General features: G+C 37.5%; 8 protein-coding genes and 1 pseudogene across 14 annotated transcripts in view; 8 read left to right on the plus strand and 1 right to left on the minus strand.

Annotated features, from left to right (window-relative positions):
- Positions 1–4544: 4544 nt before the first annotated feature.
- On the plus strand, positions 4545–5105 carry LOC139190440 (uncharacterized). Its single transcript, XM_070810739.1, has 2 exons — positions 4545–4776; positions 4867–5105. The coding sequence occupies exons 1-2, from the start codon at positions 4545–4547 to the stop codon at positions 5103–5105; spliced, it is 471 nt and encodes a 156-aa protein (XP_070666840.1).
- A 7182-nt stretch (positions 5106–12287) lies between these two features.
- Positions 12288–15115, plus strand: LOC103423743 (uncharacterized). 2 transcript variants are annotated; one of them, XM_008361823.4, is made up of 6 exons: positions 12288–12664; positions 13107–13239; positions 13349–13452; positions 13731–13902; positions 14012–14152; positions 14581–15115. In XM_008361823.4, the coding sequence occupies exons 1-6, from the start codon at positions 12615–12617 to the stop codon at positions 14926–14928; spliced, it is 948 nt and encodes a 315-aa protein (XP_008360045.3). In that variant the 5' UTR covers positions 12288–12614; the 3' UTR covers positions 14929–15115. The 2 variants fall into 2 exon arrangements, with proteins under 2 accessions (XP_008360045.3, XP_070666741.1); XM_070810640.1 differs by having other exon boundaries at positions 12479–12664; positions 13718–13902.
- A 12750-nt stretch (positions 15116–27865) lies between these two features.
- On the minus strand, positions 27866–30728 carry LOC103414409 (zinc finger protein JAGGED-like). Of its 2 annotated transcripts, none has more exons than XM_017326518.3 (5): positions 30583–30728; positions 30304–30398; positions 29937–30071; positions 29337–29415; positions 27866–29119 (listed from the first exon to the last, which is right to left on the minus strand). In XM_017326518.3, coding segments are annotated over exons 1-5 (846 nt in total). In that variant the 5' UTR covers positions 30585–30728; the 3' UTR covers positions 27866–28584. The 2 variants fall into 2 exon arrangements, with proteins under 2 accessions (XP_017182007.2, XP_017182006.2); XM_017326517.3 differs by having other exon boundaries at positions 28442–29119; positions 29937–30077; positions 30583–30706.
- Positions 30729–34033: 3305 nt separating this feature from the next.
- On the plus strand, positions 34034–37287 carry LOC114820597 (uncharacterized; annotated as a pseudogene).
- Positions 37288–38679: 1392 nt separating this feature from the next.
- LOC103452278 (probable RNA-dependent RNA polymerase 1) lies at positions 38680–43117 on the plus strand. 2 transcript variants are annotated; one of them, XM_070811171.1, is made up of 5 exons: positions 38680–38753; positions 38974–39506; positions 39823–41660; positions 41808–41958; positions 42083–43117. In XM_070811171.1, exons 2-5 carry the CDS (start codon positions 38997–38999, stop codon positions 42944–42946), a joined length of 3363 nt encoding a protein of 1120 aa, XP_070667272.1. In that variant the 5' UTR covers positions 38680–38753; positions 38974–38996; the 3' UTR covers positions 42947–43117. The 2 variants fall into 2 exon arrangements, with proteins under 2 accessions (XP_070667272.1, XP_070667271.1); XM_070811170.1 differs by having other exon boundaries at positions 38977–39506.
- A 1957-nt stretch (positions 43118–45074) lies between these two features.
- Positions 45075–55961, plus strand: LOC103430640 (probable RNA-dependent RNA polymerase 1). 3 transcript variants are annotated; one of them, XM_029091250.2, is made up of 6 exons: positions 45110–45365; positions 46105–46653; positions 47033–48879; positions 49299–49449; positions 49997–50567; positions 55411–55961. In XM_029091250.2, the coding sequence occupies exons 2-6, from the start codon at positions 46138–46140 to the stop codon at positions 55665–55667; spliced, it is 3342 nt and encodes a 1113-aa protein (XP_028947083.1). In that variant the 5' UTR covers positions 45110–45365; positions 46105–46137; the 3' UTR covers positions 55668–55961. The 3 variants fall into 3 exon arrangements, with proteins under 3 accessions (XP_028947082.1, XP_028947083.1, XP_070666944.1); XM_029091249.2 differs by lacking the exon at positions 55411–55961 and having other exon boundaries at positions 45075–45185; positions 49997–53363; XM_070810843.1 differs by lacking the exon at positions 55411–55961 and having other exon boundaries at positions 45112–45185; positions 46115–46653; positions 49997–53363.
- Positions 55962–58183: 2222 nt separating this feature from the next.
- On the plus strand, positions 58184–60782 carry LOC103435710 (large ribosomal subunit protein uL15c-like). 2 transcript variants are annotated; one of them, XR_011574580.1, is made up of 5 exons: positions 58184–58372; positions 58455–58800; positions 58920–59071; positions 59860–60151; positions 60594–60782. XR_011574580.1 is itself a non-coding variant. In XM_029091619.2 (5 exons), exons 1-4 carry the CDS (start codon positions 58235–58237, stop codon positions 60085–60087), a joined length of 864 nt encoding a protein of 287 aa, XP_028947452.1. In that variant the 5' UTR covers positions 58184–58234; the 3' UTR covers positions 60088–60135; positions 60594–60782. The 2 variants fall into 2 exon arrangements, 1 of the variants encoding a protein (XP_028947452.1); XM_029091619.2 differs by having other exon boundaries at positions 59860–60135.
- Positions 60783–62953: 2171 nt separating this feature from the next.
- LOC103423745 (uncharacterized) lies at positions 62954–64912 on the plus strand. The gene is made up of 4 exons (XM_008361826.4): positions 62954–63442; positions 63667–63856; positions 63982–64045; positions 64167–64912. Exons 2-4 carry the CDS (start codon positions 63699–63701, stop codon positions 64476–64478), a joined length of 534 nt encoding a protein of 177 aa, XP_008360048.2. The 5' UTR covers positions 62954–63442; positions 63667–63698; the 3' UTR covers positions 64479–64912.
- A 3567-nt stretch (positions 64913–68479) lies between these two features.
- The window catches only part of LOC103451647 (uncharacterized), a 1831-nt gene continuing 977 nt past the window's right edge, over positions 68480–69333 (plus strand). Inside the window, exons 1-2 of the mRNA XM_008391065.4 lie at positions 68480–68781; positions 69103–69280. Coding sequence (XP_008389287.2) covers positions 69135–69280 — 146 coding nt within the window. The 5' untranslated portion in view covers positions 68480–68781; positions 69103–69134. The remainder of the gene's footprint in view (positions 68782–69102; positions 69281–69333) is intronic.

The following is a 69333-nucleotide window of genomic DNA, read 5'->3' on the forward strand; positions in this document are numbered from 1 at the left end:
ATAGTTATATACAACGAATAACTCATAAGAGATTGTACACAGAAAGTAAAGATCAATAGATAGCAGCAAAGGAAGGTAGGTTCAATGGGTGACTATGACCCCAACGAGGTGATTTTCTTCCCACTGCATTTCGGTGCTGACCCGAAAGATATGTTCATGCAAAGAAAGGCAAAAAACCTATTCAGATCGTATCTCTTTTGTAAATAATTTAGGTTTCTTTATTAGATACATTACTAGGACCAACACAAATTTGAATTTTAGTGCATTTGATGTGTAAACATATGTGTTTCGAAGTGTTTTTCAAATGATCATTGAAAAGTGTTTTTGATGAAATTGGTCTTAGAATTAATTACTGATAAAAATGCAAGTGAATAATTAAAGAGCATTTGAAGTACTTCCTGCAAGAAGCACATAACTAGTGTTTTTTCTAAAATGCACTTCCGGTGCATGTTCAACTCAAAACACTTTCACCAAAAATGTTTTTAGTCATTTTAAAGTCTCTTTCAAACATGCCTAACAAATATATGTCTCAACTGCCTTTTTTTAATGTGTCAAATGCATTTTTGGGAGCGGTAAAATATTTAATTATGATTAATATACTTTAATTTTTATTGAGAAAAATGACTTTTAGATATAATGCATATCTTCCAAACGAATCATATGACTTACAACATAAAAGATTTTATTGAAAAAAATTATAAATGAAAAGTAAAATATTTTTTGGAGGTATTTTGTGCGCTCTCATTGCGATAAATTTCTAGCTCCATCTTTGTTTGAGATTACTCTTGGGCGGCACAAGTTGACAACTAAAAAATGCCAAAGGGTCACTAACTACTAATCACATCCCTTAAACAAGTATACTAAAAAATCCACAAGCAAGATGAAAGAGACACATACTACAAGCTAACGATAAAAACTAAAACTAAAAAACGACACGATTATACTGTTTCTGGTGAACGACACGGATTATGTTTTTTTTAATTACACAAACTTGGTTAGAGTATTTTATTTTTCTCCACTTGGCTTAATACGGATTAACACTGCATTTGTTGGTCATCTTGACATGTACAGTGAATGGTCGCCGCACTTATCATGATGAAGTGTTGTGTTTAGTTCTTCTTTTAAGAGAAGATTAGGTGATTAAATCATTATTTAAACACAAACATAATACAAACAAAGAATTATTGTTAGTTTATGGAGTTTGGAAGATGGGTTTGGTTTACTGTTCATATTTAAATATTTGGGGACAACCCAGGTTTCCAGTTGGAGTGCTGTTGAAATGGAAGTCAAATGGAATATGGCTTTTCAATTGTTAAAGAGTGCCACTATTTCTAATGACTAATTAAGATTTATTTGTAATCACATATTACATAATATAATAACAAGAAGAGAGTTCTTCACAACATTTCAAAACAGTCATTATGTATTTCAAATTTATCCTAAGGCAATTGAAAGTTCGTATAAGAAGCGCATGATAATATTTTAGGCTGTTTTGAGAAGTGCTTTTAAATGATTGAAAACGGTTCTATAGAAAGTAATTTTGAAAACTAGTGCTTCTTGCAAGAAGCACTTCAAGTACTTTTTCAAAATTAACTTACATTTTTACTAAGAATTAGTTTTCAAAATATTTTCTCTAAATGTCCTTTCAACATTTTATAACACTTCTCAAACAAGTCATTTGTGAGTAGCAATAACAATACATTAAAAAGAACTACAGAAAAGAAATATGAGTTTGAAAGGGCCAATTGGGCTTTAGTCTTTAAGCCCAATAATCTGCCTAAGGCCCATTCCGTTGGAGTTGAATCCCACGGTGACCCAATTGGGCAGAAAGCCGAAACAACTATCATATAGACCCAACGTTAGGTGATCTATACAATACTATGTGATGATTTAGGGTTTGTTTGGTATCCTATTTGAAATTTTTTATAATTTCTCAAAATATTTCTTAAAAATTTTTCTTGAAAACAATTTTATTTAAGACTCAAAAAAACTTGTTTGGTATGCAATTTAAAATTTTTAAATCTTACAACTTAAACTTGACAAAGATATCCAAAAAGAGTGGGTCGAGAGAGAAAGAGGAGAGAGAAGGAAATAAAGTAAGAGATGATTGGAAGAAAAAGAAAGAAGTGAGAGAATCGGAGGAGATAGAGAGGAAGAGGAGTGAACCGAGAGAATGAAGAGAGCAGATTGGAGGAGAGACGAAAAAGGTAAAAAAAAAAAAAAGAGAAGGGGGAGAGAGAAAGAAGAAAAGAGAGATAGCTTTGGAGTGAGAGGGGAGGAGGGAGAGAAAAGAAAGGAATGATTTTAAAGTTAAAAACTCTAAAAACTCATCTTTTGTGTTTTTAGAGAATAGACTATATTTTTTTTGTTAGTCTTGAGTTCAGTTTTTGAAAATAATCATACCAAACAAGTTTTTAAGGTCTAAAACTTGAAAATTGTTTTTGAGTTTAAAAAGTTGGATTCAAGTAGAATACCAAACAGACTCTTAAATTCTTGTAATCCAGCAACACCCGTTGATTAACGAAGTCAACACCCACAAACTATTGGAAGTAGAGCTCCAATTTCCCCTTATTTTTTTCCCTCGTTAAAAGGAAAAATGAATTTATGAGCTAATGAAAATAGATTAATGTTTTCTGTATCAAATTCGAAGATAAAAGCTTGTATTGAGTTTATCAGATTACGTCTTTTTTATGGCATCTCTCACAAAAATATGAAACCCTTATATGTTTTATATCTCATCCAACTCTACGTAATCCCATTCGATATGAAAATTCCATAGTAAAAAATAGTCCTATATAATATTTTTTCGATTTTCACCTTGGTCCCTGCCCAAGCTCTAGAAAGTCCGGTACAAATTTAGATAATCATGACAATTTCTCGTCAACTCCTTGAGAACGTCATATATTTCTTAGTTTCACGGTGCCTCTCTTCTAAAGAATAAAGAAAAAGTCAACAGCATAAAGTAAAGTGAGTTACAAAGTTCAAAGTTGAAGTAAATTATTTTAAGTTTCAATTGGCAAATTAGAGCAAATATTGAATTTTAGAGGATAAGTCAATAATTAAGGCAAGATTATGTTCTTCTCGTTTTCTTCGGTATAAGCAAATCAAAGAGCAACGCACTGCCCGTGGTCAACGAGATGGCTCCTGCAAACAAATGAACTTGTTTGCCGAAAAGCACGAACTTTTGAACATCAGACGTTGAATCCACTCGACTTTCCAAAAGCCAGTTCATCCATAGCCATGATCCCTTCTCCAACTCCGAATTTTCGACCACCCGGCCCTCCTCCGTTTCGCCGGAAATCTATCTCTCAGATGAAACATACACAAAAGCAGAAAAAGGACTAAATTTCTCTCCGTAGGTCTTTTACAATGTGATTTCTTACAACAACAACATGCGATCAAGAACAGCTGTGGAACTTCTGAAGGCCATGAGTGATATCGAAACGCAGTTGGATAAGGCCAGTCTGCCATTTCTGCTTTCTGCAAAGTGCTTTTGCTTTTGTGACATTGCAGCACTTTGAAGCTCTATCCAGATGGTTTTCACTGCATTCTTCAAGGGGAGCCCGATGACAGAATTTTCACTGTCCTTGACGACATTGTAACATGGCTTGATTCCCGGTGCTTAATTTTATTCGTCAGACATGACGCGTTTATTGATTTTTGGTCTCCTTGATTGAATTACCATTCAAAAGCTGGATATGCCATGGACTATATATATCCGGGTTTTGGTCTTTCAGAAGGATTGCATGGTTAGACCCAAGCTTTGATCAATTAGCTGATGATGTTATTGAACAGTATACACCAAGATTAAAGGTGTTACACTGATTAGCATCTTGATCATCAGATACTACAATCCTACATTATTATCTTTTAGCGTAATTAATTGAAAAAGGTCTTGCTTTGCATATTTCGACAGGAAATAAGTATTATCAGGGATCTTAGACTGATTAATTCTTCCTAAAATTTGTTGGAAATTCAAATAAAAACAGGTTGTTAAAGCAAGCTGTTAGTTTCTTTCCAGGTTGTTCACCTACAACTACAAACATCATTGCTCCCTCCATCTGTTAGCCGAAAGCTGATTACAAGACAATAGTGTGCTGCCATGTGATGTGCTAGCCGAAAGTGTGTTGATTGCAAACTGGAAAGATAGCTGCATATGTGTGCTAGACTGTCCAAAGTTCATATGATCTGTTTGTGTGTGCTGTTGTGTTTATTTTATTAAAAGCACTTGAGTGGTCCTTCATTTTTTGCTTGTATAAATAAGCCTCTCGTAAGGCTTTAGAAAATGTCTCTGATTTGTCATTCCATTTCAGAAGTGTGTTTGCAAACTCTTTTAAATATATCAAAGTGCATTGTTTGCCGAAGCTTGTAGCTTCCCTCATTTCTCTATTTCTTTGTCCAATTTTATTGAGAGTGCAAAGTGAGAGGTGTGATAGAGTTTGTAAACTTATTACCCACATATTTTAGTATTGAGTTAGTAAACTCTTTTGAATACCAACAATTGGTATCAGAGCCAGAATACCATTCTGGCAAGTGCAGCAGTTATGGCGTCCAACTTAGTGCAGCTCCAAGTTCCCACATTGAAGAAAGAAAATTATGAAAGATGGTGCATCCAATTCAAAGCATTGTTTGGATCACAGGAGCTATGCGAAATAGTCAGTAGTGGGTATGTTGTACCCACTGCCGAACAAGAAGCCGCATATATTGTAGAACAAAGGAACACTCTCAAGGACTTACGAAAGAAGGACGAGAAAGCGCTGTATCTTCTATACCAGGGTCTGGAAGATTCAATGTTCGAGAAGGTTGCATAAACAACAACGAGCAAGCAAGTATGGGACATACTCAATACAATCTACAAAGGAGTAGATCGAGTCAAGAAAGTGAGGTTACAGTCACTTCAAGCAGATTTTGAAACTGCTTACATGAATGAAGGGGAGAGCATCTCCGACTATCACTCAAGGCTCATTGTGATAGTAAATCAGATGAGGAGAAATGGCGAGAGACTCGATGAAGTACGAGTTGTGGAGAAGATACTCTGGTCACTCACATCTAAGTTTGAGCATGTGGTGACTGCCATTGCGAATCCAAGGATTTGGAGGCGATAAGCGCAGAGGAGCTACTAGGATCCCTCATAGTTCACGAGCAACGCATTCAGAAGAATGCAAGCCCCACAACGCTAGAGTAAGTTTTGGAGTCAAAGTTGAATATTAACAAACCAAATGGAGGTTGTGGGCAGTGGAACTCACGTTGTGGGAGTTCATCCAACCGTAGCCGAGGACGAGCCTGAGGAAGAGGTCGAGGCTATGAACAAAACCAAGGTCAATCTCAAGAGTGGAGATCTACTCGAGGAAATGCGCATATCCAATGTCACACTTGCAAGCAATATGGACATTATGCAAATGAATGTTCATATAAAAATGGTGAGCATGTCAACATGGCAGAATCAAATGGAAATGCTGGTGAGGAATTTACAGTCTTACTAGCACACCATGATATCAGTAGCCAACAAGATGTTTGGTATTTGGACTTTGGTGCAAGCAACCACATGTGTGGAAAGAAAGAGTTTTTTTTCCGAACTCAAAGATGGGCCTTATGGATCTGTGAGTCTTGGTGACTCCTCAAAGTTGCCAGTTGAAGGCAAAGGAAAGATCAAAATCATCCAGAAGAATGGTAGAGAAGAAACATCTCCGATACCTATTACATATCAGGTATGAAAAGCAACATTCTGAGCATTAGTCAACTGCTCCAGAAAGGGTATGTTATACATATGGAGGATATGTTTCTCACTCTCAGGAGAAAGCTTATTGCACGTGTTCAAATGTCAAAAATCCGAATGACCCGTTGAAGTTGAACACAAAGATTGGGAGTTGCAACAATGGTGTAATGGAAGATGAGTCATGGAAATGGCATCTTCAGTTTGGCCATCTTCATTTCAATGGCCTAAAGTTGCTGTCAAGTGAATGAATGGTTCGTGGTCTATCTCAGATTGAAGCCACACGCCAAGTATGTGAAGGTTGTATGCTTGGCAAGCAAGCACGACTATGATTCCCTGATGGTGATACATGGAGAGCAAAGGCACCACTGCAGATGGTACACACGGATATATGTGGTCCATTGGATCCTATGTCTTATGGAGGTAATAGGTATTTTATTATTTTCATTGATGATTTTAGTAGGAAAACTTGGGTTTATTTTCTCAAGGAGAAGTCGGCTGCCCTAAAAATCTTCAAGGAGTTCAAGGCACTCACAAAGGTTGAAAACACCCACAAGTTTGTGGCTGTGAGATCAGATAGAGGTGGAGAGTACACCTCCAATGCTTTCCAAGCATACTGCAAAGAGCAAGGAATTAGACATCAACTGACTGCTGCCTATACACCACAGCAAAATGGGATAGTCGAAAGAAAGAATCGAACCATCCTTGACATGACAAGGTCTATGCTTAAGGAGAAGAATTTGCTAAAAGAATTGTGGGCAAAAGCTGTAGCTTGTTCAATTTATTTATTGAATCGATGTCCAACAAAGAGTGTCAAGAGGATGACACCACAAGAGGCTTTGAGTGGATACAAGCCGAATGTTGCACACCTAAGAGTTTTTTGGGTGTGTTGCATATGCTCAAGTTCCAGAAGCCAAGAGAATGAAGCTTGATGATCGAGGTGAAAAGTGTGTGTTTGCGGGCTATAATGAAAAGTCTAAGGCATACATGACACGCCTTGATTTTAGGAGCATTGATTCTAGGATTGGGGTATATCAATACAAGCTCTATAACCCACTAACTGGTAAACTAGTGGTTAGTAGAGATGTCATCTTCAGTGAGGAAGAGGCATGGAAGTGGAACAACAAAGAAGTCAGTAAAGAGAAGATCGTCTCCACTGATTTTGAAGAACCAGAAGTTGTACCACCTGTTGAGCAACAACCTGCTCAAACAACCACAACAACTCCATTGCACAGAACTGCAAGGAGTGGTCCTACATCTAGTGAAGAAAGCAGCTCCTCAACTCCAGTGAGGCTAAGAAGTCTCACTGAGATATATGGACAAGAAGAAGAAGAAACCAACATTTTCTGCTTGTATGCAGACCACAAGCCTCTCTCATTCAATGAAGTTGTGGAAGAAGATCGTTGAAGAATAGCCATGGAGGAAGAAATCCATGCCATCGAGAAGAATGACACTTGGGAGTTGACAAGGCTCCCACAAAATCAGAAGGCTATTGGTGTCAAGTGGGTTTACAAGATCAAACGCACTGTAGATGAGAGTGTGGATCGATACAAAACAAGGCTTGTAGCAAAGGGCTACAAACAGAAGTATGGAGTGGACTATGATGAAGTCTATGCTCCAGTTGCAAAACTTGACACGGTAAGATTACTAATCTCTCTTGCCGCTCAGCATAAATGGAAAATTTATCAATTAGATGTCAAGTCAGCCTTCCTTAATGGAGTTCTTAAGGAAGAAGTGTACGTGGAACAATCAGAAGGCTTACAAGTACAAGGAAAAGAAGATAAGGTGTATCGTTTAAAGAAGGCTTTGTATGGCCTCAAGCAAGCACCACGAGCTTGTTACTCAAGGATTGACAACTACCTTCACCAAAATGGATTTCAGAAATGTCCATACGAGCATTCAGTTTACATGAAGAATGGTGCAAAAGGGGAGTTCTTAATTATTTGTCTTTATGTAGATGACTTTTTGTTTACAGGAAACAATGAAGCAATGTTCTGTGAGTTCAAGCAATCCATGTTCAGTGAATTCGAGATGACTGACAATGGATTAATGTCATACTTTCTTGGCATAGAGGTGAAGCAAGAAAGTGACGGTATCTACATCTTTTAACAAAAGTACATGAGAGATATATTGGAGAAATTCAATATGGACAAGTGCAATATTGTCAACACTCCAGTTGCAACTGGATTGAAGCTGTCTAAGGAAGGAGAAGATGAGTTTGTAAGCTCAACCGTGCACAAAAGCTTGGTTGGAAGCCTAAGGTACCTTACAATCACAAGACCTGATATAGTTTATGGTGTTGGACTCGTGAGTCGATACATGGAAACACCAAGGGAGTCTCATTGGCTGGCTGCTAAGAGAATTTTAAGGTACATAAGAGGTACTCTAAACTATGGTCTGTTTTATAATTTTGGTGAAGATGCAAAATTATTTGGTTATTCAGATAGTGATTGGGGAGGTGACCAAGATGAAAGGAAAAGCACAACTGGCTATGTGTTTTTTCTAGGATCAATAACTTTCTCATGGAGTTCAAAGAAGCAATCAATTGTTGCTTTGTCATCATGTGAAACCGAGTATGTTGTTGTAGCCTCAACAGTGTGTGAGGCAATTTGGTTAAGAAATCTGTTGAAGTCAGTGTGTCATCCACAAGTGGAATCGACTGTGATTCATGTGGATAACATGTCTGCAATCAAGCTTGCAAAGAATCCTGTTCAACATGGAAGGAGTAAGCACATGGATACCAGGTTCCATTTTCTGATGGACCATGTGAAGCAAAAGACAATTGAGCTTGTCTATTGTCACACGAAAGAACAAGTGGCTGACATCTTCACTAAGCCACTGTCAGTTGAGCCATTCAAGTTGCTATGTGAAATGCTAGGCATAAAGGCGTTTTGATTTGAGGAAGTGTGTTGGAAATTCAAATAAAAACAAGTTGTTAAAGCAATCTGTTAGTTTCTTTCCAGGTTGTTCACCTACAACTACAAACATCATTACTCCCTCCATCTGTTAGCCGAAAGCTGATTACAAGACAGTAGTGTGCTGCCATGTGATGTGCTAGCCGAAAGTGTGTTGATTGCAAGCTGGAAAGATAGCTGCATATGTGTGCTAGACTGTCCGAAGTTCATATGATCTGTTTGTGTGTGCTGTTGTGTTTATTTTATTAAAAGCACTTGAGTGGTCCTTCATTTTTTGCTTGTATAAATAAGCCTCTCGTAAGGCTTTAGAAAATGTCTCTGATTTGTCATTCCATTTCAGAAGTGTGTTTGCAAACTCTTTTAAATATATCAAAGTGCATTATTTGCCGAAGCTTGTAGCTTCCCTCATTTCTCTATTTCTTTGTCCAATTTTATTGAGAGTGCAAAGTGAGAGGTGTGATAGAGTTTGTAAACTTATCACCCACATATTTTGGTATTGAGTTAGTAAACTCTTTTGAATACCAACAAAATTATGAACGACAGGAAGACCGGAGTTGAAGGGGTTTCCCCGCTTTATACTGGGGCAGTCCATGCGTGGCGCGGTTACTCTCAAGGTGCACTTAAGGGAACCATATGCATGGGGTGGAGTTCTTGTGGCACCAATGTGTAAAGTAAGCCAGTTGTTGCTCTAGTATACACATTAGCTGCACTACAAACTAGGATTCATTCATTTCGATTTCAACTTTCCTTTATCATGAAGTTCTGTCGTACCTTGTAGCTCAGTTGAATATAAAGGTTTCCATGTATAGAGCAAAAGGTTGAGTCTCGTTGTTAAGAATCATTGTTTTCCTTGTGATGACCTCATTAGGCTTTTATGCGAGCCCTCATTAGGAATTTACAGGAATCATCTGCCGATTTGCAGACATCGCAATGTCTTGACAAATCAAGAAAGCAGCCATTCGAATATAGTTTCTTGTGTGCAGAATTTTCTACAAGTTGATTCCCGACGTTGCAAAACCAAATTTTACTTTGTCTAGAACATTGTTTTTCATTATGGAAAATTTTCTTGCCTTGAGTTGCCGAAAGATTGCAGAGGACGTAACACCTCCAGCGGCCGAGCTGAAGATATTAACTCTCATGTCAAAAGTTATGCGGAAAGAAAAGCTTGTCCCACAGAATGAATTAGTGGAGCTGGCCTTCAGAGACCTTCGAAAAGGGGAAATGGTTCGTCTTTCATTTCATCTATCCACGTGAATTCACTTGTATGAAAAATGTGATGGATACGGATTGGTGTAATATCAAAACATCTTTACCTGCTTTCAGAGGATTCGAATTTTGGTATCCAATGGAGATAACTGAGTCAATGTTTGCTCATCCCTTGTCAAGCAGTCTACAATGTGATATGTTACAAGGACAACGTGCGGTTAAAAACTACAGGCTACTTACGATATCGAGATGCAAGTGGAGAAGGTCAGGTTCAGTTGTATTTTGTGTCGGATGTGCATCCATTCTTACCTATTGCTGCTTGATGCGTTTGTTGTTATGTCACGGACTAACAAAATTGGAGATATGTCAGGTTTCAGCGCCACTCCTAGTTCTTCATGGAGCTGCAGAATAGGTGATTGATCCCCTGGTGAGCCAGTTTCTCTATGAGAAGGCCTCTAGCAAGGATAAAACCCTAAAACTCTACCCGGAAGGTTATCATTCCATTCTCGAAGGAGAACCAGATAACACCATTTTTACCGTCCTTGACGATATTATCTCTTGACTCGATTCCCATTGTTTCCCTACCTAGCTGTACCCGTTGATTCTGTGTAATCTACCATTTGATCCATTGGTTTTGTTTTTCTTTTTACTATCTCTGGTCAAAAACTGCATATATGTTAGTTTATCTATATTTTAAACAATATGGGATTGTAAGCTCATTCGTTGTCTGCAACACGGTGATCACAGATTCGTCATACATGCAAGTTGTCTCTAATCATTTGTGGCACGTTTACGTAAGGGTAATCGGCATTCGGAAACGGAATTGAATTCCGATTACGGAATACTCTAGTGTTTACTAAATTTGAGGTAATCAAAATTTAGTGGGTCCCACGCAAATTTTGGAATCCAATTCCAAAATTTGGAGGAATTGGACTCCTAACAATTTGATGGTATTTGGATTGCGGAGGATTGAGGGAGTGAGGAATCCATTTTTCTTACCCATTGTGCCCATGCATAAAAGTTGAAATTCTAAAGAAACCCAAGCTCTCGTCCCCAGTGTTATCCCTCTACTTCTCCCTCACCACCGTCGCACATCCCTTGCCCTTCCCAGGACACAGACCCGACCACCATCATCTTCCACAACAATTAAACCACAAAAGTTGATCAAACCACAAACCAAGAAGAACCCTAAATTATCCGCCACAAGCGCAACTCGCTCATAGGACTTGAGAGCTCTGAGCGACTCCTTGAAACTTTTCAGCACCGACTGGGAGAGAAGCCTTTCAGTTTTCGAAATGAGGTTGTCCTCCGAGTACTCATCCGTCATCTCCAAATACTTTCCGACGCAACGTAACGGCACGACGTTGGAGGAGCTCAGGTCGATCTTGATGCCGTAGCAGAACTTGGCGGCAATCTCGAAGGTCTCGGAACCGCCGGGGAAGTCCAAGAGGGATATTTGGCACTGGACTTCTTCGATTTCGTCGGTGTCAACTTGCTGGTGGGGGTTTGATGGGTTCGTCTCTTGCTATGTGATCAGGTTGTGAAGCTTTCGACTTTTCGACATGAGAGGGAACTGTAAAAAATCAGAAAAATTTGAAGTTGTTAGCTGAAATTTTTTGTGGTGGAAGGAGTTGAAATGCAGAATGTGCTCTCCAGGTGTTCGATGAAATGACCTGTGAAGATGGAAGGTCATTTCTACTCTAAAAAAAATGTAACAATTTTACTAAAGAAAAATTCTCTCTAAAAAAAAATGAAAGAGTAAAAGTTTTGCTAAAAATAATTAGCAAATAAAATAGATTAGTTAAGCAGGGGTACTTTAGTAATTATATTAAATTTTATTCCGATTCATATGAATTAGTAAACAGTTTATATAGATCAATGTCATTTGTACTCCGATGCCAGACAGTTTTGGTAAACAACTTCAATAGGAATCTAATTCTGATCCAGCTCATTCCAATTCCCCCTCAATTCAATTCCTCCTCAATTCAATTCCTATCAATCTGATTACGGATTAGTAAACGTGCCGTTGAAGTAGAACAATGAGCGCTGTTGAATCTTACAATACTAAACTCTCATTATGCCCGTCTAACGAACTGTGATCACCAGCCTCATCTCACGACATGTGAGAGGTAGTTTTTTTTTATCACGCGAGCTCGGGTGTGTTCTTGATTTTTCTTTTGAAATTGGTTTTTTTTTTTTTGACGGATCTTTTGAAATTGGTTATTCACTTCATATCCCTTAAAAAATATAGTTGTTGCTGTAGTACGTGACTTCAATCCATTACTTAGAGGTGTATATAAAAATAATTATGGTCAATGTATTTATTTTAGGGCCACACGCCTATTTTTATATCTTTATTTTAAGAGCACTATAATAGGTGAGTGGTAAAAAATTAACAAGGATATATAAGAAATATAAGGGTTTATGAATAACACTATCTTTATTTTGTTATCTTCATGACATTTTCCTAATCTTGTCTTATTATAAATTTAGATTACGGGAAAAATTTAAAGATTATTGCTACAATTAAATCTTAAAAAAAAAAAGGAAAATTAGTTCAACAAAAAAAATAATAAAAAAAAATCAGCAAAAGAAACTGTACCACATTTTATGTTTTAGTTCGGTAGGGAACCACTGATCCAGAGCTCTGACCCAGAAGCTGAAGACAAGTAGTTGATTCTCTGCGATTATCCCTCAGAAACTCCAAAAATCGCAGTCTTAAGGAGTTTATTAAGCGATCGGCATTCCACAAGAGGGCTCGTCGTCTTCGTTAGGCATCCATGTCTCTGTTAAACCAGCTCTTCAACCGAGGCGTTTTCGGCACAAAATGGTTGGTGAATCCCATCCTTTTATGTGTTTGTTTAAATTAGTCAAATTAATCATCTGGGTCTCCTTGTTCTTTGCTTATCACGATTTAATTTCGTAACTAATTATCCAGAATTTTTAGTTCTTTTGGTCAAATTTTAGTTATCAATATGTTGTCGAAATTCTTGATTTTGTGAGGTACCCAATATTCAACAAAGCATATTACCATCTGGGTTTCTTTGATTATTTCATTAGTATACCTGTGGAAATACTTCGATCGGTTTTTTCTTTTTTTTTTGCATTTCTGAGCTGTTGGCACTAAATGGTCATTGTTTTTAGTAAATTGGTTGTTTGTTAACTCTGCCGGGTGTAAAAATTTGGAGACTTGGAGTCAAATTTCTAAACGTTTGCAATGCTGTTGTAATAAGGGGTCTAAATCCTTAACCTTGCCGGGTTTTTTTTTGTAGCAAAACATGTTTGAATTTGGGTATTTCACGCATCAAATTACTGCAAAACAAGAGAGATGTGCAACTCAAAAATATGCGCAAGGAGATTGCACAGTTTTTGCAGGCTGGCCAAGAAGCAATAGCCCGAATTCGGGTACAACTTTCAAAATTGTACCGAAAAAATTTCGATGCCTATTTGGTTGGAGTTTGTTGCATGTTTGAATTGTTATGGATAATTGTGGTGAACATTTGATAATGGTCAGGTGGAGCATGTTATACGAGAGCAAAACATTTGGGCTGCTTATGAGATATTGGAGCTGTTCTGTGAATTCGTCCTTGCACGGGTTCCCATTATTGAAAGTCAGAGGTAAATTCGTTAATAGCTGATAATAGTTTCGGCTTTAGATAACTTCTGATACTTAGCCTCTCTTGTTATATATGCATGTAAAGACTTGGTGCATTACTTAAAATATGTCTTTGGAGTCTGTCATTGTTGTTTGTTTTAAACAGTAGGACACGAAGACACGAAATACTAATGCAAGTTGGAATACTATGAGCATTGCGGTTTCCTTTAACCCGCAGGTATATTGGATCTGTGTTATTTTTGCGCATATTTATATCAATATATTTAGTATCTAATGACAGGGAGTGCCCAACGGAATTACGAGAAGCTATATCGAGCATAATTTTTGCTGCTCCAAGATGCTCAGATGTTCCAGATTTAATGCAGATCACAAATTTGTTTACAGCAAAATATGGGAAGGAATTTGTATCAGCTGTGTCTGAGCTTCGTCCTGATTCCGGTGTCAACAGAACAGTTACGTGGTTTTATTGCATATGTAACAGTGAGTCTTTGAAGAACAGCATCATATTTGTAAAAAGAAACTGATACCACTTTTTCAATTCGTTTTATATGATTTTGGCAGATAATTGAAAAGCTTTCAGTTAGTGCTCCCTCCGGAGAGGCAAGGCTTAAGGTATTGAAGGAAATTGCAAAAGAGTACAAGCTGAATTGGGATTCTTCTGACACTGAAGCAGAGTTTAGTAAAAAGCATGAAGATCTGCTGGTACTTTTCCAACTTAAGTTCTTTTTCCTTATTCAAAGTGATCAGTTGTAGCTTAATCTTCTGACATTATTTGTGTCTTTGAAACCATGATTAGGCACCTTGACATATATAGTTTAGTTTTGTAATCGTCAATGGATGCAACTTCTCATGATACGTGAATTCCTTGTTGTGCTGCTTGTGCTTTCAGTCACAAGCATATTCATGATACAGGAATTTCTTGGTCTTAATTTGTGATCTTAGTTAACAATTATCCTTTTTATTGTTCTATATGGGATTTAGTAGTTTGATAGGGAATTGGATTTTCAATTGGATAGATTTCAAATAACATTTGAAGTTGGACTCACATCATGAAACCATATGTTATTAGGAGATATTTATTTTATTTACACTGATTACAAAAATTTTGGACTTTTTCTCATTATTTGTAGGGTGGACCGAAGCACATAAGTGGTGCTGCTGCACCTTCTCAAGCTCCCGCAAAACATATCACATTTAGTTCCCCGCCTGCTAATGGGGCACATTCTATTGTGCCTGCAGATATTAAACAAGAACCTCAATACCTTCATGCTCCAAGATCTTTAAGCAAGACACCATCGTTCGCTAATGAGATTCAACCATCAGCGAATGATGATAAAGCAAGACCAGTTAATGAAACCAAAGGGGAGACAAGACCACAATCGTCTGATATCCTCGAGAGAGCTCGAGCTGCCATTGCCTCTGCTGAGCGTGCATCTGCTGCTGCCCGTCAGGCTGCAGAGCTGGTTAAGTCCTTATAGTGCTCAAGTGAATCATTTGGATACGTTACTAATTGCAAAGAAAGTGCTGAGGTTTTAACCGTACCCATGAATACGATTTGTATATTTGTATCTTGTGATCTGAAAAACTCAATAGTTTTTCTCTATCATTCACCAATTGTTATTGTTGCAATCGCTTTTGCTACAATATATTTTGTGTTGTGATTGACCGGAGGGCACCTGCTCTGGCTTTTGCACCGACTCCTAAGATTCTTAAGCTTTAAGGCTCGTCAATGAACCGTGAGCCATTAGTTGTGCTTGTGATTTGCATATTTTCATTCGTCAGGTGGGAGTGGAAGGCCATCTGATTACATACCAGAATTAAGTCAGTTGTGTGGATTTTTCTTTTTTTCGGAATGTTTGATTATATAGACTAATCATATTCAGATATTGTCCTTGATAATTATAATATAGACCCGGAATGCTGCAATGCACGCATCAAAATTTGGATCGAAAACGGGTGTTTGTAGCCCTCACTGAATGAGTAAACACAGAATTAATGTCTTCCAACAACACCGGATGCTTATGTATTCGCTTGTTGTTGTGCCAATAAGGTTCCTCTTTTCTTCTATTCATGTGGCGTTTTTAATAATATATATGCTCGGGCCTTGCCTAGTTTAGGGTTTTAATAACGGAAGAAGAGATTGCTGTGTGGTTGGATCGATGTTCAAAATATTCGTTTCACACAAATTTGTAAAATATGAGAAAGTCTAACTAGTCAGGACTCAAACATTGTTTGTTTAATCATGTAACATTTGTATATTCTCTTTAAAGTAAACATAGATTACTTATTACACTAGTAACTCGCCTGGTAATTTACTTTCTTTTTTCCGAAACTAGAACCGTATATATGTATGAGGAGAACAACGGTAACATTAAATTTGCAAACATTGATTGGTTGCAAAACAACCAAAAAAAAAAGAAGAAGATGAAAGCCAAGGAATTGGATCATCTCTGAGGCAAAGCCTCGAGATCCTCTTGACCTAATAACACAGACTGTTGAATTTTGATCCAACGACTATAAACAGGAGGATTTCTCTAAAATTATAATAATTCTAGCCGTTAGATCAAAATTCTGGCATGTGTTAGTGGGTCAGAAGAATCCCGAGGCTTCGCCTCGGAGAGGATCCAATTCCGAAAGCCAAACCCTAAACTGTACAAAAGGAAAAAAGTTTGACATGGATGATCTGAACAAACCAAAACATTCTTGTTTGCTTTCCCAGAGAGTCCGATCCGATCTACAACGACACTGCTATTTATCTATAACAGCTGCTGCCACAGCCTGATGAACCTCGATCTGATAACCCTAGTGCCCTAGCCTAGAGGCTAGACCTCATTACACAAGGCTGCACTATTGCATATATAATAGACATGCTATATATTTAACCTAGCTAGCTGCTAGGCTAACGATAAAGGTGACAGTACAGTGGTAAGGAGAGAGTTTACATGACCTGATGGTGGGTATAGTTGTACAGGACAGAGATTCCAGCCGGATCTTCCCAACAAGTTCTAAGGATTCGGAGATTTGGACTTTTGAAATTTGATTCAACGACTACAATTATTATCATTTTTAGAAGATCCCTCTGTTTATAGCTGTTGGATCAAATTTCAATAGTCTGGATATCCGGATCCTTAGGATTTGGTGGGGTGAGATCTAGCTGGAATCTCTATTCAGTTGTACATATATATATATCATAGATAGAGAGTCACGCTTCTCTCATGCAAAGACTAGGATTCTCTCCCCTCCTCTTCTCTCACATTCTCTATTTTGCCTTTCTCTTTCTATATAAATTAATATAAGATGCTAACGTGGCTTAACCGTGACCGTTTAAATAGAAAAAGAGAAAAGAAGAGGGGAAAAAAAGGGGAGAGAATCCTACCCCCCATGCAAACACAAAACCCACGTCGATTTCTCAAAAGACAACAGTACTCTTTAATTAAGTACTCATGCATGAAACTTCAGCAAACACTTCTGAAGGGCACACTTACAACAATTAGCCGTACGTTTATATTCACTGTGTCTCTGTGTCTGCGTCGTGACAAAGATGTAACATTGTTGGGTTAGCATTTAGCAGCATGCATGAGAGAGAGAGAGAGAGAGAGAGAGAGAGAAAGAGAGTTATAATTAGACAGCTATACGTATGAGGTAATATATATCACACCAAAAAAAGAACACCTGGTTTGAATCATAACATGCCATAAGAGGTGGTGGTGGTGCTCAACCGCGTGATCTTCACCAACAACCCACATTGATATTGTGGAACTGAACAGTCGTTTTCGTCTTGAATTTCGTTTTAAACCCCTAATTCTCCATTGGTCGCTTGCTTTAGACCTCCCAGCTGTACCTTCCACTACGAATAATCATTGCATCCCCATGTGGGGATACACACATACCCTATAATGTATCTTGATCATATAAAATTAATAATCGAAATTATTTAATTTATTAATCTTCATTTAAGATCACATGTACAAAATAAATAATTTGAATTGGAGATTTTTCAATCACCTAAATGTATCAAATAAATGAACGGTTCTATATGTTACTTAGTACCTACATTGTTGATTTATTCTATACATTTAAATAATTAAATGATCTCCGATTGAAATGATTTTGAATGAGTGATCTCCAAATGAGAATTAAGAAATTAAATGATTCTGATTTTGAAATTTGTACGATTAATATACGTTATTTGCAACGAAAAATGAGCTCATCCCTATGTTGTGTTTGGCTCATACATTTGTGAGTAATTATGAGTCATGTGTTGACAACAATTGAAGACATGGTGACTACCACAAGCAAAGTTATACTTTATAGACTAGGTATAGACTTTAGTGCATGCTAGGTAGGCTAGGTGATGATTATGTCATGTGAACTTAAGACTTTTTGGTCTTAGTTGTTGGCATAGTTGCTAGTGTATGCCTATAACTAGATGCAATATTTGTGCATTTAGTAATGCTTAGAAAGTGGGAAGGTAAGCATCATATAAGCATCCAAAGGGAGAGCATCCGGCTCTCCCATGAGAAAGGTTGAACATGGGTTGAGAGAAAATCAAGAGAGCTAGAGTGAAAAGTATTCTAGTGAAAGAACTCTTGAGGTAGAGTGAGGCTCTTGGGAAAATTCTATGAGTGGGTGTGCAAGGGATTCGGTATTGAGTTATGTTGATTTAACTCATGTATACTTGTACTGTTATTCTCATAGTGAAGAGCAATATCTCTCCGATGATGTAGGCAGGATTTTTGCCGAATCTCGTTAATTTCTCGGTGTCTTTATTTCTTGTATTTTATTCTGTTCAGTTGAGTGTGATTTGGTGAGGTTGTAATCTGAATCTTGTTTCCGCACTAACGAACAGGCCAAGGCACAACAATTGGTATCAGAGCATCGTTAGAGGCTTTGGTTTGTTGGAGGTCTAGATTTATTCACCATGGATTTTTCAGTTGAGCAGTTTAATGGGCTGTTTTACTCTTGGTAGATGAGAGTAATGAAGCTCGAAGAAATGAAAGACTTGTTCAGGGATGCTTGGATCAACTGCGAAAGTTGATGTTGAGGAAGAAGACAGAGGCCTCTTTCTTCTTACCTCACTTTCAAATTTGTACGAGAACCTTGTGAAACTTTACTGCATGGAAAGATACAGTAAGTTTGGAGCAGGTGCAAGCTTCTTTGGTGTGGAATGATACACAAAGGAGACCATGGATGATGGTGGGCACGAAACTGCTTAAGCTATTCAAGGTTGAAATCGTGGAAGAAAATTGGAAAGAGGATCTGAGAGAGACAACAGGTTCAGATCCGGTTCTGGAGGCAAGGGTCCACAGTGCTACGGTGCAAGGCCGGGTTGTAGCAAGTTTGTGGCATAAGGCTTCGAGTATGCCCTCTAGGTACTCGAAGCAACACTTCTCCTGATGATGTTTAGTCTCAAATGTTGCAGGGGTTTTGCAGCAGGTGGAGCTATGGGATTCACAGGTGATGAGATGGTCCTGAGGAAGGAGGAAGTGTGGGAATTTTGTCTGGCTCGATGGGTTGTTGCTGGAAACGGGCGCGCTAACGAGTTTCCAGGTTGCAGACAATGAAGAGGAAGAAAACCTGTTGGAGGAGACGAGGGTGTGTCGAGATCCTGTCTGAAGCTAAATGGTGAATTTTAGATTGCAGCAGCTGCACATGCATTGGCCTTGACTGAATCGGAATAGGACAAACGAGGTTCATTCAGGGTGTGTATGTTGGTACGTAAGGCCAATGGGCTTTGGTGATGGGTGCAAGGATTTTTGCATGGTGTATTCTCCAAAGTGGAGATTGTTGTGCTTGGCTCATACATTTGTGAGTAATTATGAGTCATGTGTTGACAACAATTGAAGACATGGTGACTACCACAAGCAAAGTTATACTTTATAGACTAGGTATAGACTTTGGTGCATGCTAGGTAGGCTATGTGATGATTATGTCATGTGAACTTAAGACTTTTTGGTCTTGGTTGTTGGCATAGTTGCTAGTGTATGCCTATAACTAGATGCAATATTTGTGCATTTAGTAATGCTTAGAAAGTGGGAAGGTAAGCATCATAGAAGCATCCAAAGGGAGAGCATCCGGCTCTCCCATGAGAAAGGTTGAACATGGGTTGAGAGAAAATCAAGAGAGCTAGAGTGAAAAGTATTATAGTGAAAGAACTCTTGGGGTAGAGTGAGGCTCTTGGGAAAAGTCTATGAGTGGGTGTGCAAGGGATTCGGGATTGAGTTATGTTGATTTAACTCATGTGTACTTGTACTGTTATTCTCATGGTGAAGAGCAATATCTCTTCGAGGATGTAGGCAGGATTTTTGCCGAACCTCGTAAATTTCTCGGTGTCTTTATTTCTTGTATTTTATTTTGTTCAGCTGAGTGTGATTTGGTAAGATTGTAATCTGAATCTTGTTTCCGCACTAACGAACAGGCCAAGGCACAACACCCTAAACGTTATTTGCAAGGGAAAATGAGCTCATCCCTATAAAAGAAATTCAAACCGATCAGCTCTTCTGGGGAGTTCCCTACTAGCCCTGCCTCCGTCATCACCACCCCCCCCCCCCCGCGACATACTGAAAACCATGTCTTTTGAACCAAACGCAACGTCCATCTTCCAAATCTAAACGCTTCACTTTATATTGAAAAAGTCAGTACAAATTTCACCTTCAACAAACGTAGATTTATTTCAATAATTTTTTTCATTAATGAAATTATCTTTTTATACTGTATTTCTCGTCAAATATATACACAAAAATATCTTCATATTATAACTAACTAAATTTAAAATGTATGGATAAACACAACACATGCAAAAGTACGACTTACAACTATCCTGGCCCCTAGCCTATATGGTACGTGTGGACTAACGAGGGCTAGGTGTTTGATGATTGCGAAGTAACCAAACAAAGCAGTTCTGGTTTGGTTATAGCTATAGCTCACTTTGGACTACATATAGTTAGAACCATCTTTACTTTTTAGTTGGCCAAATCGGTTAATGGTTATGGTAATAGAGTATTCAAAATATACTCTATGTGGTAGAAAAATTATGATTTAAACTCTCGTAGTGAAGACCGTTAACAAATCTTAAAAATGAAGTTTCTATTCAATATCTTTTAAATGCAGAAATAAATATGTATTTTTGTTCAACCCCACGCTTTCTTTGTTCACGTTCGTCTCTATTCTCTCTCTAATCTGTATCTCCACCAACATTTTCAGATGAATATATAATGAATAATGAATCAGCCCATCAACAAAAAAAAAAATTTAAAATAAACCAGCCAAACCAACATTTTTTTTTCTGAAAAAATATTAAAATTGCAGAAAATTATCATGAATCAGCCTCATCCAAGAGAGATTTTTATGTTATAGATGGATAATTTTCGAGTAATGCTAGGGAAACTAAATTTGGAGACTAAATTTGCAAACTAAATGATGTGTTACCAATATAAATGAGCATATCTATCAACGCTTAAGTAATAAACCAATTATTAACTTTTATATCTTTTAGTTTCCAAATTTAATCTCTCTAGCATTAGTTTGTTTTGATCGGTTGTTTGGAGGGTTCCTTGAGTCAGCTGCAACATTTTCTCACCGCGCTGCTTCTTCATCTTTTCCTACGAAAGATGGGAGAGTTTGCCATCCATTTTAGAAAAGAAAAGGAACAATAGTTAGCAACTATGTTTTTCACTTTTGTTCATGAGTCTCTCGGCAAAAAAAAAAAATAATAATTACAAAGTATAAAGCTTCCTGCTAAGACTATGAAAGTAGGAGTTAAAAGAAGTAAAATGTTGCAATTTTTTTTAATGACTTCAGGAACTGTAATTCTCCATCCAGATCAGTAAAACAACAATTAAGCAAATAAATAAGAGAACCAATAGAATCCTTTATGCATGTATCGAATGTTAATCTCCAACTATTTTTTATTTTTTACTGTTAAGATTTAAGAAACGTTCATTGACATTACAAATATGATAGCATGTTTATGTCCATTGCGGCCGACCTATATACAAAAACAATGATGAAATAACTTTTACGTACCCGATCTTTTTCCACAGCAAATTGTACAAATGGGTCGGGCAGTGGCACCTCCTCTGTGGGTATACCGTTGCAATCCACGATTTATGGAATTGTACTCACAAATTTCCTGCCATACATGAGTACAATTGGATTAACAAAGAATGAACAGGTTTCTTTCAATGAATCTACGTACTAACCGATCGATCATCCGAAAAAATGATAGACATACTTGATAAACCGGATCATCGATCATACAAGTTGCAGTGCCAGTTCCAATCCTCATGAGAAATTAAAAACAAAGAAAATTTAAATTACAGCAGTACCTCTAGTACTATCATCATTTGAAAAAATTGCATACGCATGTCCCATAGTTTCCTGTAGCTCACAATTGAACAGGAAGATGTTCACATGTCACTATTTAATGTGATTATCTTAATTTGTAGATAGCTCTAACAAGTCAAATCAATTGCAGCTGTTGGCCTTTTCTCCAACAAATAATGGAGCAAATGCCAAAGGAGTGTGATATCCACACACCCCATTTTACTTCTCACACACCCTTCTAATTTTCGGCCGTCGGATCGGATGAATTGAAGAAGATCAGCGGACAGAAATTAATAAGGGTGTGTGGGAAGTAATTTGGGATGTGTGGACAGCACACCCCAATGCCAAAAAGTATAAAAAGAGAAGAAAAAAAAAACAAGTAACTAAATTTATCGTGAATAATCCAAGCAAGGCAATCCACGAAGTATTCTAAAATGTTTTTTGCACCCTTAATTAGGGATTTTTAAATGGATGTAAATATAAATATTGATTGGAAATTCGGGTTACATTGATACCAAGTGAGAAAAAAATCCATATTCTAACCAAATTACTGAATACGATTTCAACCCAGCTAATATGACCTATGAAAGGGAAAAAAGGGGAAGAACTACATTAATCAACCTTGAAGATTAAACAGATGTTTTTATAATGTGGACGTAAAATTATACTTCTTTTTTCTTAATGTACACAAGATGGGGGAATTGATCGAAGATCGAATCAAAAAGCGTAATAAATCAGCATCATGGAGAATGCAATTTGAGGAATGGATCAAAGATCAAATCGAAAGATGTAGATCAAACGGGTCACAAGCCTAACTCACGGCTACCGTAAAATGTGCATTTTTAGCTCAATTCTATTGTTTACTATGTTTTATCATCATTCTAAGATTTTAGGACGTTTTCGGTATTGTTGCTATTTGTTTAATTCGTTTACTATTTGAACTCCTTGAAAGTGTAGTGCTTATTAAGAGGCATTATATATACCACCTTTTAGGTTCTAGGTTGGTTTACTTGTGCTTTCTGGATATCATTTAATTAATACTTTCTTTTTGTCACAGCTTGGTAGTAAGAAAAACTATAATTGCCAAACATTATTAGGAGTTTATTGTCCTGGAGATGGAGATTATGTATTGCTAGCTGTAGCTAGGGTTTAGAATTGCTAAAAAGCAAAAAACAAGAGAAATTTCCAATGGTCCAATTGGTTTGCCTAGCTAGCTGCTACAGTCGCTTTCTTCTTTGTAAACACTAATGGAAGCCATTAATGCATGAACGTTGAATGGGCCGGGGCAGTGTCGAGTTAAAGTATTTTGGTACTTGAAAGAAACAGAAAAAACCTAACTAGCTACTTACTTTCCCTCACACAGTACCAGAGTACACACAGAACTCGCACGCACACACAGAGACGGAGATATCTCAGACCATATCAGATCATATGATCAGGAACTATTAGAAAACCAAATAAGTGAAAGAGATAATAAAGATACAGAAACTGATAGAGTGATGGATCAGTTAGATTATTAGCTATACGTATAGTCACAAAGATCAAATAATTCACTGTAAAAGCTGATAAAATATTCAAAACAGCTTTAAACATTCTCTCAAAACTGTATGTATACTGTATGTGTGTGTGTGTGTGTGTGTGTGTATGTATGTATATTGCGTGCATAAGCAAAGCTGGTCTACTCTATCTCCGATTAGCCCGTCTACTTTTACTGAGGCTATATATATATATATATATATATATATATATATATATATATATATATATATATATATATTGTAGTTTATGCATGCACGCTCCACCTCTCTCCCATATTTTCTGTTTCAGCCTCTGATCTCTCTCTCGAGTATTAAGTTGTACAATATTATTATTAGATTTAGCAACTTATAGGAGTGTAGTTTCTTGTTGGAATGACTTTTATCACATAAGTACTTTGTCACTTGCTTCCGTATAAATTTTACAAAAACATGTGTAACGTTGTATATATCATTAACACAATACACCAAGTTAATGATACATCCGGGCCATGTAATGTGCTTTCCTAATTATTGGTCTTCTCTGGTTGTAAAATAAGGAACTTTAATGAAAAACTTTTGGTACTATTCACTTTAACGAAAAATCATATTTTTACATTAAAAAATCAATCATAATATTATTCACTTTACCATTTATTTTATCCTCATCGTTAAAACTCAAAGTTTTCAAACAATTTTCATTAGTTTTCCTTATAAAATATCATGGTTGTCCATGTGAAACATCCAATTATCCGTGATCCATCTCTCTCTCTCTTTCTCTGTGCCCGGATCTTTGTCAACCTATACAGTCTCGTACCTTTCTTCATTAGAGATATTCATCTCTTGGGGTCGCACCAATATTGAGGAAGAGACTCGCTGTACTAATACACTTTCAATTTTTTTTTTCTTCTGATAATTAATTAACTTAACTATATTTTTAGAAAGATGATTACAATTTCATTATCATCTATAAGAGTGAAATATAACAAAAGAGTACACTTCTTAGGTTAAATAAAAACGCATGCATACCACTAGGGGAACCCTAAACTCTGTTCATAAACTGCATTTCTATATAGTACAGTTGATTGATCCTTTTTTTTTTTTGGTATTTTTTTTTCTTTTTCCGTGACTATATCTTGTATTTTAAGTTCTTAAAAGAAAACAAATATAGGTTTGTTTATATCATTTGTCGTTTTTAGTTGATATACACTGCTGCTGCATATATAGCAGTTAGTTGTCAGTAAATTATTTAAAACAAATACCATATCCAATGAAAGATACCTACAAATTAGATAATCAAATGTTACTTGACTTTATATCTTTATTGTAACATTTAGGGTAGGGAGCCAGCCTCTGTACTTATGATCAGTAATTGAATGTGCTAGAACATCCATTTGACCTAGCTATAGCTCTGCTCTGGTTCATGATTTGTTCTGCAACTGAAGATTTTGAGGTGGTGAAACGTCTTTGAGAGGTTTCAAAAGTAAAGGAGAAAACGTGGGGTATCGTCGGGACAAAGTTCTAGCTTCGTCATGGCACTATCGGTAGTTATTCACTAATTAGCAAGTTAAGTTTCACCATGTTAACGAAGAAGCATATGAGTTTAATCAAGTTTGTTAAAACAATGTGTTCTCCCACCCAAGTTCGAATTAGTCTCTATCATTTGTAAACTTTGAAAGAGAAAACCATGCTAAGGAAGATTGATAAATTACAATCAAACTAATTAATAATTAGGATCCATAACCTTCCAATAGAATGAATAATATAACTCGAAGGATCTTCAGTTGTATAAAAATGTGCTTGTGGGTCCAGCTAGGTTTTAGCTGCTAACCAAATCAGGTTGAACACTAGCTTGCTAGCAGTACCCAGTATGGGCCTCAGATGTAGTTCCGATAGTTAACAATGTGATTTCTTATCTGCAAAAACGACTAGCGGTAGTGTATGGTTGCAGTCCAGCTTAACCTTTTACATAAACATAATATAATATATACATCTATGTAGGATTTGAATTAAATGAAATCCTGTGGTTGAGATTCTATGGCCTGTGTTTTAATCTCAACCACACAATTTCATTAAAGTCAATCTAACGGTGGGGAGCGTGTCCCTATTTTTTAAAAAAAAATGGGGATCCCTCCCCTTAAGCTCCCTGCATCTATGTATATATATACGTCTCTGTGTGTGTGTGTGCAGGTTTAGTCTGCAACAAACTAGTTAGCTATATATATAGCTAGGGCTAGGGCTGCTCTTTTTGGTGTCTTCTATCTTCAACTATCTGTCTCTTATGTAGCTCCTGGTGCCCCACCCTCCTCCCTACCAATCTTCATCAGTCACTTCAAGTTGCACTTTTAAGCACCTGAACCCCTAATCGCCTTCAATCTTCAGCCTCAGCAGTTGGCCGAAAAATAGGTTGGTCTATCCATATATTTAAGCCAGCTGATTCTTCCTCCATACTCACACCATAGCTAGGGTTAGCGCTGCAGTAAAGTGTTCTGTGTTCTTCATGGCCTTGTGGCTTTCATTTAACGAGATTCTCAATCAATCCGGAATTTAAGAGAATATGTACCCACCATGATTATTTAATTGGTTTCAGGTTCAAATTTTTTCTAAAGTCATCAGTCCATGTCTCGGATTGCATAAGTCTTATTTGTTTTTCTCTTAAAATCAATGTGATAACATTCTATATATTAGGTCAAAATTATTAAAAAGAATCTGCATTTTTATTTTATTTCAAAGTCGCTTATCCTAAAAACATATAAATTATTGCGGACAAATATATATATATATAGTAAATATTTCAACACAATGGTAGGGTAATGTTTTCACATGGGAAAAATTATAATTTTCGAGAGAGAGCAGAGTGACCGTGGAAGAAATTTAAGTTTGAGTAGAAAAAGTACTGTACTTGTATTATTGAATTTGAAAATGTGTGATATTTTCATACAGTAATTTATCCATATAATGTGGAAAATAAGGTTATAGATGGACTTTTATACTTGACAAGAAACCTTACAATGGAATTTAATTGATCACCGTAAACAAATATAGAGGTGTCAATGCATAGCTCTAGTGACCAAAAAATTATTGTGGGAGTGGATCTGCACAGTCAAACAAGAAGAGTAAATCCCTAAACGGCTTTCACATGAACAAAACTACAAACGACACCAATATAAATCTACTCCACAACACGACAGACGCAACGAATCCAAATTGGTGACAACACCATTCATCGCTCTGAATAGCGAAGCCACATAAAATTATATCAAAACGATGGTAATTGGTTATTTGTTTCATGAGAAAATTAAATATCTATGAATTATACTGAAGTAAAAATATAATCACTTTGTAAATTGAAAGATTTTCAAAAAAATTATAAATTTTTAAAAAGTTTTCACAATGAGTCTTATATCACTTAGTAAATTGAAAGTTAAACCTATTTGATTAGGGTAATGTTGGATATACTAAAATTTTAAACTAAATGATGTGGTTGTTGATGATTGGATTATTACTTAAGTATTTATTAATGTGCTTACATCCTATTGGTAACACATCATTTAGTTTAAAATTTTAGTCCCTAGCATTACCCATTTGATCAATTGTCTTAAGACCCTGCCTTCTAGCTCAGCATACATAAGCATTCTGTTTATTTTTTATTTTTTATTTTTTTTTATCTATACTAAGGGAGAGAAGGTGGGGCTTAGCCTCACAATGGGTGAACAATAAATGGTTCAAATTCGTCTTTAACAAGAATCAAAGCTAAGAACTTACAAGTAAATAGGAATACTATTAAACCGTAGTATTAAGTGACAACATTCTTTGTAAGCTTGGTGTTCGTATAGGCTAAATATATTTGGTATCAAAAGTTCTTACGAACTAGTGAAGCCTCTCAAATTTTCTTTCTCAAACCCTAATTATGTCGTCCCTGGTAATTATTTTTCTTTTCTCAAACCCTAATCATGTCGCCCCCGGTAATTATTTTATTTTCAACTATTTTCTTAAAAAAAAAAAAAAAAAAAAAGTCTACAATACTAGGGAGTATTGATTATTCCGCCACAGAAGGACTTGGATCAAGCCCCCGGTAATTATTTTATTTTCAACTATTTTCGTAAAAAAAAAAAAAAAAAAAGTCTACAATACTAGGGAGTATTGATTATTCCGCCACAGAAGGACTTGGATCAAATCTAACGACTGTCAAAGAAAATTGGGAAGTCTTTGGATTGTGGATCTAAGGACTTAGGGATTCTTTAGCTGATTCCCTTCTTCCCTTGCACATAACCTTCCTGGTAGTGATGTTGTTCATTTTATGCATAGTAAGTATTTTCAACTAGGACTATTTTTCTTAAGATATGTGTTAACACATGACTAATGTACCCAAGATCGGGGAAATACCAATAAACAAGGCTATAATGTTCTCCGAGTTACAGGCAATCAACTGATCATACATGCATATAGTTCCGTTTGATATATGCTAACAGTGGGGATCTGGATTATGCTTTGAAGTTTGGAGGGGTATAGTTTAAGAGACAAGAAATGTGATTGTTTCTGGTGAGGGAAGTTGCAGCCAAAAACAAGGTGGAATTGCGAGTTTCTCAACAGGTCATATTGCCCCCTAGATTGCAAGCATGGTGTGACACTGTGACCATATATGACCCAGAAACCAGAAGACCCTAATTTTTGGGGTGGATCAGAGATTACACACTACACCACGAAATCTAGAGAGAGAAATAGCCACCCTAATTTCCTTTGGTCAAAACGCTGAAACCATATAAATTAAATGCTCTAGGAAAAGGCACTGGAGGGAAGCAAAAGAAAAAGAAAGCTAAAGGAAAGGAAATTGATTGGCATGCAAAACGAACACGAAACGTTAAAAGGGGGTTGGCAACTTTCAGTTCAAATCTAACTTGTTGTCCCACAATCCATTTTTCTAGTTCCCCTTTTTAGACTTTTGGTGTGGAGTATACACACTCAGATTTTCAATGTTGAAATCCTTCAACAAGTTACAACAACATTTTCTTAATTTCCACTCGAAGCCAAAGTTGCTGAGGGTGTCGATGAGCTCAAAAGCTGTCCCAGTCCCCCCCCTGTAGAAAAATACCAAAAAACCTCTCACTCATCTCCTTCCTCTGTCTCATGACCCCATTTGTCAGCTTGTTAAGTCTCTCTCTTTCTCTCTGTCCGTTCTGGGTGGCGTGTCAAGGCAGAGACCCTAATAATAATGCTTCAGACTATCACTCACTCAACAAAAAGAAAACAAAAACCCAAAAAAAGAAGAAAAAAAAAGAAGTATTTTAAATAATATTAGAAGCCATGTTGAAATCGATTGATCGAAGGAGGAGTCCCTGCGTAGCCCCTGCTCCAATTCAATCCTTCTTCCTGATTCACGTGCAGCGATCCGTCTTTACCACCACCACCACTACCACTACCTCCACCGCCTCCTGGTCCCACAGGCGCCCCAATGCAAGTGTAGTTGGTGGACTCCGCCGGTGCCACTCCGTAGTTTACATTTGGGTTGCCGTATGAAGGAGTGCCAGTAGTGCTGTTGCTAAGAACATGTCCAACGTAATAGTCATTGACTTGATGATGAGGGTAATGGGAAGAAGCAGGGTAGGACATGGGCCGCGACGCAGACGGATATAAGTAGGGTTGAGGCGGTTGTACTTGTACGCCTCCCTGCGGTGCCGGTACCGGTGGCGGCGGTATAAGGGTGTTTGATGAAGAACCAGAAAAAATTCTTGGTGGGAATCTGAGAGGTAATGTTGGATCAACACCACCAATGTTGTTGCCTGCAGCAGCCGGATGATGATACCCTCCTGGGGGAATCGGATGGCAGCATCTATAATAATATCAAACCCAGCACACAAATCAAATCACACTGAATGAATAAATTAGTATATAAGCAACTATTTTATTTACTTTTATACAAAAACATTTTTTATACTAAAATAATCTGAAGAAGATTCGATAAGTGCGGAGGGAGAGGACACTGGCTTGCATTACCAACTAATTTGTTAAAAGAAAAGGAAGAGAAATTAAAGCATAAAATTACATACCCTAGGTGAGGAGGGGCGGCTAGGTTATCGTTATTGAAAACCAACTGACGAGCCCGGTTTAGTTGTTCTGTCTCCCTTTCTGATGACCATTCCAACACACAAATCAAATCACAAATTAATAAATATATATATATAGGGATCAGATCCTCTCCTGAGCTAATGGTGAAGATTCTTCTGAGCCAGTTTATCGGGCCGTTCAAATTTTATTTAACGGTTATAATTATTATAATTTTAGAGAGACTCCCTGTTTGTAACCGTTAGATAAAATTTGAACGGCTTAATGAGCTGGTTCAGGAGAATCCTCACTCTTAGCTCACGAGACGATCCTGATCCATATATATAGCTACGAATCCAGAACCAAAAATAAATACATAATTAATAAGCAGATGAACTTTAAATGACCAAGCAAGCATATCAGCAAAAGAAAACAAACGATCAAATCAAATCACAAACTTTCTTTTCCTCATAGATAATGGAATGACCGAGGACACTTCATGGCTGGAATCATTGATGACAATATAAAATTTATACTTTGCTGAAAAGCTGCTTTTGAATTTCTTGTAAAAATTGAATTTATTAAGAGAAACGAGGAGGGAGTACCTTGACGGTGGCGGTTCATGTGTCCCCCGAGGGCCTGAGATTTGCAGAACTTGAGGGAGCAAAACCTACACTCGTAGACCTTCCCGCTCTCGTCTTTTCCATCTTTTGCATTGCTTTTCTTTTTTCTGTAGCTGCCTGCAACTATGTGAAACCCCCAATCAACAAACAAAACAAAAGCAACTTCGATAAGCTCATCAATTAATTCAAGCCCATAATCTCCTTTTAGAGCTAGTGGGGGGTACTTGAAGAGAAAAAACAAAACAAGAAAAATGCATCTTTAGACAATAATACAAATTTAAGGGTTATTTGGTTTTGCCTTTGTTTAGTTTGGGGAATGGAAGTAGGATATCAGAAAATTGAAAAGTACCGGAGGAGCTGTCGTCGGCAACTTGTTTGCCATCCCTGCCGAAATGATCCTCAGGCAAGTTGTTGAGGTCTAGTGGGTTTCCTTCGTCAGGTCGCCTACAAATCCATAAATATATAAAAGATTCTTAAAAAAAGACCAATAATAGTACTGCTGTTTAACTTTAAAAATGATATATATACACACACAAAGTAGTAGTATACAAAAAAGGGCAGGAGGAAAATTAAGGAGAAGGGGAAGAGAAGCAAGCAGCAGGTGAGAAAAGTGTGGGGGAAGACCTACATGGTACCGACAGAGAAAGACAGAAATGAAAATGTGAATGTGAGGCGAAGAAGTATCTCTCTCTCTCTCTCTCTCTCTCTCTCTCTCTCTCTCTCTCTCTCTCTCTCTCTCTCAGATGGGAAGACGGATAACTAAAGCTTTTAGAAAATTATAAGACTTTCAGTTTGAGACTGCAATATAGAGGCTAGTTGAGTGATGGTGGAAGAAAAAGAGCTTTGAAAGTTCTCTATCAGTTTCTCTGCCAAACCCCTTTGGACTCATCTATATCTTCTCTCTCTCTCTCTCTCGTAATAAAATTATAATAAAAATGAAAGAACAAAGCTAGCTGAGACAGTAGTACTGGGTCTCGTGACTTAAAAAAGGAGGTACTGCGGCGGAATGGAGATAAGAGAGAGGGCATTAGGCTTTAGGTTATCGTCTAAGTGTCATTTGGTTAGGTTGAGACTTGAGAAGGACGAGGCTCTTAAGTTTTTCCTTTACTGTCAAATGTGCCCTTCTGCTATCTGTCTCTCCACATATTCCTTTGGTTTGTGTTTACAAACATACCTTAACCCTAATAAAAACATACCTAAACTTTAATACAAACATATTTAGTCGTTAGTACTATGGTCTAGTGATATTTCTTCACTTGTAAGTGAGAGGTCTTAGGTTCGATTTTCGCCAAAGGTGAATTTGAATCACATTATTGCTAGTCCATTGAGAGGCTAAGCCTACCCCCTCCTCTTAGTGTAGATAATATCGTGTGTTCAAAAAATAAAAAATAAAAAAACCAACTCAATTGTACAACAAAAAATTTATTAAATTAATTAAAAAAGTTACACCTAGCCAAGAGGATTATAGATCTAAAATATTCACTAATCTATGCTATAATATATACATAAACTAAAAATTAAAAATGAAATCGTTATCAAATGTTCGCTTAATTTATGAGTGTTATGCATATGTAACTTATTTTTCAAAGTTTCAAGCTTTTTAATTTATGAGTGTTATGCATATGTAACTTATTTTTCAAAGTTTCAAACTTTTTAATTTATGAGTGTTCGCTTATATAACGAATGATATTCCTCTAGATAACTGCAAGACCAAGACCATTTTACTTTATTTACCAACAAAAACATAGAAGACCATTTAACCTAATATAATCATAAATTTGCAGTTATTGTTATTTTACCATATACTCACTGCAGATCAAATAACTAAGCAAGCTAGCCTACAAGTGCACATCTTCTAATTACATAAGTACCTGATCAGCAGAATGTTCGTCATATGTATCAGTTAATTAATTAACATGAAGAGCATTATAGAGATTATATGGTCCACTTGTAGCTAATTAAATCCCTCTCCTGGGGGCATATATATGTATATATCTTTGTACTGCGATGGATCATGGAAGTGTTACTTTCAGTGTCTGATTAATGTCAGTATTTTTATGATCCAAGTAGGGATGGGCACAACTCCACCCAATGTCTTGTTTTATTCTTTAAAGGTATCTAGTTTGGTTGATCATCTTCTTTTTCGAGCAACGTGGAAACACAAAAGAAACTAAAGCTGGTAATGTTCATACAATTTAGACAAATGATCTACTTAAAACCTAACTAAAACTGAACGAGATCCACTTAGACTAACGTGCATGCATTCTAACAAACTAAACGATGATCAGAAGACGATGACCTTAATGACAATGTATAATCTAATTAATCAAGTTATAAATTATATGACGGAGAGTATAGATAGCTAAAAGAGAAGTATGAAAATGGCCACCATAATATACCGCCCTTAGTGTGTGTGTGTGTGTGTGTGTGTGTGTGTGTGTGTAATGAATTATATATATGTACATTATGGATTACATATATACATACATATATACTCAGGTGGGTTCATGGACCACACTAGGCCGTGTAGGTCTTGACTTGAGGGGGATCGATCATTCGGACTGGTAATACAAATTTGTAAAGTCCGGCCATGCAAGCATGCATCGGCCGTGCATCCAAATACTGCAAAATTATATCCCTAATTACATAAGGTGGGAACCGGATTCCCTCCGGATCCAATAAAACTGAGTCTGCTGAGCACGTTATCCGGACCGTTGAAATTTGATTCAACGGCTACAAACAAAAACTCTCTAAAAGTTATAATAATTGTAACCGTAAGGTGGTAGTGCATGCACTCGCCATTCTGCCAAACATCAAACATCCTCTTTCATTTTCTAAAAATCTAGGAAAATCGTATATTCATCATGATTTCCAGTCAAACATAGTGAAGGAAGAGCACATGCATCAACTAATTTCAGAAGGGGATCTACAACTCCTGCTCATTTGTCATGGCCATTTATTATAATTTTTTTGTGTTCATTCTTGGGGCTGGTGGCCTGAATATAAAGAATATTGACCATCAAAAAACAAATTATTAAATTAAAAAAACAAAATTTGGCACAAAAATAAAGGAAAGCAGCTTCTTTTTAAAAGTAAGGGAAACTGTGAAAGTCAATATTGAAAAGTGCTTTTGGGTTTAATTTATTCGTTCTGATTTCTAGATGGTATCTCATTACACGGAGGCCCATACTGGCCCGTTGGATACTTCAAGCCCAATAAGTGAACTTTTGGTTGTTCATATTAGGCCCAAATGGCCCATGAAACTTGATCTGTAAATAACATTCACACTTTAAACGGTGCTACAATTTGATACCTATATCCATTTGCATCTCCATTTTTTTCAATCAAATAGTAACATGTGACGAGAACATTGTTCCCTTTTAAAGGTCATTCTCGTCATTTACTCGATTATGATCTCGTTACGATAAGTTATAGAGAAAATGGGAAAATTTTGATCTCTGTTAAGGGAAAATTTAACTCAAGGACAGAGCTCCTTGGTTTCGTGTTTGTATTAGTTGCGATAAATGATGGGTATTAAGTATTTTTATGGCACGTCTTAAATTCAATTCTCAACGTTGAATAATTACACGATGGTGGATAGAAAATGTTAAAATGTTTTTATGAATTTTTTTAGCCCCGGGGGTTCTCATTGCTAACCCAAATTGCTCCACCATTATTTGTTTAATGGCTGTCACCCCTCTCCATCGCCATTCTAAGGTTGGCAATTTTTTTTTTTCCTTTTTTTCTTTTGTGATTTTGGATGTTTTGAAACTTTTTGAAGAACGGATCCTCAAATCGTGTCCGTTTATCGTACATCGTGCGATCAGTTTTTGTCAAATACTATTCATATTTAATTTTAAATAAAATTATTTAAAATGATTTATGACTTCATGATATACGATGAACGAATATAATTTGAGGATCTCGTTCCTTTTTGAAATGGGTTTTGGTTGTGGAGCTATAAAGTTGATTGCTTTGCTGTCGTTATGAGATTTTTGTGCATTTTTTTCGGGTTTGTTTTGAAATCGGGTTTTCTTGAGTTTGTTTCTTTGAACTACAAAGTTATTTGTTTTGGAGTTATATTTGGATTTTATATGTGAATTTTTAATTGGGGTTTTGTGAAATTAATCGAGTTACATTGGGTTATGCTTTATGAATCGTTTTCATGTAAAACGAATGGTGGTTAGCACGTATCAGGCTGCTAGTGGAGCTGGTGCTGCCGCCATGAGAGAGCTTGAGCTGCAAACTAAGGAGGTTTCTTATTTACTCTCATGATTTTGGTCGTCTTTTTTTTTTTTTTTTTTTTTTTTCTCCGGTTTCCGTTTTAAGTAATGTAATTTAATTTCTATATAAAGGTCCTGGAAGGGAAGCCGCCGACGACTAAGGTATTCTCGCGGCAGGTAGGTCTATTTGTTGTGAATTATTCAAGTTTGTTGTGGAAATTAAAAGTTTTTTCCATGATGCATCATTGAACCATACGCTTGCCTTTGCCTGTTGCAGTATGCGTTTAATTTGTTTTCGCACAACTCGGCAGTTCTTTCAAATGGATACAATGAAGAGGAAATGAAACTAGTCAAGGAGACACGAAAAATATGGGTTAGTTTCTTTACGATTTTCATCAGTCAGAGTAATTTAATTGGAAAGCAGCTTGTAAGTTTGGAGATTCTAATAACATAGGTGTCTGTATCATTTATTCGTTGTCCATTTCCTCAGAGTGACAATGATGTCAAGGTAACTGCCACATGTATACGAGTTCCTGTCATGCGGGCACATACTGAGAGTATAAATCTTCAGTTTGAGAACCAACTTGATGAGGTAATACCACAATGCTGTTTTTTATGTAGTTTTAAGGCATCAATGACTTTCGCCTTACAAATCTTCAGTTAAGCATTGCATGACGATTTGTTTGTCTCTTGCGATTTTAGGCACTCTTGTATCCTATATAGTGAAGTAATGAGACATTCTTGAAGGTGTTAAGATGCCTATCTGAAATTTTATCCCTGTTTGTTAGCCATATGTGTAAGAATATGAGTATGAGATAGAGAAGTTTTAGGACCGGCTATAGGTGTTCAATTAGATAGAAAAGTCTTTGATAGAGATTTTTACTACTTATGTGAACGGGCTTAAATCTCCTATTTTACTTGCAAGAATCACAAGGTTATTGTAGTATAAACGGATTTCGCAAGGTCATCTCCACAGGGATTATTAAATAATTCGAACTAATCAGATTCCATTTAATTATTGTAAAGTAGAAATTGAAGTGATTGATTTTATAACCTAATTAAAATAAAAACGAATTTAATGAATTAAAATAAACAATCTGCAATATTAGGACTAGAGAGAAGAAAACAGTTATGAGAAAATCAAATTAAGAAACCACTAGGGTTCCAGCATCACCTAGCAATCCTATGAATTTTTACCCATTACTTATGATCTATACATGCTACTTTGAAGGTTAGATTTTCCTAATTCATATTCTACTTGGAACCTCCAACATAGAACGTATATCTAACATGCAACCCGTCCGGACGTTCGGATCAAATCTGAACATGAAAGACTCATTATGCTTTATGAAAATCCTTTGAAAAACCATGCAATCCTTAAGACGTGATATTCATCCTAAGTGAAATTACAATTATTAATCACAAGAAGCCAGTGTCAATTTCAGGGAACCTTCCGACCAAAATTGCATCAAATTACTTTTCTAAAAATCCTAATGGTGATCAGGCATTAAAACAATTAGATAGTTTTTATCCCGGTGATTTACAATTCAAAGTACGCATGCAATCAATCATAAGAAATTAAATAAAAATCACATATTCATGCTAAGGCTCAAGGCTTCGCCCTAGCAAAAGAAATTAGTTCCGCATATTCATAATTGAAATCATAGAAATATCTATTAAGAAAAGGATTGAAAACACCTTCAAGTAGAAAATCTTCAAAACCCTAGCACTTCTCTCTGTCTCCAATATTGCATAAAATAAAGCGTCCAAAAATTGTAGACGGCCAAGCAATATATTTGCTAAGCCACCACACAAACCCTAATCCCCCTAAAGACAAACATAACCCTAAATTAAAATAGTAAAAATTCGTCCAAAATCTGAACAGCCACGTTTTGACCATAAGCTGCTCCAAAACTGGCCCAATATAGCTGGATTTAATGTTTGGAATATTCTGAACACTTCTTCAGAAGGCCACGAACCCATCCGAGGTCATCTTGGGCTCCAAAAACGCAATTTAAGCCCAAAAACGTCATTTTCTAGCACTGCGCACTGCTTCTTTATTTTATCGCCAGAAAATAACCGCTTGGTGAAAAAATCCCAAATTTTGATACGATCAAGCTAAGTGACTCACGAACGTTCTCCAACTGGAATTACTCCAAAATTCGTCCATTTGATCCTGTTTTGCTCCATAGGAAATCGAAAGTCCTATATTGAAAATACAATTCAAAGTATCAAAATTCTTCCAAAATATTAACCAAAATATACTAAGATTAGGGTAAAATATATAATATAAAATCTACTCATCAGTCTTGTTAATAAAAGGAATGCTAATCCTTTTTAAAGAGGGATTTTGTACAACATTGAGATCAGAACAAGGAAACAAGGCATTTGTTTCCTATATGGATTTTGATAGGGAATCCTAATAAGTTATGGTAAAGATTATATGTATATATAGTAGCCTCTCTTCTCACAGTACGCTCAGATTTTGGACTTAATCCTATTTGTAAGTCGAGCTCTTGATAATCTGCTAGAGAAGAGAAGGCACACTGAAAGCTTGCTGCTATGGCTTCGGGTTCTGCAACAGGTGCAGGTATGTTCTTCTTGCTGATTTTCTCACATACATAAACTGAATATTTCTAAGTTGTAGTTCATGTTTTGGTCTTGGTGATTATGTTCTTTAGTCTTACAATATGTTCATGCCTGAGGGACTCAGTGCCAAGCATTATTGAGTTTTAAATTCCTGCTGAATTTTCTGACGGTCTTATGAATTTCTATTTATTTACTCTTTTTTTTTTCACGTCCAGGACACAGCAAGGGAAATTCTGAAGAAATCGCCTGGACTGGAGGTTATTGATGACCGGACAGCGAATAACTTCCTACACCATTGGAGGTGTCAAACAAAGGCGATGTTGCAGTAGGCAGAATTCGCCGTGATGTGTCCCAAGAGGGGAACTATGGGTAAGGGTAACGGTACAAAATGCTCTCTTTCTAACTGTATATTTCGACAAGCCACTAATGGCATTTTTCTACGCAGGTTGGATATCTGTGTCTGCGGTGATCACAAGGGAGCTGCACTTAATGTTGTTCAGATTGCCGAGATGTCGATATAGTTAAATTTCAAGGGCGATGTGTTTCTACATAAATCTATTTGAGAGGTGAGATGAAGTGATTTGAGTTGATTCTGTTTTAGTCTTCAGATGTAGGCACATGTTCAAATCGAGCAAATTAAGGCAGTTTCATTGTTTATTTTTGTAGAATAAGATATTAGCAGCCGACCTCACATAGTAAGATACGACTTTATTATTGTAGAATAAGATATTAGGCTTATCAGTAATTCATTTTCAAGTGCAATTGTTAGCATAATATCCTTCCTTCTAGAGGGGGAATTTTGTTATAATGATCTTGTACTTTAAGAGAATATTTCACTCTCTTGCTTTTTTTTTTCTCTGGACAAAACTATTTTCTAGACCTCTATAATGTAGAGAAAGGGATATTTGAACATGGGTGTCAAGCACACTGCTCAAGCCAAAAGGCCCAACCGATGTCCGCGTTCTCTTGCTTTCTTCAGGCATATAGAATTGGTGATGCTCCAAAGTAGGTTATTGACTCCTTTCGGAGCAAGTACCAACTTTCCAAAAAGTACCCTAAAAAAATTTCTAATGCTTTTAGACATCCTCACTCAATCAACTCAATCAAGTATATGCTCTCAACCTTGCTCACCAAGGGCCAAAGTACCCTTCATGGGAGGTATTTGCCCATATCACATTTGAGATTCTGGAAAGTTATTGGCCAAAACTTCTCCTTGGGGCTGACCTTAGGATTGGTCCAAAACTTCCAGAAGGTTCTTGGCCGTATTGTTCAATTCATCATTAGGAGCCCAATTAAGAGTTAATCACCCTGTAACACCAATTTGATTTATGAACTTTTAAGTACAAAACTATAAAATTCAAACTTATAAAAATACAAATTATGTTACATGCAATCGTAATAGTTGAAATTTATTGCATGTGGTCCAATATCCTAGTGGATACGGTGTCGAGTTTCCACCTATACTTCCAGGTTCGAAACTAATACAGTTGAAATTTACCTATGCTGAGTTGTGAATAAAAGAAATAGAATGACAGAAATCGATTATGCCTATACTTTTTGGTGTGGGTGCGATCCCCATCGTTTTCTTTCATTCTAATAACTAACTATCTCACTCACTCACTAATATCGCAATACTATATAAATGACAAGAATAAAACAATCCATCATCATCTTGCTACGTGTCATCGTGTAATCTTCACAATATGAGGATTTGCTGTCGCTGCGAAGCAGGAGATCATGACACTCGTTATTCTACACATTTGGCGCCTAACAGGAAGACAGAGAGGAAAGCGTACCTAGGATAACTGGGGTGACAAGGTTTCTTCTTTTATTCTGCTACAACTGCAACAAGAAGTTAATTACAGTGCATATGATGGACCTATATATATACACAGGTGAGCTTCATTGGCTTTGCTCCTCACAACAATACAGCAGCATTAATTTTGTTGGTAAAAATCTCAGTGCTCATACATATTTCAAATTCAAGGTACCACCCTTTTTCTAGTCGATAATTCTATTTGGACATACAAAAACCGAAACTTTTTAATAGGTTGTGTTAGCAAGTTAGTCTTTGTGTGTCTAAATATCGTTACTCTTTTCTCATTTGCAGCATTAGCAATCATTTTATTGTATTTCCAAGTATTTTATGCATAGGGATATTGCAAAGAGTTCGTAGTTTTTAATTTCAATTTGTACTTGTGAAACAGCAGTTGCCATCAATACTATCAACATGGTTAAGACTACAATTCAGTTGTATGGATTTTCCTCTGTCGAATCACCGGAAGCAGTGAAGGCGTTTCTGGAGGAATACACTGGAGAAGGAACTGTCTCTGACGTGAAGGTTCGTCCCCCAAATGATGGAAAATCAAGATCATCCGCCATAGTTGAGTTCACACATGCAGAATCTGCTGAAATAATAATCCTATTAGCTGATGATCGATATCGTCGCTTGTGGTACGGGGACTCTTACCTGAAAGCTAGGAAATGGAAGGTTGATAACATTGAATACAGCATGGGACTTGTAAAGCTGCACTTCGGATGCCTGGTTTCCGAGGACCAGTTTTCTGTTCTTTGGACAGCACCGGATGTTCAAGTCAAGTTTGGGACAGAATTTAAGAATATCTACTTCTCGTTCTCTTATGATTCTGCTGCATACAAGCTCGAGGTCTTCACGGAAAGTATTAGCCAGATGGAGCTCCATATCGAGCGTGATCAGCTTAGGAAGTATCTTCTAATCCAGGTTTGTCAGTCACATTTTCTCAATTTTCCCTCTCTTTAGTACAATGATATAGCTGAAATTTGTGAACCATTACTTTACACTTTGCTATGAAATGTACGATTGTAACTTCAAATTTTAGTTAGTGATCAAAGTTTATAAGTTGATTAATACAAAAGTTTAATTCACCCTGCATAAAAGATTCATAGTAACTTCTGATCCCACGTTGAATATACAATCTGTCATCTTTATTATATATAGCATAATTTACTGTGTAATGTGTGACTCTCAGAGGAAATGACTAACATTTTTTCTCTACCTTTGTTCTTTCTCTTGCCAGTTACTTGGCACCCCTCGGATTTTTAAGCAAACATCTGCCAATGACTGGGTTCGAGAAGTTGACTTCACTCCATCGTGCTGCATTGGCCAATCTTCTGCTGTATGTTTGGAACTTCCATATGGTTCTGTGCTTCCAAATCTACGTGATAATTTTCTTCATTACCAAGAAACTGAAGGACGCTTCGCTTTGGAGATAGGCAACCCTTTCTCCTGTAATTCAGATCTTGTTCCTATTGTTGGTCCACCTGAAGGCATTAACTTGCCGTATAAAATCCTGTTCAAGATCAATTCCTTGGTTCAGCACGGACGTGTTCCAGGGCAAGCACTTGATGTCACTTTTTATAAGCTAGTTGATCCTAGCACAATAAGAATTGACTACATAGAGTGTGCCCTGGACAAATTATTTCGCTTGAAAGCGTGCTGCTATGATCCTGTGAGTTGGCTTAGTGAGCAGTACAGAGACTACATGTCGTGCACGCGAATTCCTGAAACACCTGCTATCTCCTTAGATGATGGAATGGTGTATGTGCACAGGGTTCAAGTCACACCATCTAAAGTTTATTTTTGTGGTCCGGAGGTAAATCTTTCCAACCGTGTTCTACGAAAATATCCTCAAGATATTGATAATTTTCTTCGTGTTTCTTTCGTGGATGAGGACTTGGGTACGATACATTCGAAAGATTTATGTTCCCGTCCGCGCACAAGTAACACTTCTGCAGAAGAGGAAGGGAGGACGAGAGTTTATGAAAGGATATTTTCTACTATAAGAAATGGCATTGTCATTGGTGACAAGAAGTTTGAGTTTCTTGCCTTTTCATCAAGTCAGTTACGCGAGCATTCAGTGTGGATGTTTGCGTCAAGAAGTGAGCTCAGCGCACAAGACATTAGAAATTGGATGGGGGACTTTAGAGACATCAGAAATGTGGCGAAATATGGTGCTAGGTTGGGCCAGGCTTTCAGCTCTTCCAGGGAGACTTTTAATGTCGATAGGGATGAAATCGAACTCATTCCTGATGTTAAAATCGAAAGGAGTGGATTCAAATATTGTTTCTCTGATGGAATTGGGAAGATATCTGCTGAATTTGCTGAAAGGGTGGCAAGAAAGTGCGGGAGAAGTTGTACTCCATCAGCGTTTCAAATTCGTAGAGGTGGCTATAAAGGTGTCGTGGCAGTAGATCCGACATTGGCAAAGAACTTGGCACTGAGGGAGAGCATGTGCAAGTACCAATCCAACAACACAGCACTTGATGTTCTAAAATGGAGCACGTACCAGCCTTGTTTCCTCAATCGTCAACTGATCACCCTTCTGTCCACCCTTGGAGTCCCGGATCATGTCTTTCAGAGGAAGCAAAGACAGGCTTTGAATCAACTGGAGGGCGTTTTAACTGACCCATCAAGAGCAAAAGAAGCACTCGAAACGATATTTCAAGGGGAGGTCACAGACGTTTTGAAGGAAATGCTGTCGTGTGGTTACAAGCCGGATGCAGAACCATTTCTGTCATTGACGCTACAAGCATTCTGCGCATCCAAGCTCATGGAACTGCGGACAAAAACAAGGATATTTGTTTCGAATGGAAGATCAATGATGGGATGTCTGGATGAAACTGGAACGTTGGAATATGGTCAGGTATTTGTGCAATGCTCTCACCGCGTGATTTCCACTGGCAGTGCTCACAGCAACACTACTTCGAGCGAAGAGAAGTTTGTTGTGGACGGGAATGTTGTAGTTGCTAGAAACCCTTGTTTACACCCGGGAGATGTTCGTGTTCTCACAGCCGTGGACGTGGCGGCATTGCACCACATGGTGGATTGTGTAGTTTTCCCGCAAAAAGGAAAGAGGTATGTCAACTTTCTCAAATCTTGTAGCTGATGAAATTTCAAATTCGTTTTGGATTGCATCTGCATATTAGTGTTACTCTGTTTTACAATAATTTGTTGCCTTCAATTGTGTACGTACTCACTATTATTTTTTTCTCGCTGAATTAGACCGCATCCTGATGAATGCTCAGGAGGAGATTTAGATGGAGATTTTTACTTTGTTAGTTGGGACTCAGATCTAATTCCACCTCGGAAAGTTCGACCAATGAATTATACCCCTGCACCAACTATTGAATTGGATCACGACGTTACAATGGAGGTATTACTCAATTTATTAAGTACAATGTAGCCGCTTATCGCTTATCGTTACTAAAAAACATATTCTACAATCGTGTTTCTACGTTATTCACTTAACATTTGGTGTTCTATGCTGTTTGTTGCAGGAAGTTGCAGAGTCGTTTACAAACTACATAGTGAACGACATGCTGGGGATCATTTCAAATGCACATGCTGTCTTTGCAGACACAGAACCACAGAAGGCCATGAGTGCTCAATGTATAGAGCTCGCCAAGCACTGTTCCTATGCTGTCGACTCTCCAAAAACAGGCGTGGTAGTGGAAGTGCCGCGTAGTCTGCGTGCCAAAAAATATCCGGATTTCATGGAAAAGGTTGAGAAACCTACGTATGAGTCCAGACGTGTGATTGGGAAGCTTTTCCGACAGGTGAAAAATGTTGAGCTTGGATCGCATTCACATTCAGGCTCAATTAAATCCTTCACCGTGGAAGTGGCTGGGAAGTTCTATGATCCTGACATGGAGGTAGACGGATTCGAAGCTTACATCGATGATGCCATCAACTGCAAAAGGGAGTATGACTACAAGCTGGGAAACTTGATGGATTACTACGGCATCAAAACTGAAGCAGATATACTAACTGGGAACATCACCAGTGTGTCGAAATTTTTCAATAGGAGAAAGGACTTGGAGACCATTAATTACGCTGTAAGGTCACTTAAAAAGGAAGCTAGGACCTGGTTTTATGCGAAACAGTCAGATTCCAGCACCGATGTCGATGATGTATCCACAACAAAAGCGTCAGCATGGTACTACGTCACATATCATCCTCGTTACTGGGGTCGCTGCAACAAGGGAATGGAAAGGGATCATTTCCTCAGCTTTCCGTGGTGTGTTTTCGACAAGCTGATCCAGATCAAGAGGGAGAAAACAAGTACGAGGAATTCTTTTCATATGTCCGATCAAAGCGGCGTCATGCTTGACAAATTCCGAAGCATGCGTTTTCTGCTGTGATTATGATTTGTAATTTGTTATGTTTTTTTTAAGCTGTTAAAGTTCATGTAAGTACGGCTATCAAGGGTGCTACTTCCCTTGTCATTTGCCTCGGTTTATTTTAGTTACTTTCTGACTGATTGTAAAATTACATTGTCATTAGCATTTCTAAATTTTCATCTACATTTGTTATTCGCAATCGTGTAAACATTGTAAGCTTCCTTTTTGCTGAGTCGAATTCATTCAACTCTCGAAATTTTTCAAGCGCTCAACTCTTGCAGATCTTTTTTCGGTTTCCAGTTGAAGTAATGTAAGTTTGCAGATGTTAATATGGATCATTTATTCGCTGTCCATTTCCTCAGAGTAACAATGATGTCAAGTTAACTGCTTCTTGTATACGAGTTCCTGTCATGCGAGCACATGCTGAGAGTATAAATCTTCACTGAAGTGTTGCATGCTCTTGCGATTTTTGGCTATCCTTGCTTTTCGGTAAATTGGAGCTAAATTTTGACGGCAAATACATGGGAAGATTCGGCCCAGGATTGGCCCATTTGGTTCAAAGTGGAATTTGGCTCGTTTGTGTTGCGACGTAGAATCCATTTTTAAATCCAAGTCCGATCATTATCTTTATTGATTGAACGAGTTTAGAATACCATTTTACGTATAAAATATACATGTCATGTGCTTATATACTTCAACAATACATCTATAATTTCAACTAGCACTATTGTATATCAGTATTTTTTGCAACGTGTAAGTAAGATATTTCGTGCTTGGACACAGTCACACAGCCATGATACCTAATTATCATAATTGTATTAGAACGCATCAATATTGCTCGTCTAGTGGGGAGCTGCACACAGAATTGCTCCTTGGAAGTCCTTGCTGGGGAAGTTCAGCATGTCGTCTTTTATTGAGGTCACCTCATGGAGTCAATCTCTCACTTCAATATGGGCCAAAAAGAAAAAGCATAGTTCACCCAAAAAAAAAAAAAAAACAAGTATCCACCACCACTCCCTGCGGTTCACAAGACTAAATGTTAGTCAAAAATACAGAATTTAAAGGGTAAAAGAAAAGTAGAGTTGATTCTCAACTAACTATAGTAATTTTTATCTACCATTAAAGAGGGAAAAAAGATGTAGTTTCCTAATAGAATACTTCATTGGTTTCGAGCTAGCTAGGGTTCAGCCATCATGTCCACCACCGCCGAGTCAAAATCCAGGTGCTGCATTTAAATAAGTAATTTGGAGGAGCGAGTGAGCGATAGAGCTTTGTACGATAAATTAATTCAGGCAAGGAGGGTGGTAGACAAGCACATTTCTTGGGACAAAGAAACCGAACGACCTAAGGGTTATGCATTTGCTGAATACGAGTCCGAGGAGATTGCTGAGTATGTTTTTAGGCTCTTCGTTGATCTTGTCACTCTTTAAAATCGGACACTCAAGTTTTCCCATCTCAGGCCAACACAAGCAGCCCTTGCATAACAATATCAATAATACTATTTCTATGGTGACGACACCCACATCTAGTTTTCCTCACAAACACTACGGAGGTTCTCTCCCCCTGGTAGTCGCTCTAGGTCACGCCATTGCAATATGAGCACCCTAATTAATACTTAGGAGTTATTCTTGTTAATTTTAATTTTTCATGATTAATATTCTTCAATTCATTCTATCGACGAACGAAAATTAGAAAAATTTGTAAGAAAATAAAAGCGAGTGTGGGGCTAGCACTACCCAATAGAATATGATTGTGTTATAGTTCATGCTTGCTGGGGAAGTTCATTTTCTATCGTCTTCATGGAGTCAATCCACCACTCCAAAACATAGAAAAAGTATGCACAAGACGACAAGAATCATCACGTTGAGACCGGATCCTTGTGAACTACATTACTTACCTAGAAAGCAAAATTAAACATTAAAAGTGAAATTGATTCTTATTTGATAAGCTTTTTCACTCCACCATTAGATAAAATCGACGGATGTTAACCTTTGGATTTTTATGAACGGTGGATGTTATGATGCTTGCACAGTATTACACCTATAAAAAACGCAGAGGATCCTGGTCCTGTAGGTTCCTTCGTGGCAATGGCCAATGGCATAGGTAACTCCAACGTCAGTTGCACACGTCATCATCATAATACTTTTTAAGGATATTAGCCTAAGAACAATCATTGCCGCTGATATGGAAGGAACAAGGAAGTAGTTAGTAGGGAGTGAGGACTGAGGATGTGAGATTGACTAGGGATTGACAACCAACAGTAAGTCTCTCTCTTCTGCTTCGATCCAACTTCCAGCTTTACTTTTTTGGTAAAGTTGGTATTTTACTCTGATCAGACTTGAGACTTACGGTATACTTCTCCACTCTCTTCTGGTTCCGTTGCTTTTCGTTTGGATTTTCTCTGATCGCTTTGTTTCCTTCCTGCATCCATTGGAACAATGTGAGTTAATTTTCTCTGATCGCTTTTGTTTGATCAAGTTTTTATGCAGCTAATATTTTTTTTCCTGTGTAATTTTCTCCTTGGGTTTCTGCCTCTGATAAATCTGTGTCCTTTACTCTTCCTGCATCAATGGGACATTCATTGGGGTATTTGTCCAGTTTTATTTTGTTCTGAATTTTTATAATTTTGGATGTATTGGTTATTTTATGCTTAGTTTTATTCAGTGAAAAATCTTTACTTTTGCTCTCAACTGCAATTACATAACAAAAGGCCTCTCTTTTTTTGGTTGTTTTGCCTCTTTTTTGTATAGCAGAATTATCATCTTGTTCTTTCTGATTGTTGATCCTCTAAAAAATGATCATATACTTGTTAGGTTGTTACATGTTTTACTTTTGGGTGGCTTTGGGTTATGAGGTTCATATTTGTTCTTAGCTTAATTTTTCTTGGATTCAGCCAGACTTTCTGGTTCTTAGGGCTCATTTGGTACTGCTTTTAAAATAGCTGAGAGCGTTTTTTGCGAAAAAATGTTTCTGGGACCAATCTTTAATAAAAGTGCAAGTGAATCATGGAAAAACACTTAAACTTCTCGTAGGAAGCAGTTTAAGTGCTTTTGGAAGCGAAAAACATTTGCCCCAAATGCGCTTTTAGTCATTTTAAAAACAGTTCCAAATGAGACCTTAATTTCAGAAGTCAATATAACCATACTGGTACATTTTACTCATATGGGATTGTTTGGCAGCATAATGCAGTGAATAAATTCACATGATAAGAGATGAGTAGGACGATAAGGTTGTATGGATTCCCTTCGGGTGTGACTGCAGAAGCAGTTGTTCGATTGCTGGAGAACGAAACAGGAAGCGGATCTGTCTATGCTGTGAGGTTAAGAAAAGCCAAAGATGGGAGAAGATATTATGCTATTGTTCAGTTTGACACAACCAGAAATGCTGAATTTATTCACGACATGGCCAATGCTAAAAACTTGTACTATGGCGCTTCCTATCTGCAATCTTGGGAGGTGGCTCATGATATTGTACCAAATCCAAGAGTCTCTTTGCATACCTTTGAAAACATAAAGCTGGATTTTGGCTGCAAGATCGCAACAAATAAGCTATTTAGTTTCTGGAATATGAACAATGTTTCAGTGGATTTTGGGATTGGATTGCGGAAACTCGTTTGTCGTCTGAAATATGACGCTCTGGAGTATATGCTCGAACTTTCCTATGAAAACATCTGGCAGATTGAGTTGCATCGTACACGCGGTCGTGCTGCTAAGCATCTTCTGATTCAGGTTACTCACCTATTTTTAATCAGCAGTTAAATTCAAATGATTTTCTTCTCCTAATCCTTGTTCTGTTTACGATTGAATAATTTTACATCATCTACATGGTGCATTTGCTTCTAAATATGTGTGACCTTTTATTTTGTCCTTATCGTTAAAACTCAAAGTTTTCAAACCATTTTCATTAGTTTTTCTTTGAAATAACCCCTTTATCACTTAAAGGATGACATTACAGATTCGTTTCACTGTTGTCAAAGCATGTTTTGGTCCTCATTGCCATGTATTTGAATCATTTCATGCTGGCTACTGCGGTTGGCGAAAAATTATATGTTCTCTTTTATGAATTAGTAATCTTGAAAAGTTTGATGAATTTGTCTCCAATTATCAGATGCACGGAGCACCTCGGATTTCTAAGAAAGTCATACGCTCTTCAGGACAAGCATATGAAGATCGTATTCTGAACTATTTCATGGACTGTGATGACCGGTGGGTCCGGACAACTGATTTCACTCCATCTCGTGCTATTGGGCAGTCTTTTGCATTAAGCTTGGAGCTTCCTCGTAGTCTCAAACTTCCAGATTTTCGAGAAAACTTTCCTGGGTATGAAGAGATTGAAGGTAACCTTGTCTTGGAGATTGGTCCCCCTTATTCTTGCAACCCGAGTCTGGGTCCTATGGTTTTTCCTCCTCGAGGGGTTAATGTGCCATATGATATCTTGTTTAAAGTACATTCTCTGCTTCAGCTTGGGTGTCTTTCAGGGCCAACACTCGATGTTAAATTTTATAAGATGGTTGATCCCCTCAGAATTGATCGTGCATGTATAGAGTATGCCCTAGATAAATTATATAATTTGAAAGAGACCTGCTATAAACCTTCAGAGTGGCTTTATGAGCAGTACATGAAGTACCTCACGTCAAAGAGACGTCCACAGTCATCTGTCATATCCTTAGATTCTGGGTTGGTATATGTACGCAGGGTCCAAATTACACCATGTCGTGTATTTTCTTCTGGTCCTGAGGTCAATGTCTCAAATCGTGTACTACGCAATTATCCAGATGATATTGATAACTTCATTCGTGTTTCCTTTGTTGACGAGGAGATGGATCGAGTTTATTCTGCGGATTTGCTTCCACGTACTTCTGCTGCCTATGAGGATGGGAAAACTGACATCTACAAGCGGATTCTTTTTATTCTCAGAAACGGCATAGTAATTGGTGCAAAGAAATTCGAGTTTCTCGCCTTCTCATCTAGTCAATTGCGAGAGAATTCTATGTGGATGTTTGCTTCAAGACAGGGACTTACTGCAGCTGATATAAGAGAGTGGATGGGGGATTTTCGTCGCATAAAAAATGTGGCAAAATATGCTGCCAGATTGGGTCAATCCTTTGGTTCGTCCACTGAAACTTTAAATGTTAGAAAACATGAAATGGAAGTTATTCCCGATGTAAAAAACAATAAATACGTCTTCTCCGATGGGATTGGGAAAATATCTGCCAAGTTTGCTAAGAAGGTGGCCTCAAAATGTGGCTTTAATGGGACTCCATCTGCCTTTCAGATTCGATATGGTGGGTACAAAGGTGTCGTGGCCGTTGATCCAACTTCATCAATGAAATTATCATTGAGGAGGAGCATGTCCAAGTATGAATCAGAAAACACAAAGTTAGATGTTTTAGCATGTAGCAAGATTCAACCTTGTTTTCTGAACCGCCAGTTGATAACTCTTTTATCGACCCTTGGGGTTCCAGATCATGTTTTCAAGAAAAAACAAAGGGCAGCTGTACAACAATTGAATGCTATATTGACTGACCCACTAAAAGCACGAGAGGCTCTGGATTTGATGTCTCCAGGGGAGACTACCAACTGCTTGAAGGAATTGCTTATATGTGGTTATAAACCTGATGTTGAACCATTCATTTCAATGATGCTGCAAACATTTCGGGCATCAAAGTTGCTAGAGTTGCGGACGAAAACAAGGATCTTTATTCCAGATGGACGAGCAATGATGGGATGTCTAGATGAAACCAGAACATTGGAACATGGTGAGGTGTTTGTGCAGTTCTCTGGTAACAGGCATACTGTAAGTGCATCAAACCAGCAATTCATTATTGTGGGGAAGGTAGTTGTTGCGAAGAACCCTTGTTTGCATCCTGGCGATGTACGTGTTTTAAAGGCTGTGGATGTGCCAGGGTTGTACCATATGGTTGATTGTGTCGTTTTTCCACAAAAAGGACCTAGGTAAGAATGTGTAATGCATCATGAGGTCGTGAATCTAGTCCAAAATATCCATTCTGTGTCTTTATGTGTTTGCAGTAGATTGTTTAATGTAAAAATCAAGAACACTGATTTCGATTGAAAAAATAAATATCATCACATCTTCCAGTTAACATGCATATAACCATTATGTACTTGAGTCCATGGAATGCAATTTCTGCGGATATCTTTTCTGCTGGAGATAAACCAGTACGGCTTTGCAGTTTATTTGTACAAACATTTGTTTCAAAATTTGGACATGGTTTCCTCTGTAGATGCTACTTCTTAGAAATTCTTAAGTTACTTACAAAGTTCTACTTTTCCTTGGTTTTTCTGCATAATCGAGTACAAAAACTTTCTGATAAACATTACTTAATGATTGAAATATTGTTTATATTTGTTAGGCCTCATCCAAATGAATGTTCAGGAAGTGATCTTGATGGAGATATCTACTATGTTTGTTGGGACAAAGAACTAATTCCTCGGAAGCAAATCAAACCCATGGATTATACCCCAGCACCAACTATAGAATTGGATCATGATGTCACAATTGAGGTAATACTCTTCAATAAGCAACCTACTAAGCAGCATCGCCCGGGGGGCTACCTGCCTTTGCTAACTTTTCATGTTGAGAATTGACTTGAATTTTAAAATTCAAGTACTAAATACGAAATTCTTGAGTTATCATCATATCATGTTGCTGTACAAAACTTGGAATTTCTTCAATAAGTAATTTAGAGTTTTTTTTTTCACACTGTAATTAAGATAGCCAATCCAAATTTTGACTCTCTGTTGCTGGTACATCGTAGTATAGTACTGAACATAATACTTCTTCTAGTGGTGTTTTTCGAGTATTGAATTTGATCGTTTCTCTTGACCCACAAAAGGAAAAACTGTCTTGATGATAGCTTTGATGTTCTTTTGTTTTGTTTGACTTTGATGTTTGCTTGAAGGGGAAACTTAATTTTAATTTATTTTGATGTATTTGCACTTCAGCGAACACTTCGATTCACTTTCCATTTCTTTTGTCTCATGCCATGCAAGGCAGTTTTCGTGAGAAACAAAACCCAGTATACTTGATCTTCATTCTCTTTTGGTGCAGGAAGTTGAAGAATATTTTGTGAACTACATGGTCAATGATAGCTTGGGCATAATTGCCAATGCCCACACTGTGTTTGCAGACAAAGATCCCTTAAAAGCAATGAGCAAAGAATGTATAGAGCTTGCAAAGCTATTTTCAATTGCCGTTGACTTTCCAAAAACTGGTGTGCCGGCTGTAATACCTCCACAGTTATACGCCAAGGAATATCCAGATTTCATGGAAAAACTTGACAAACCCACCTATCAGTCATCCAATGTAATTGGAGCTCTTTTTCGTGAGGTGAAGGACATTGCGCCTCATGAAGGCTCTATCACATCCTTCACTCGTCGAGTGGCGAAGCAGTCATACGACCCTGACATGGAAGTTGATGGCTTCGAGGATTACATTGAAGATGCTATCTATTACAAGGGCAATTATGATTACAAGTTGGGAAATCTGATGGAACATTATGGGATCAAGACAGAGGCTGAAATACTTAGTGGAAGTGTTATGAGAATGTCAAAATCTTTCACTAAGAGGCGGGATGCAGATTCTATAAGGGTGGCTGTGAGATCGTTGAGGAAGGAAGCTAGTATTGAGAAATGATTTTCATTTCCTCAAAGGATAAGTTACAAGAGTATTTATATGGAAGCTAAATACAACAGACTAACAGAGTAAAGGAAAGTTACAAGTGTGGTAATTTTCCTAACTAACTTTTAACTGTTTGTTATTACTATTATGTTGAGTTACTTGAGTAACTTTCTCTTCACACCCCCTCAAGCTAAACGGAGAAAGTTGAAGTGATAGCTTGGACCGGAGAAAAAGAAAGCGTTGCCTAGGAAGGGATTTGGTATGAATGTCAGCAAGTTGATCCTGACTGCATACAAATTGGACAGCCAGCAACTTGGCAAGAACAAGTTCCCTTATGTAATGGTAATCTATTTCCACATGCTTGGTACGAGCATGGAAAACAGGGTTGGAAGCAAGGGCGATCGCAGAAACATTATCACACCAAATTTGAGGAAGAGAAGGCAGCTTGAAACCAATATCAGTGAACAATTTGCAGATCCATGTTAATTCAGCAGCAGTGTGTGCCAAGGACCTATATTCAGCTTCGGTGGAGGAACGAGCAACGGTGTGTTGCTTCTTGGCACTCCAGCTGATGAGAGAGGATCCAAGAAAGATGCAAAATCCCCCAGTAGAACGTCTATCCCAGGAACAGCCTGCCCAATCAGCATCAGAATATGCGTTGAGAGTAAGAGGAGCCGAGTTTTTAGGAAACCAGAGACCATAGCCAAGTGTTCCCTTAAGATAGCGAAGTATGCGCTTCACTGCTTGAAAATGGGGTTCCCGAGGAGAATGCATAAACTGACAGACCAAGTTTACTGAAAAGGAGAGATCCGGACGAGTCCATGTAAGATACTGAAGAGCACCAACAATAGAGCGATATTCCTCTGGATTATCCAATGGAGAACCAGTGAGATCAAGCTTAGTAGAACCAAGAGGAGTGGTGCAGGGCTTTGCTCCATCCATTTTAGTGCGTTTGAGAAGATCTAAGATGTACTTAGATTGATGAATAAAGATTCCTGTAGAATCTCGGGTAACCTCCAAACCAAGGAAAAAATGCAGATCGCCTAAATCCTTAATGGGAAACTGATCACTAAGTTGAGAGATAACATTAGTGCAGGCTGTGGAAGAAGGTCCGGTGACAAGAATGTCGTCAACATAAACCAAAACAATCACCAAGACAGGTTGTTGCAACACAAACAAGCTGTGATCAGATTGTGAGGCCTTAAATCCCATAGAGAATAGAGCAGATTGCAGTTTTTCAAACCAAGCCCGAGGAGCTTGTTTCAAGCCATAGAGGGATTTTTGCAAGTGACAAACATAAGAAGATTTGTCCTGATCAATGAAGCCTGGAGGCTGAGACATATACACATCTTCCTTGAGAGAGCCATGCAAGAACGCATTACTGACATCCAATTGATGCAGAAACCAATTTGACTGAACTGCAAGAGTGAGAAGAAGTCGAATTGTAACTGGTTTAGCCACTGGGCTAAACGTATCACTGTAATCAATACCCTCCTGCTGATTGTAGCCCTTAGCTACTAACCGGGCTTTATAACGGTCCACAGAACCATCAGGGTTCCTTTTAATCTGGAAGACCCATTTGCACCCAACGAGATTGTAAGAAGGATCAGAAGGAACCAATGTCCAAGTTCTTGTATTTTGCAGAGCATTAAACTCATCCTGCATTGCAGTTCTCCAATGGGGATATTTGGATGCCTGAATGTATGTAGTTGGAACAAATTCAGTGTTTAAGTTGGAAGGAAGAGGATGCTTGGTAACAGTAAAGGCCTTGGGTTTAAAAATTCCAGATTTGGACCTGGTTTGCATAGGATGAGTAGAGACAGGAAGGGTTGGAGGTGGGACAGGGACAATATCAGGAACTGGGACAATATTAGGAACTGAGACAGGTGCAGGTACAGAAACTGATTCAGATGCAAAGTCAGTAGGACTTACAGAGGGTGGAGGTTGAAAGACAGGGGGAGAGGTAAGGGATTGTGAACGTGTAATAGAAGGAGTAAGAGGGGATGAAGAATAAAGGTTGGGAAAGGTAAGGGAAAATGAGGAAGGAGTGACTGAGGAGGAAGCACAAGAGGGTAGCTGTGAAACAAGAGAGGGATTATGAAATGGGAATGTGGTTTCATCAAAGTAGACATGCCGGGAGACATACACTCTATTGGTGAAGGGGTCTAAGCATCTGTAACCTTTGTGAACCAAACTGTAGCCAATAAAAACGCATAACTTGCTCTTGGGGTCGAGTTTGGACTGTGTATATGGCTTGAGCCAAGGATAGCAGCTGCAACCAAAGATTTTCAGTTGAGTATAATCTGGTTTCTTCTTGAAAAATTGCTCCCAGGGTGAAGATTTAGCAGTTGGAGGAAGCCGATTAATGAGATAAACTGCAGTGAGAAATGCTTCTACCCAAAATTGATGAGGAACCTGAGATGCAATAAGTAGTGTCCTGGCTGTTTCCACAATGTGTCGGTGTTTCCGTTCTGCACACCCGTTCTGCTGAGGAGTGTATGGACAGCTAAAATGTTGATGAATGCCATGACTGGACAAATGCTGTTTGAACTGAGTACTAATAAACTCACCCCCTGAGTCACATCTCAAAGTGCCAATTTTGTGACCAGACAGATCTTCAACAAGAGCTTGAAAGTGAACAAAAACTTGAAATACTTCTGATTTATGTTTGAGAGGATACAGCCAAGTGTACTTAGTAAAGTCATCAACAAATATGACATAGAATCGATATCCACTGATAGAAGACAGGGGAGCGGGACCCCAAACATCCGCATGAACCAACTCTAAAGATCTAGAAGAATGACAAATAGAATTCTGAAAAGGTAACTTGGCACATTTGCCTAAAACACAATTCGAACAGAAAGATTGTTTGACAATAGTAGATAAAGGCAAGGAAGACTTTGAGATCACAGATTGCAAAGTCTTGAACGTTGGATGCCCCAAACGTTGATGCCAAGTGTGTTGTGATGCCTTGAGTGCAGTAAGACCATGATGCTTCGATGAAGACTGAGAAGAGGCAGAAAAGGGATAGAGACCACAGCGAACAGGAGCTCTAAAAAGCATCCTCCCCGTAGTAAGATCCTTGACATGAAAGTCAAAAGGATTTAGAGTTAAGGAACACCAATTGTCTCTAAGAAACATATTTGCAGAAACAAGATCATGCTTCAAGTGTGGAACATGCAACACATTTTGTAATTTAAAAGTAGCAGAAGGAGTATGAAGTAACGAGGAACCAGAGTGGAGAATCGGCAAACCTTGGCCGTCTCCAATGTAGACTTTATCGGGGCCACTGTAAGGTTGTGGATTCTGAAGATTTTGGAGGTTGTTGGTCATATGAGAGCTTGCTCCAGAGTCAAGTAGCCACGGAGGAGAAGAAGAGGCATTTGAGCGAGCATACATAGCAAGCTTAGCTGGTGGAATACGGCCTTGAAAATTGGGATTCATACGATTGGAGCAGTCAATCGCTTGATGACCAGTGTCTTCACAGATTTGACAAGGAACATTCCTGGAATTATTGTTAAAGAACCGAGCACCATTACGAAATCCTTCACCATTACGATTTCCTTCACGATTAGAAGCATTCTTGTTGATGTGGTTACGAGTGTATCGATTGCGATTATTATAATTCCTTTGAGAATTATTGCGCTGAAAATTGCCTCTGTTGAAATTAGAGGAATGAGGAGGCTGAGCAATATACGCCTGAGGTGTAGGAAGGAGTGGAGGTGAAGACGCTGGAATAGACTGAAAAGCTTGATAGGGTGCAGAATTTGTTCCTTGAGTGGAATGCTTGCGAGCAAGAGCCATTTCTTTACTTAACAAAAATCCGTGAAGATCATCAACAGTAGTATCAGCAAGTCGAAACTGAACAGAATCCACAAAAGAATCATACTCATCAGGTAAGCCATTGAGAATGATGAGAAGTAGATCATGATCATCCACAGGAGCACCAGCGGCGGCAAGAGCATCAGTAGCCTCCTTGATGCGTTGGAGATACTCCGAAATAGAAGATGAACCTTTCTTGGCAGATTGCAAGGTTGAACGGAGTTGATGAATGTGAGAACGAGATACACCGCCAAACCGCCGTTCAAGATTTTGCCAGAGTTCTCGCGCAGATTGAACGCCAACAGTGAAAGGAATCAGATCTTCCGAAAGTGTGGAATTGATCCAGATAATGATGTTCTGATCCTTCTCATACCACAATTCATAGTCTGGATTAGGAACGGAGGTGAATCGACCAGAATCATCAGCAAGAAATTGAGGCGGTGGAGGTTCAGATCCGTCAACAATACCGGTAAGTTTGTAGCGACGAAAGATCGGCTCGAAGAGAGATCGCCACACAAGATAGTTATGGCGCTTGAGCTTAGTCTGAATCATGTTGCCGATATTGTGTATCGTAATCGAGTTGATCGAGGCCTGAATTGAAGAATTAGGGTTTGTGGGCAACTGAACCGAAGGATGAGGATTTGGAGAAGAAGAAGGAGGATCAGCAAGCACAGGAGGAGAAGGATGGTGCGCGATCACTGGGGAAGAAGAAGTCGAAGAATTGGCCGCCATAGATTGTTGATTGCAGAGAGAAAATGACAGGAATGAGACCTGTTTGGTTACTAAGAAAATGAGAGGAAGCGTACGAAGGATCTTAGTCGGGAGACTTTAGGCGAGTGATACCATATTGAGAAATGATTTTCATTTCCTCAAAGGATAAGTTACAAGAGTATTTATATGGAAGCTAAATACAACAGACTAACAGAGTAAAGGAAAGTTACAAGTGTGGTAATTTTCCTAACTAACTTTTAACTGTTTGTTATTACTATTATGTTGAGTTACTTGAGTAACTTTCTCTTCAGCTAGGGCGTGGTTCAATGAGAAGGGAACTGGTTTAGATTCCGGAGCTGATGATGTTTATGCCAAAGCTTCAGCTTGGTACCATGTCACATATCATCCTGATTATTTTGGTACATACAACGAGGGGATGAATCGTGACCATTTCATCAGCTTTCCATGGTGCGTTTATGACAAGCTCGTCCTCATCAAAAAGGATAAAGCAAGTATACACATGTCATCTCTAGGACGCCAATTCTGGGATGGGTTGCATTTGAGTTGAGAAAGTTGGAAGTTTTGTATGTTTGTTTCTTGATGATGGTGTAAGCTCGTAAATTGCTTATGCTGATGGTAAAAAATTGAGTGCATTTTGCTTATTGTATAATAGAATAATGGGTCGATCTTCGGTTTCTTGTTTCTGACACTCGAAAGTTGGTTTGAAAGGTCGTCGTACTTTTCTGGATAGAACGTTTATTGAGATGCAAGTATGCAATAGCATAAGATATCATATGTAAGGATAAATGCTTGTAATTATTTGAGTTTCAAGTTTCTTGCAATGTATGAATTGCTTTGTAAATTGATATTTTATGAAAAGTCTCTTGCAATTTATGAAATGCTTTGTAAATGGATGTTTTATGAAGTAATTTATAAAATATCCCTTCCTAAAGCATTTCAACGGCAAAATCATAAATTTTTTATGGGCCGTCTACCTAAAACAGTCGCACATTTCTCATACAACATTAGAAATAAGTATTAAATGTTATTTCAACCTTTTTACTCATCGAATTTCTATAGAGGAGTCTTAAAGGATGATATGAAAAATTGCATTATGTCTAAATGTATATCAATCAAATTATGGGAAAACTTTTACACAATAGTATATTGCAGAAGACATGCAATTTTTCACTACCCTTGCTACTTTATTTAGAGAAATTTTTAGTTGTGACGGGAAATATTGGAGGAAACGCACGGGTAATGAATTTCCCAGTTTCCAAAAAAAAAATATATATATATATATATATATATTTTGAAGGAAACTAAACATATTAAACTCTCAATATTAGCTCGCAGAAAAAATGGTTCTGCATTTGGGTTCCATGATTAAACTCATCCAAATGAATGTTCAGGAAGTGATCTTGATGGAGATATAGACTTTGTCTGTTGGACCAAGAATTGATTCCTCAGAGACAAATCCAACGTATGGATTAAACCCCAGCACCAACTATAGAATTAGATCACGATGTCACAATGGATCTTGTGGCTATGCTCAATTTTATTTTTTATTTTCCTACAAAGTTGATTTGAATTTTAGTGACGATTAAAAAATAGAAAATTCTATAATGCTGGTTAGTTTGAAATTCTTGGATTATTGGATTATCATGTTGTTGTACAGAATTTAGTGGAATAAGATTTGTTGTTGTAATGATGGTTTCTATAGACCGAAAAAAGCAAAATAAATAAATAAAAGTATCTAGAAGTTTATCGGTCACTCTTCCGAACATTTCATCGATGACCTCACTTCCAAAGTGTCTGGCAAACATCCCCTCCATTGCAGCCCTTACATGTTTCACACCAAAGTTGGTATGTCAACTGGACGACCTTTCAGCCATGCTGCTGGGTTTGACGACTCCATTCTCCCTTTCTTAAGGCACCCGTCTTTCTCTACTATCTCCTCCATCTCCTCTAACGAGGCTGCATAATATGGCAAGTTGAAGGAATCCGCTTCACTTTCTTCAATTATTCCCTGTGGAAGAAAAAGGAAATGCAACATATTCCAACATGAATTTATGCAGTTGTTCTTTTCCAGTCATCTCTGTTTTAACTGTATATAATTATGTTATTCTTTTTAATTATTATGTTTGTGGGTCAACAATTATTTTGTTTTCTAAAACACCTCTTTGAGGAAAAAAATTTAGAGAACGAAAATCTATGGTTGTGCTTCAAATATTAAAAAAAAAAAATTATTAGAGAACACTAAATAAACAATAAACGAACATTTCAGTTAATGAATTTTTTCTTTACTTAAAGATTTGTAAAAAGTTATATTTTCCAGTAAAAACACTTATTGGCTCCTCTACACTTTTTAGAGCCCCAGCATGTGCAATTCTACTTTCGTGTTTTTGTCTATTTGTGATATCCTTTAACGCACACCAAAGTTATTTTAATATTTTCAATGTAAATTATAGCAGCTTAACGAAAAGATTTCAGTACTGTTTACTTTAAAGAAAAATCACATTTTAAAGCTAAAAAGTCAATCATGGTACTATTCATTTTACTATTTATTTTGTTCTTATCATTAAAACTCAAAATTTTCAAGACATTTTCATTAATTTTCCTTATAAATAATGAGTTATCGATTTACCTCTTTTGCCATGTCCATGAGGCTAGACGATATACAATTGTACAACATACCCGCTGGGATTTCAGAATGAGGCATCCCTTTGGGGATTCCAGACAAGATCATTACCATCATTCCTCCAGGCACAAGCTCTTTGGCCCTAACATTCAAAAAGTTCTTCAAGCCCTCGGCAAACTGCAACGCATAAGCATCAAGGAGCTTGTGACATGATGTGTAATGAGTATTTCTTACGGCACTTCTTGAGTTCAATTCTCAATACTAAAGAATTATACGATGGCGAACAGAAAATGTTAAAATACTTTTGTGAGTGTTCTTGACCCCAAGAGAGTGAAATACATCTTTAAAAATGGCATTTAAGAAATTTGAGTACAGAAACACATCATGAAGTTTGAGGATTAATTGTAGATAAAATTAGTTCACGCCGTAATTGCACAAAACTTTAAAACTCTAGGGGCATTTGTGCAATTTTACCAATAAAAAGAAGGAAGAAGATGCTGAATAAGCTTATCCTATCCGTTACTGCCACACGCTGCTGGTCTGCTAGCTCCCGCTCTGTGTCATCCATGGCAACCTCCCTGCTCTTTCTTCCTCCAGCTCCACCTCTCAGCTTTCCTTCTTCCTCCTTCAAGGCATTCTCTTTCTCTCAAGCTTTCTCTGTCTAATATTTGATATGATTTGCTAAATAGCTGCTAATAGTTTCAATTTTTACAGGGAAATGCGAGAAACTTGGGGCAAAAACTGTGTAGAGTTCCCTCCGTCAAGGTGATCGGAGCTACAGAAAGAAGACCACTGGTGATTTTGAATAAGGCGGCGGCGTCCACCGTCGGGGCTCCGGTCGGCAATGTGCGGTTCAGGCTGGACAATTTGGGCCCGCAACCCGGGTCCAGAAAGAAGGGCAAGAGAAAGGGAAGAGGTATAGCAGCCGGGCAAGGGAACAGCTGCGGGTTCGGTATGCGGGGACAGAAGTCTCGGTCCGGACCCGGCGTCCGCCCTGGATTTGAAGGCGGTCAGATGCCGCTTTACCGTCGACTTCCCAAACTTAAGGGAATTGCTGGAGGTAGTTACATTATCTCGTCTTTTATTTCTTGATTGCGAATGCACGCCATGTGTTCGTGAAAATGCTTCAGTGACATTTGTTCGTGCATTGCTCAAAGCTTGTTTTGTTTTCTTGACAAGGTATGAGTGCGGGGCTACCGAAGTATGTCCCTGTTAACTTGAAAGACATAGAAGCCGCAGGGTTTCAAGAAGGCGAAGAAGTGTCATTGCAAACTTTGAAGAACAAGGGTCTGATCAACCCATCCGGAAGAGAACGGAAACTCCCTTTGAAGGTATATACTTTAAATTGTCTGCTCTACACAATGTAAAATGTTCGAATGCTCATATATAATATGCTGCTTTAAACTTTAAAGTATGGATGGATAAATCAAACCTTGAGTCTTACACCTAGCGTTAGTATTTAGTCATCTTTTCCGTTTGTTAACTTACTAATGTCGCCTGTTTCTCATGCCTAAACCCTGTAAATCTGGCCTCTATACCTCTGTTGGGCCGCTGCGCCATGCTAAATGCGACAATGAGCCTTGGGAAATGCAAAACAGTGATAATCTCTAGCTGAAAATTCCTCCTTCAGATTGTTGTTTCTTTTGTTTTTAATGATAGTGTAACTGGCAGAGAATCATAGTGTAGAACTTTCAGCCTGGATGATTTTCTAATTACTAGATTTCGTGTTTTGGTTAAAGCATCCCAACTGCGATGCATTCTGGCCAAAACTTGGCAAATCCACATGTGTGATCCAGCACTTATGCAATTGATAGTATATTAGGTTTTCTTTGTAATTTTGTAAAAATGCAGTATAAGTAGGCTTATTTACCTTATTCAGCAGCTGTAATGCGTCCTTTACGATTAAAGTATCCGGATGATACATTGAGATTTTAATGGAAAAACTATAGAATAATAGAAATGTGGTACAAGCATTAGGGCCACTGCAAGCTTCATGTGGCCCGATAATTCCTAAGCTTCACAGGAACGTTACAAAACTTAGGTATTTATCACTGTGCACTGCTCGTTAAGCATCTTGGTATGGTAAAAGAATAAAGTTGCCTGCTCTCTATTTTTCTAGATTCTTGGTGATGGGGAGCTAAGTGTGAAGCTGGATATAAAGGCACGTGCCTTCTCAGCAGCAGCAAAGGAGAAACTAGAGGCTGCTGGGTGCAACCTCACTGTATTGCCGGGTAGGAAGAAGTGGGTAAAGCCATCGGTTGCCAAGAACCTTGCACGCGCTGATGAATACTTTGCCAAGAAACGAGCTGCTGCTGCTGCTGCTGCAACTGATTCTGTGTCTGCGTAGACGACTTCATGATCAGCCTGTACGAGACTGTAGGTGAAGTCGTACGCGGTAACAATTTTTTTAGGCATGTTAATCTTCTTTCCTGTTATTATCATTTTACCTGGCAATTGTTTCATATAACGTGAGAAGTAATATTTATCAACCCTTGAATTGGCCGTGACGTAGTGGTCTATAGGTCTTCATTTTTTCCTCAAAAAGGCAGGCTTTTAGGCTGTTGCCCAGTGATTAAGTAACCACTCTGTCGCAGCCGTATCTGGAAATGGAAGATAAGAAAGAGACCGCCAAACCCTAAACCCTAAACTATAAAAGTCAAGTTTGGTGAGCCTCGCATCAAAAATCGTACAATTCTCTACCTATATTTTTTTCGTTGGCGAGTTTGTTTGAAGTAATTTCATAAAAACACGTTGAAATTTTCGTTACAAAACAGGTGCTATTTTTGAGAGATACAGCGAGCGCTTTTCAATTAAGTACTTTCTCATGAAGCAATTTTAATTTTTTTTCTTCAGATGGCACGAGGACAATAAAGTGGTGGAGATGGAAATCCATCACGATCAAAATCCAAGGAAATTGATAGCGGGTCCAAATGCTATTACATAACATGATTAGGTAGTTGTCAAATTGCTCCGCCTCCCAGACTCTCACAATTCTAACTTTCTCAGAAAGTAACGTTAAAGGCAATGCCCCTAACTACTAAATTATCGATCTGTGCTCATGTTTCGCGTTAGAAACGTGCCCAAACGCGTCATTTCAGTCACAAAAACTGTACATGGCTGCAAATATTTTTGAGTTTTGGTTTAATTTGGGTAAAAGTTGGTGATGACCTAACCCTACATATCATGCAACTACTTATGTGGACTGGTAAAGTAGAAAGGTAAAAGCCCAATCAAAAGCTATAACTGCCTCCAACCTAAAATAAAAGAAAGTCACATGTAAGCCTGACAATTTTTTACACAATCAGTTAATGAATCAAATCGTTACTAAATCATTTATTAAGAATTCAATAAGATATCATTTGTCATGTCAAGACATTAGACGTGGCAATTTTTTGCATGACTCGTTCACCCGACACGAAACGATACAACCCATAACGAATCAAGTCACCTGTTAAAAACACATTAAGATAACAAGTTTGACACGACACTACCCGTTAAAATAATTAGTATGGCACGAAAACGTCACAAAAACGATAAACACGACTCGTTTGCCAGATCTAGCCAGGAGTCAAACAAATTTTTGGATGCATATGACAAAAAATGACATAGTTGTTGGATTATCGGCACAAAACACTCCATCTTCTTGTATTTTAGTCTCTTTCATCTTTTAATCGGACCTCTTTTACCTGGTGCTCTACACAGACATACGAACACAAGAATCTCTTCATTTGTAGCCTAGAAACATAAGCTTCACTTCTCTTCACATCCACCATTACTTGGTTTGTCCTACTAAATACTTTTCATGTCCATTCATTATGGGGCACGTACAATTAAATTTAGTTGCGCAATTGTCGACATGGTGTTCGTGTCTTGTAGCATCGAAAGGAAACACATCACATGCTTACCACGAATCATAGCTACAAGCATAGGACGACACCTCCTACTTGCTAGGTTTTGGTTCCACCAGCAAGTCCAAACATGCAAAAACCAATTTCCAAACGCACATCGTGGATCATGATCCGTGACAACATCAGAATAATATGCCACAATTCAAGCTGCAACAGTCTCCTTGGTATTTCGTCAACGCGCTCAAAATATTGTTATGTTTGTTTGAGTGGCATCTGTCTCGCTTTAGGCCGTTTTATTTTGTTTCGACACGCCGGTGAATATACCAACTGTGTAGGGGATATTTAGGGCGGGAATGATGCTGGATATGCGGCTATTTTGCCGCCCATTTGTAATGTCAAAGAGAAAAGGTGGCCAAATCGTGGCCGTCACCACTTTGTCTTAAACAAGACTTTTTTGGTCCAAAGTCTTAAACAAGATTGGGAATGAGAAACGTCACCTTATCATGTTCGTTAGAAAAAAGGACTCGTGTTTTTATTGGTAAGCACTTCAAAATTCTCGTTTGCGTATTTTGTTTTCTAAATATTAAAAGGTAGGAAACAAAAAAATGTAAAATCGTATCGGTTTATGTTTTTCGTATTTTTAATCGTATGATTATTAATTTATGACGTGATGGATGTAGGCATGTTTGTAGCAATGTAAAAGTCACACACTTTAATTATTAAATCCCAATCATGCGATTTGTTGCCATTTCTACATACGAAACATAAATTAAAGAAAAGTCGAAGCCATATAACTAATTTTAGTCTATGAGATGCAGGTGTGGCTTTCAAGTCAAGCAAAAAGTGAGTCCTCTATTTACCATATCACCAATTTAACTAAGCATTAAGTAGTCAAACAACTAAAAAACAAATGTTTAAAATTGAACTTTCATGAACCATACTTGTATTCTATCAATGGAATTAATTTGGCTATTCGATAATCGAGGAAAAGTTCCTCCTCGACAAACTTTGTTATAATTTCACAAAATTTTGTATTTATGATCAAAATTATTCATATTATAAATTAATTTATGTAAAAAATAATAAAATATAAGATAATTTAGTCATAAAATCGTATAAAAATAAATAATTAAATACATTAAACGTACTTGGACCTATCTATTAGTTACGATTGATTCTGTAACCGATACTTCGAGGAGAAATTTCTCTTTTAGCTTTCCACTTTGTCGAGGGGCGAAAGAGAATATAATTTTGCGATTGAAGCATCAAAATATACAAAAATAAACTTAGATGCTGGTGCACGTGACACGTGGGGGGTTGCAGGTACAGTCAAGTTAAAAAAAAAACCGGCAACGGTTAGGTCTTCCAATGGGCTTGGGTGGCGAAATCGATGTGAGTTCTCGCGGGAGGCACCGCCTGCGTGAAACAAATAAAATATTATTCCACCATTCCCTAACAACTTGACAACCCAAAGAAACATATTTTAATTTTTATTAAAATATTAAATTAGCAAAATATCAGTATTTAATCAGAGAGGAAAGATAAGGGAGAGCCGCCGTCGTGCTTCTCTCTCTCCTCCTCTTTCTTTCTCTCTCTAGCTTTGTCATCTGTTGCCCAATACCTAAACCTAATTTCCATCCCCTCTCCGATTTAATTCGAATTTAATATTATTATTTTTTTTCTCTATAAATCGGATGGACGCTCCCTTCTATTAACCTTGTTTCCTTCCCCGTCCGTCTTCTACCTCTCGCCTAATTTTTGCTTCCTTTTCCCTCTCTATTGTGATGTCCTTGTAGCAATTAGGGTTTCCTTACACAGGCAAGCCAAGCAGCTCAACTCTTCACCCAACTTCAGGTATTTACATCTATTTTTTGCTGATTTTTATTGTTTTGTTTCAATTTTGTTCGTCGATCTGGTGCTTCTGATTGTAGAGAAATGATTTGATATCAGTTTATGAATTTTGATCTCTGTCTGCTCAATTGACTGGAAAATTTCAGATTAGATCAGATCTGTTGAGTTCGCATCTAATTAAGCTTGTTTTAGATCGATTAATTTTGATTAAGGATTTGTTTGATTAGGTTGTACGACGTCGTTTGCAAGCAAGGAAGAAATGAATCACTGTGCGATTCAGCAAGGAAACGCCCTCTCAGCTTGCGACGACATGAGGACTTGTTCCAGAGACTCGGTAGTTTGTCCCAAACCTCGCCGATTTGGTCTCCTTAACGTTAACCAGAACGATCCCGTCAGATCTCTCCGATGGCATCTCGGGTAATTTCCCAATTTTTCATTTTTTATTTCCCCCAAAAGATACTATTCGTCTAGGGTTTCAGATTATGCAATCCTTTCTATTGTTTTAAATATCGGTTTTAATTCTTTGTTTGAATGAATTTCAGCCACCAAGCGGAGCTCTATGATTCGAAAGCAGGGTCTGAAATTTTGGACAACATTCTCTCAAAGGTATGTAAAATATTTCCGGATCTGCAGTTTTTATTACAAAAAAATTAAGAATTAAGCTCATAATTTAGAAATGATTAGCATCTGGTTCATAATTATTTTGTTCATGTTGGATTTTCTGCAGGGATCTTTTGGTGTTGAACAATTATCGTGTACAGAAATAGCCTCGCCGCACCCATTTTTCAGCGGGTCACCGCCGAGCAGAGTAGCTAACCCATTAATTCAGGATGCTAGATTTGGGGATGAGAAACTCACCCCATTGTCACCACTGTCGCCAACCGCTCCCCCATTGGGCCTTTCATCGTCTCCTTCATCATCTGCTAGGAAAGGAGGCTATGCTCGGGCCAGTTTCGGGAGCAAACCAGCAGTGAGGATCGAGGGGTTTGATTGCCTGGACAGGGATCGACGTAATTGCAGTATCCCTACCCTGGCATGAGATCCCAATTCAATCGATGAAGGTACATAGGAAAAGACTGAGCTTAAAGTTTGATATAGCCAACCACATTACTTTGATAGCACTGTGAGGAAATTTTGAAATTTTCAGCACGAGAAGAGAACTACGACGATCCTTCTACCTTGTGTATATATGTACGAGGGATTTGTGTAAATGAAATGTGTCAGTGTCGTGTAAGTAAATGAGATGTTAACCAAATAATAAACGGGTTCATCGATCGTGTCTAGGAGTGTTTACGACCCTCTTGTATTGTAAAAAGTAAAAGAGTACTGTGGGAAAATTTTCGTTGTGTTTCCATTTAGGTGTTTCGGAGTTTCATAGAGCGGCTTGCGAAGCGAATCTGTATAAATTGAAGCCGCTGTTGAGTCGATCTAAACAGTCGTTTAGTGTGTAAATAAAGCATTTGTGTTTTAGTCCGTCTTCTGTTGTGTATGACATACATTTAATTGCTTTGCATTTCCCTTTCTTGATCTGGTTATAGTTTTGTGTTCTGTAACCCGCGTCGCTTGAGCATGTGGTAAAAAAATTAGGATTTAAGCTCCTGTGCTAAAGTCTGTTAGGATTTATTAGCACTTGAGCTAGCCCCACATATTAACAATTAAAGGAGAGGTCCGTTTTAACCTAATGTGTACGAAGAGTTTTGTTTTAGCCTAATATGTGCGGTTCATGTGCTAATAATTAACAGAAAATTAAAGGAATTTTCAATTTTGGGCATAAATCCTAACAAAATTTTACCATAGGAGCTTAAATCCTAGTTTTTTCATCACAGAGGTTATCTTCAAACTACCATATCACCACGGAGACTGTTAATCCAATTAAGCCTTTGTTTTATGGTAATGTAATCTTTTCGTTAATTCACCTTAGATTTATCTAATTACTATTAAAACAAAATTAAGTTTTTAAAGAGACTAATGGTATGTTCTACTCTGGAATAGATAAGCTTCATGCTAATTGTGTTATAAAACTGGGATTTGGATTCCATCCATATTCAAATTGTGGGGATATTAAAGATCCTCACATCTTAATCATTTATCGTGCATCGTGCGGTCATAAATCATTTGATTTTTTTATTTAAAATTAAACACAAATACTACCTGACGAAAATTGGCCGTACAATGTACAATAAACGATTATGATGTAAGGATCTCTAGAATATCCACAAAGTAGATCCGAAGACGATCCTCTTCCATACTGTTGATCTTTGTTCTATGTACATCTAGCAACCACTGACAAACGCGGTGAAGGACTAATGAAGGAACGAATTTGGATCTTCTTTGCGAGGATCCCGAAGATCCGTGAATCGTGTCTATTTCTTGTACATCGTGCTGTTAGTTTTCGTTAGATACTGTTTGTGTTCAATTTTAAATAATAAAATTTAAAATAATTTCTGACCGCACGATGTACGATAACGGACACAATACATGGATCCCCATAATCCTCACAAAGATAATCCTTATTATGAAGGCACATGGCACTTCTTTTAAACAATGAAAATGTTATTCCTAACAATATATATTTAAAGGAAATCTTTAAGAAAGATTTTCATTTCTTTATAAAAATGAGGATTAGTTCGGGTCCATAACTTTAACAATCCGAACCGTCTAATTTTCAAGTTGCCCTTCATAGATTATCTTTACAAAATATTAGTCAAATCGGAAATATTTGAGGTATTTAATTGAGTTCAAAGAAATTGACGAACACTTTGTTCTCTAAAAAACATTGAAATTTTATCGTGATAATTAAATAGGCAAATGGTTTCATATTGAATTGAATGTTTGTAAGGATGGTCTGTGAATCAAAACTTACAAAAGAGACGATTCAAATCGTTGAAGTTCGATGTAAATTGAGTTCCACAACTAATCCCTATTTTTAATAAAAAAAAATGGAGATCCTTTCTCTTGAAGGGCATGTATATTTATATGGCCATTCATTCATGTGTTTTGGCTAGTCTACTGGATAATCCAATACTTTTCTGGTAAATATTTTGTTATAATGTACATTTTGGGATTTTTCTCTAAAAAAATACTTGCATCCACCTATATAACACATTGTCTATCATTTGCGACTAATGTATTTTTTACAAAAGTTTCATAATCGAATGTGTAGATTTTCTTAATTCTCATTTAATCACTATTTTTAGAAAATATCAATCTAATTCAAGACAGTTAGTAATACGTATGCATCATACAAATATACGGTCTTAGTATTAAATGACATATTGATGATCAATTGTCCACTTGTTTTGCATATTTTTTTATAAAAAAATTAACAATTAAGAAAATGAATAGTTTTGCTAACGAATTTGTACAATTAAAGTACATTAATCGAAAATAGTAGATGAGATGATGTCCCTCATGGGGTATCCAAGCAAGTATTGTCTTTTGTAACTACTTGTATAATTTTTGTAGTTTTAAGTAATTCTATCATTTTTATGTTCAAAAGAAAAAATACTTCTATGATTTTCTTTCGGGTTATGCTAGGGAGATTAACACTCAAGTAATAATCTAATCATCAATATCCATATCATTTGATTTACAAAATTTGGTTTAAAAATTTAGTCTATCCAACATTACTCTTTTTCTAATCCAAACTTTTGGTACACTCCAAACTTTTAAGCCTTCTCGAGTCGAGGACTTATGCTATCTCCAACCGAATGAAGGCCAAATGGCTCCCTTTAGCTCTATAGTCCTGCAGGAAATTATATTTTAATGAACAGTGCTAGGCCATATTTTATACAATCTCCAACCGAGTGGGCCAAAAAGTCATAGACCAAACATAACCTTTTGACAAAAAACCATCTCCAACCGAAGGGGCCAAAGGGTCATAGGCCAAACATAATTTATTATTTTAATTAAATTAATATGGTTAATTAAATAAAACCACCATATTAAAATAAGGTTTTCAGACATATTTTGAGTGTCACTTGTTGCCAAATGAATGAGTCTCTGAATTTCTTATCTTTATATAATCTCAATAATTTTTTGGATAAGATTTCGAGTGACACGTGTCGTCAACGTGAGTAACTCTCCAGATTTCTTATCTTTATGTAATCTCAATAATTTTTCAGGTAGAATTTTGAGTGACAAGTGTCGTTAAAGTGAGTAACTCTCCATATTTCTTATCTTTATCTAATCTTAATAATTTTTTTGATAAGATTTCGAGTGTCACGTGTCAAAATGTAATTGGTTGTGCAAATTTTAGATATGATTCTTATCTACGTGACATTTCTTATCTTCAGTTTTCAATGTTGTAGGAACGATGTAGGTATTTATAGGAAAAAAAATATTTTTTTAATTTTATAAATTTGTCTAAAAAAAAATTTCAAATTCAAACGGTAACCTGACGTTAGCTAGCCATTGCTAGCTGGCGTCATGATGATGCCCGGTAGCCATTGACATTCAAATGGGTTGAGCTGGAAGGCTGACGGAATGTTAAGCTTGACATTCTGGAGCTGGATGGTTGGCAAAATGTCAAACTTGACATTATGGCGCTGGAGGGTTGGCTGGTTGGAAATAGCCAACCCACTGGCCTGATTAAGGGTTTTGGGCCCGGTGGGACCCACAAGCCTATTGGTCTAGCCCTCGGCTGGAAATGGTTTTCGTGTCGTTCCGAGTTATTTTTAACCCTATGACCCTTTGGCCGGGTCGGTTGAAAATGACCTTACATGTCAAGAGATACACAATCATTGTACAGTAAATTTGACTATGTAAATCTCAATAACATTGAACCTGAACGAAATTTTAAGCCGTAGAAATAATATTAGGGGTGTGATATCCACACATCCCATTTTACTTCTCACACATTTTTAATTTTCAACCGTCGAATCAGATGAATTGAATAAGATCAACGAACATAAATTATCAAAGAGTATATAAGAAGTAAAATAAAATATGTAAATATCACGATTTATAATATTATTAACACAAAATGCCACATCTATTGTATCCGCACCAGATAAGTTACATACTCTCAACTCTCAAGTTCCCACACATATCACGTTCCTCACTTTACTTCTCTCTCTCTCCCCCCGTTGCCCTCGCCCATTCCCAAAATCTCTCTCCCCTCAATTTTTTATTAATTAATCACACGATTCTTTGTTCGCTCTCTTTTTCTGTTGAGCCATTGGCCCTATAAATTCGATGGAGACTCTGCGTTGTCAACCTTCCTTCCTTTCCCATTTCCTTCCTCTCCAACCAAACCCCTTCCCTTTCCCCCCCTAATTTTCCATTCCATTTTTCCCACCTGCAACTAAGCAGCTGCTAACTTCTTCACTCAAACTCTAAAGGTAAACTGACATGTCTTTTTTTTTTTTAATTATGATTTTTCTTGTTTCCATCAAAATCTTCGGTAATTCCAATCTTTGTCTTCGGATCTGGCGTTTTTGAAAACAATCCGACTTCTCCAGATCTCCTTCCTCAATTTTTACGCTCAAGTTAATATCCATTTTCTGTTACAATTTATCCAGATCAGATCTGTTAACCTGTCATTTACTATGCTCCATTTTTTGGATTTATTGCAGATATATATATATATATATATATATATATATGTATTATAGCTCCTTCCCTCGAGTTTTTAATTTCGTTTAATTGATTTGCTTGACCAGGTTTTACGTCGTCGTTTTAAACCGAGCGGAAAATGAATCACTGTGGGATACAGCAAGGCAATGCGCTCTCAGCTTGCGAAGACATGAGGTCTTGCTCCAGGGACTCCGTCGTCTGCCCCAAACCTCGCCGCCTCGGCCTCCTCAACGATCCCGTCAGATCTTTCCGATGGCATTTCGGGTAATTCGAATTTTTGAATTTCTTTCTGTTTTGGAATATTTTTATTTGTGCTA

This window comes from Malus domestica, chromosome 13 (assembly GCF_042453785.1).
Source record: "Malus domestica chromosome 13, GDT2T_hap1".
In the NCBI taxonomy this organism is placed as follows: domain Eukaryota; kingdom Viridiplantae; phylum Streptophyta; class Magnoliopsida; order Rosales; family Rosaceae; genus Malus; species Malus domestica.

Coding starts and splice junctions, on each gene's coding strand:
- LOC139190440 (XM_070810739.1), top strand. CDS start 4,545: ATGGCGTCCAACTTAGTGCAGCTCCAAGTTCCCACATTGAAGAAAGAA. Junction 4,777..4,866: donor GCTGTATCTTCTATACCAGG/GTCTGGAAGATT, acceptor ACAAAGGAGTAG/ATCGAGTCAAGAAAGTGAGG.
- LOC103423743 (XM_008361823.4), top strand. CDS start 12,615: ATGTCTCTGTTAAACCAGCTCTTCAACCGAGGCGTTTTCGGCACAAAA. Junction 12,665..13,106: donor GGCGTTTTCGGCACAAAATG/GTTGGTGAATCC, acceptor TTTTTTTTGTAG/CAAAACATGTTTGAATTTGG. Junction 13,240..13,348: donor AAGCAATAGCCCGAATTCGG/GTACAACTTTCA, acceptor GATAATGGTCAG/GTGGAGCATGTTATACGAGA.
- LOC103414409 (XM_017326517.3), bottom strand. Junction 30,078..30,303: donor TGCCGACGACAGCTCCTCCG/GTACTTTTCAAT, acceptor GGTTTCACATAG/TTGCAGGCAGCTACAGAAAA. Junction 29,120..29,336: donor GCCGCCCCTCCTCACCTAGG/GTATGTAATTTT, acceptor ATATTATTATAG/ATGCTGCCATCCGATTCCCC.
- LOC103452278 (XM_070811171.1), top strand. CDS start 38,997: ATGGTTAAGACTACAATTCAGTTGTATGGATTTTCCTCTGTCGAATCA. Junction 39,507..39,822: donor GGAAGTATCTTCTAATCCAG/GTTTGTCAGTCA, acceptor TTCTCTTGCCAG/TTACTTGGCACCCCTCGGAT. Junction 41,959..42,082: donor ATCACGACGTTACAATGGAG/GTATTACTCAAT, acceptor TGTTTGTTGCAG/GAAGTTGCAGAGTCGTTTAC.
- LOC103430640 (XM_029091250.2), top strand. CDS start 46,138: ATGAGTAGGACGATAAGGTTGTATGGATTCCCTTCGGGTGTGACTGCA. Junction 46,654..47,032: donor CTAAGCATCTTCTGATTCAG/GTTACTCACCTA, acceptor TCCAATTATCAG/ATGCACGGAGCACCTCGGAT. Junction 50,568..55,410: donor ATCGTTGAGGAAGGAAGCTA/GTATTGAGAAAT, acceptor CTTTCTCTTCAG/CTAGGGCGTGGTTCAATGAG.
- LOC103435710 (XM_029091619.2), top strand. CDS start 58,235: ATGCTGAATAAGCTTATCCTATCCGTTACTGCCACACGCTGCTGGTCT. Junction 58,373..58,454: donor TTCCTTCTTCCTCCTTCAAG/GCATTCTCTTTC, acceptor CAATTTTTACAG/GGAAATGCGAGAAACTTGGG. Junction 59,072..59,859: donor AACGGAAACTCCCTTTGAAG/GTATATACTTTA, acceptor CTATTTTTCTAG/ATTCTTGGTGATGGGGAGCT.
- LOC103423745 (XM_008361826.4), top strand. CDS start 63,699: ATGAATCACTGTGCGATTCAGCAAGGAAACGCCCTCTCAGCTTGCGAC. Junction 63,857..63,981: donor TCTCTCCGATGGCATCTCGG/GTAATTTCCCAA, acceptor AATGAATTTCAG/CCACCAAGCGGAGCTCTATG. Junction 64,046..64,166: donor TGGACAACATTCTCTCAAAG/GTATGTAAAATA, acceptor GATTTTCTGCAG/GGATCTTTTGGTGTTGAACA.